The following is a 72089-nucleotide window of genomic DNA, read 5'->3' on the forward strand; positions in this document are numbered from 1 at the left end:
TGCTTCATAAATGCTTGAGAGAAGTGCAGGAGCACAGTATTGCACAGAATACTCATGCACATGTATGATGCACATGAGCACTGCTGCGTGCCTGCTGTCTGAAATCCAAGGCCCCTCTGCCCGACACCTCTCTTGCTGAAGGAAATCACAGTGCCAGTGCTGTGTCCCAGTGTCACAGGGCAAGGCCCAGTGGCAGAGCTATGTTCCAGTGTCACAGGGCAAGGCCCAGTGCCAGAGCTGTGTCCCAGTGTCACAGTGCAAGGCCCAGTGCCAGAGCTGTGTCCCAGTGTCACAGGGCAAGGCCCAGTGCCAGAGCTGTGTCCCAGTGTCACAGGGCAAGGCCCAGTGCCAGAGCTGTGTCCCAGTGTCACAGGGCAAGGCCAGTGCCAGAGCTGTGCCCCAGTGTCACAGGGCAAGGCCCAGTGCCAGAGCTGTGTCCCAGTGTCACAGGGCAAGGCCCAGTGCCAGAGCTGTGTCCCAGTGTCACAGGGCAAGGCCCAGTGCCAGAGCCGTGTCCCAGTGTCACAGGGCAAGGCCCAGGGCCAGAGCTGTGTCCCAGTGTCACAGGGCAAGGCCCAGTGCCAGAGCTGTGCCAAAGTGTCACAGGGCAAGGCCCAGTGCCAGAGCTGTGCCAAAGTGTCACAGGGCAAGGCCCAGTGCCAGAGCTGTGCCCCAGTGTCACAGGGCAAGGCCCAGTGCCAGAGCTGTGCCAAAGTGTCACAGGGCAAGGCCCAGGGCCAGAGCTGTGCCCCAGTGTCACAGGGCAAGGCCCAGTGCCAGAGCTGTGTCCCAGTGTCACAGGGGCAAGGCCCATGGCTGCCATATGCACACCCTGCCATGGTCACAGTGTCATTGCTACTCCAAGGCTGCCTTGTGCCCAGCTCTTTGCTGGATGTGGACACAGCACCAGGAGTCCAAGGCCTCCTTCTGCCATAGCTCTTACACTGCAGTTCAAAAGCAGTTACAAGGCCCTCACTTCTGCCAAGGAGATTTTAAACAAGAATGAGTGAAGAAACTTAGGAAGGGTGTGATTTTGAGTGTCTTGCTCAAACATGCTGTAAAACCAGTTCTTCAGAAAAAGTAGAAATGCCATAAAAAATGTTTTGCTGTATAAGACTTGGCAGCTTTTCCTCAGCTCCCCCAGCAGCCTTTTTCCCCCCCTTTTTTCCTCTGGCAATGAACCTTAAAAAGATCTCAAAGACGTTTATATGCTGACCAAAGAAACTCTTTCTATAAACAAGCAAAGAAGGGTTTATATTAAATGTATGTTGTTTATCATTGCCATTGTTGCAGTATATTAAGATAACAGGCGAGACGAAACATTGACAGCTCCTAAAGCCACTGAATAAACCTAAGCCTGCACGTAACTTGCTGCCTGGGGCTCCTTAAAACTACTGCCTTGGTTTTCCTCCTGCCTATGCTTGTTGATTTCTATCAAAACGAGTAAGAAAGCAACTCATCTTGCCTATATAATTCCATGCACACTTCCTCTCACCTCTAAACGGGAAGGTCAGTTTCTGGACAAACTTTGTTTCTACAGCTTTGAAAGAGTCTGTTGTGTTTCACTCTGTTATGAGTGGTGTAATTATCAGTAATTATTGGGAAATGAGCAGGAGTCAGAGGCAATTCCAGAGCCACCCAGAATAAACTGTGCATTGTTGCAGGATTGCAGCATGGCTGTTTTACAGAATTAACATTCTGAAATAGTTGGAAGTGACAGTTTCCTTTTCAGGGAGGGAAGAGGGCAAAGAGCTAAGCTGTTGCTTTAAGATTGATCTTTACATTTGGGAAGAAGTTTAAGCTGGAGACCATAGAGGCATGGAACAGTTCCCTGTGTAGTCCACTTTTCCTTTTAAGTGAATCTTCTTGGGTGCTTTCTCTGTGCCCAGAGAAAGACTTTAAATGTCAGAACAGGTGGAAAAACTTCTTATAAGACATGTAAAGGCAATCATTGACATTTCCTTTAAGGAATACCAAATTATAAAGAAAATGACAAACAATTATATTATTCAGTCTTAAATGACAGCCTTTGAAAGATGAGGGTCTTAGAATAACTGACTTAGTCACATTTTAAAATAGTCCTAATGCCCTTTTCTTTTCAAGTAAATTAATAAATAAATGCCATGTTGCATGAGTTCAATTAATTGTGAGATAATGAGGGCTGTAGAGCAGAGACCTTGATGGGTCACTGCTTGCTAATGGAATACAGATTCTTGTGGGTCATGAGTTCATTGCCAAGCTGTGTTTAAAGATTTGTCTTTTTTCCTTTTATTTATTTATTTATTTTCCTTTAAAAAATGGTTAATTGCAAAACGAAAGTGACTTCATGATCTGAATCTAGACATGAGTGTCCATATCCAGACTGTGATGGATAATGGTTGTGAAGCCTCAAAGACAGTCACACTTCTCAGAATATTTGGCAAAACGAAATTCCTCTGCCACGAGGATCCCAGGTCAGCAGTACCCCCTGATGGCAGTTACTGAACAGTTCTAGAGATGCTGTGTGTACAAAGGGGAACCTGGAAAGGGTCTGTGGAATGTTGCACTGATTTCTTCCTTCATTACCATTTTCCTGCTGTTTCCCCAATGCTGACTCTGAGAGGTGACTGAATAATTTAATTCCATGCAAATGAAGCTGGACAGATATTTGTATCCTGTGTCAGTTCATTCACAGTGTGACTATGGACAAGATGGCTACATTACTGCTACTGAATGAACTTCTGATTTCCACATGCAAGGTCTCTACCTCTCATCTACCCACAGAAAACATAAAGATGACAGAGAAGAGAAAGACAAATGTGAAAATATAAAGATGTATATCCAGATGTGCACATGAATGCCACTGGCTACAGGAAGCAGTTATAGAGCAGCACAGCATTGGCTTGTGGACTAGATGCTCAGACTGGGATGAAGAGAGGCCAGAAGAGCAGAGGTGAGGAATGAATGACAAGAAAGAAACTGTTTTGCATTAATCTATAGCAACATCAACTGAACAGACTGTTCACAACTGCTCTTACATACGTACAGCAATGCTCCTGGGGTTTGGTGCACAAGTAAAGCTGTAGAAAGGTTTAAGGTTCCACTGAGTTTGGAGCTGGTTTTGCTGTTCTCACACTGTTAGATATGCATAAAACCAGCTGTCTGGCCTTAACTAATCCCAATTGTAGTCAAGTCTGTTTCCTGATAAAAACATGTATATCTGAATAAATGTCTATTTTCCTTTAAGTTCATACATTTAAATTCAAAGCCTATTTGTTCATATGGATAAGAAGGATATGCATAATTGAAAAAGAGTCCATTAGAAGCACAGAGATGAAACAAAGGATGTGAATTTGGTGATATGAAGTTGAATTATTAATATCATGTATTAGTGCCAGACATAACACAGACAGATGCTGACCCAACCATGCAGGTCCAACAGCCTTTAAAAATTATATCTTCCACTTTTTCTGCTCCAATCTTAAGCTCTTCTAGTTCTGGAAACAGTCACTTGTGCTAAATTTTTAGTTAGTTTGCAATGAGAACAATAAAGAGAAGAATACCTTAGTGAACATTTGTCCTTGGGATTGCAGAGAATAGCACTCCACTTCCACTTGCAGCATTTCTTTTTCTCCTTTGAATGGGTGCTAGGTACAAGCGCATGGCAATGCATCTTACTGACCCTGCAAACAGCCAGAAAGCAAAACAACATACAAAAATTCCTATTCTGCTTGCTATGTGTGCCAGCTTCTTTACCAACACAATTTTGTAATTGAAACTTTAAAATGTATTTGTGACTTAAGGTACAGAAAAGCTTCATCAAGCTTTTCTTTTGCATTACCGTAAAATATATTTTTCATTTCTCAATTGCTCTGCCTTTCTTCTTCCATTCAAATACAAAATACAAAAAAGAGTTGCTAAAGCAGCCAAATCTTGCACTAAATCACAGATTTTGCTTTCACAGTGTCTTCTGTCCTATTAAGCATCTGGTTGTGATGCACTTCAAGTTTTACTGGTAATACTGTAGAAGAATACTTGGCTTTGGCCAAGGATGTCATTCCACTTCAGCAACGTGGAGTTAAATGACTCACAAAGCAGGAGTTACCTGGAGTGTGCATATGGAAGCTAATTTCATCAATGTACTGGCAGCACTGGTCATTGAAAGTTTCTCCTAAATGACTGTTCAGCTTAAGAGAAATACAGCTATTTCTTTCAGCTGAAAATATGTCAAGATGTTATTTTGGAAAGAAACTCCTGACACAGCTTCACTGCTTGCAAAATTAGTGTCACTGCACTTGTCAGAAGTTCCCCTATAAATCTGAGCTGTGAGACCTTGATCATCTTGTGAATAGGATAAAATGCTGTGTGGAACAAAATGATAATAACTCAGTCATATCTGGTTTTGAAGTAGTATTTTAAGTGCAGATATATTTCCTGATATACAAGTAAGGGGGATGAAGGCACCTTAGACTGTGAAGACATTTTTGTTCTCTGTTCCAGAAGCAACTAAACATTAAAATGGGTAATGTTTAACCTTGAATACACTTTAGCTGCAACTAGATCAACATAAATGTTAATAAAATAAAAGAACCAGCCCCCCACCTCTCAAAACTAAACCAGAATGATGTTCATCATTTAGAAAGGTTTTAAAATACTAGATTGTCATGAACCATAGTCATGAACCAGACTAAGAGATTTGTGACTGTGGGATATTGAAATGTGAGAAATTTGGTTTATATCTGTGTTACTCTGAGCTAGAATTAGTAATGTCTATGTTACCCCTTGTAGTTGCCAAGTCGACTTGCATGTGGAGTTTTTAGAACTGTATATCTAGAAACAGTGATAGAATTTGGCTGAGATATTTACTAAACCATTTCCTAAATCTCTACAAGGAATGAAAAGTACAAATGGAGGAAAGTTCTAGTTGTTCCAATAACTTTCCTGAAATCATAATCTTCCAGAGTGGCATTACATGAATGGATTTTTAAATATCTGATTAGACGGATAAGTAAAAAAAGGTTGCCAACAACAGGCCAGACCAATTTTCTTCCCTGTGAATAAGAAAGCAGTGCTTACCCCTTTTGGCAGCAAGATCAGAGGAACGGTGGTCTTCTGTCAAAAGCTTTTCCCTCAGGGCATAGTCCTAGGATTGTGATGTGGCAATAATTTTCTAATTGCTACTAACTGCTCCTTAAGGGATGGATTGTAATGGAAGCTTTTGCCTTTGCTTTAACATGAATCAGCTGAATGAGAACTTTTACTCCTGGTGGGGAGTTTAAGACCAGGATTTCAGGTTTAAAGACCTTTTTTCTTGGAAACGCTTGGTCTGGAATGCTTGTGTGTTTAAAATGAAAGGAGGCTGCTAAAAGCGTTTTCAAAGTCTTAACATTCCTCTTACAAACTGCATTTACAATAAATTCTTAGAAATTAATTATTCTTACAATAAACTTTTAGCTTGAAGCAAATTGTTCTATAATTATGTGTGTCAGGGTGTGTGTGTTGTCCTCCAAAACATCTGTTCCTGGGTATTGCCCAAGGCAATGCTGTTAAGGACCGCAGATCTGATCCTGGATGCAAGTCCTGGGATAGCCAGCCAGCTGGGTAACAGCCGCTGAAGGTCTGCTCCAGCCTCCCTCCCTCTCTCACAGCAGAATTAGTCACCACACTGGGTCAGGTTAGCCCTGGATTTGTCCAGCTGAGTCTTGGAAAACTCTAAAGACAGAGAAGCTACTCTCTGGGTAATCTGTTCCCTTGCTGCCATACTCTCCGAGTGAAGAGTATGTGGTTTTCCTGATGCACAGCCCAACTCTCCCAAACTGCAGTGTGTAGATCTTGTGCCTTATAAACCCCTGCCACCAAGAAAAATTCAGCTCCATCACATTTGCAGCTCCAGATTGTTGGCTTGGATTAGGTTGTCTCAGTTTCCATTTTTGACAGACTTAAGGAGAGAAACATCTTCAAATTTTGCTCACAGGTCCTCAATTATAGCAGTTGTCATTTGTCTGCTGGACCATGTAATTTCTGAACACCCGTTATGAACTAGGTGCCCCATAAAACACATTCCAAGAGCAGCATCAACACCACTGGCTAGTGAGGCTACCACTTTCTCCTTATTACCTAGCCACTCCTCTAGATGTAGCCAAATAAGCAGTTTTATGATAGAGCACATTCTTGGCTATTTCCAGTATGCCACTTGCCATTGGAGTGGCAAGTGTTCTTCTCAGGAGGGCCAATATTCCTGGCCTGCACTGATGCAGGTGCTTATCCTGCTCTTTGTTGATTGTCCTGACTCATTTCTGTGCTCTGACCAAGGAATATTTCCTTAATCTATTTCTTTTTTTCACACAAAATAGGTATTTGCTACTATGACATTTTTGTGGATACTTTTAAAATCTTTTGATGTTGTCAAACTTCTTAAGAGAGAATTTGGTGCGAAGAAAATAAGCTTGTCTTTCTGTCACATTAGACTTAAAAATACATAGCAGATTTATATTGTTCAAATTTCCAGAGAAATAAAATCAGAGTTAATGTATTGATTTATTAAAAGGCTCTCATCTAACCAAGAAAGAGCTGCCTGATTACAATCAGCTGGAACCGAGCTTGTTCAGATTTTAGGGAGGTGGCAGACAGGGATATGTTTCCACCTCTGTTTTCTTCTGTGTAGCTGGTGGCTGTAATTGGATAAAAGCAATTTATAATTAATCAACACAATTATAATCTATAAACCAATAAATAATTGTGTTGATTCCCGGAATTCATACATCCTGTTAGAAGTGGTCATGTTTTTCATTCACAAACTGTGAATAATTTATTTTGTAATCGAATGATTACATATTCCTGAAAAAAGAAATTATTGCAATAGTAAATAAAACTTTCACTTTTTTCAACACTGGTTTGTGTGCTTAGATACAATATAAAGTAAATCAAAACAAATGTGAAGTTTTCTACTGATAAAATCAGGAACATTAAAATAACCACTTAACATGTATTGTTGACTGCATTTTACAGTATTTGACACACTACATAATAACAATACAATCATCAAGACTGAGTTACTCTTTCCATAAACTATGTATTTTAGCAGCTCTGCACTTTAATCATTGCATGGATGTGAAGCTTATAGCCTTATTTTGAAATGTTTTCTCATCAGGAAGTTTCAGTAGTATAAGAAAAGCTTTTACAGAGGAAAGCATAAAGGACTTACCATAGCTAGCAAGCATGACATCATTAAAAAGCAATGAATGTTAGGAATATTCCTGTTCTAATCCAGGCCACACATCCTGCTGCCCTGGAAGACTGCCAAGCTCAACATCCTTTTAGGGTTACAGGGCAGGCTGTGGCCTTTCACAGTTTGCTTTAGAAATCTCTGCATGTGGAATATTCACTGTCAGGCATTACAATAAAATCTAAAATTACTCCATCAGAGAGCTGGTGTTCCACCCTTCCTGCATTCTTCCCTGACAGTGAAATTGCCCAAAAAGAGCTGTATTGCATTTCATAGATTTCTGTGATGGACTGTGTACAGAGATGATGGGGGATGATTTGCACATAGGTTCAACAGCATGTTCCACTTGAGAAAAAAAATATTTAGACTGCTTAAAAATATGTTGTGATAATATTCTTTTTAGTTCCATTGCATGAACTCATTAGGGTTCAATTCTGTAGGCTTTTATCTGTATTTTCAGTGAATGTTTCAGATGACCAGAGGAAAAATGATTATTTCTTTATTTTACACAGTGTGTCTGTCACATCAGCTATACAGAGTATTGCTCTCTGGGGCCAGGCAGTCTACCATGCTAAATCCTTTTACACCATTCCTTTGGGGAAAAAGGGAACAGAAAGCTGCAGCAAAATGAAGAGGGAAAGACTCCTGAAGTAGAGGTGTTACTTATCTGATAAAAAATGAGAAGCATAAGTGATTTCAGGATCATGCTGCTGTATGATTCCCAGGTAATGTCCTCAGCCGCATTCACAGGAGATAGTCTTACTGTCAGCACCCAGTTTAGCCAATGAAGTAAGATTATAGTGGGGACACATAGTCTGTCATTTGTATGAGAATTTAAGGTGCTTAAACAGTAACTTAGGGAAAATATTATTTCTCTGACCAACTAGTGGAAAGAGACACAGCTTTCTGCAGCCCTCACAATGAGCTCTTTCTCTTTAAACATGGACAGTAGCTATTGTTTGGCTTTCTGGATTGACAGCACAAGGAATTTATGTATCTATTTTAAAGTGTTCACTAGCAGCCATAAATTTAAGTGTGTTACTGGTGTTTCAGCCAGGTGATTTGATAGTATCCCTTTCTTCCTACGCTTCCCAAACCACTCGTGACTTTCCCTTATAAAGTACTCAAGTTTTAGTTGTGGTCTTAATCCTCCAATAATATCGTTAATGGTAATCTAAAAAATGTGGGAATTGACAGGAGGCTACAGTCTTTTGTAGCTCTTTAAAAGACACATATTTTGGAAGAAACCTGGATTAATATGTTCCTAAACATCATGCCCTATTCCTGCACCAGCTGAACTAATATTTACTACTCCTGTGTATAAAGTTATGCAGCAAGTGAACAGGTGAAATGATCCAGTCCTTTTTTCACAGATTGACCTGTGATCTTTTTTACACCATGGTTTCACAAAGTGTTGGATCACCACAGATCAGGAGCTATGAAGTGCAGCAAAGTTTTTTAAGCTATCTTTGACTCAAAAATGAGAATCTTTTGAAGTTACACTCAGAGGTACATAAATTAGTTGTCCAAAATACAACAGGTAAATGAAATTCCTTAGTTACTATGCTTTCCTTTTTTAAGAGTAATTATTAATTACACTTAGACTGAAATATGTTACAGGATATCATACAGAAAAGCAAGATTTCATGCTCAGAATTTTCTATTAAGTTACAAAGCCCAGTACAAAAAAGCATGTTTAGAAAAACTGTACAGCATTTTTATGTCAAAATCAGTCCCCATAAACTGGATGATTGTCTGGAAGAAAAGAAGTTATCCATAAATAGCTGTACTGAAAAAGACAGCAGCAACTGATGATTTATAAGAAATAGAGGCACTTTCCAGTCAAGACAATCCCAGAGAGACAAGATGAGGGGAACACAGACACTCTGAAGTGCATTGTTACAATGGTAATCACATCAACTCTTTGTCTTGCTGGTTTGTAACTGTTATTCTGTGTAATAGGAAAGGAAGTAGAGTACAAAAACAGTCTCAGGATTTGTCTATGGTTCTCATTTCAGTGTTGACTCTATCCCTTTGCTTGGCTGCAGAATATATAAGACATTAAAAAACTATGGCAACAAAAGATCGTGAGAGCCTGCACCCTCTCTACATTATGGTATAATGTTCTCTGATACTCTGTGTCAGAAACCTTGAGAAGTGCAGAGTCGTCTAGAGATGAAGCATGGCACGCTGCTCTCCTCTGTCTCCTTTATATCTGATAATCAGATATCTGATGACCTTCCTCCTGGAAGATCCACATCTTCCTTGACAAGGAGTTTTTGCTGCAGAAACTGTCTCCCCTTGCCTGGAGAATCCCCTTTCAAAGCTGGTCAAAGTAAGACAAGCTTGGGAAGGGTTCAAGAAAACCCAGACAGTACTACATGTAGGAGCAAGTGTGAGACTAAATTCATCATCCATTGCCATTGCTAACTGCACTCTTGAGGCTAAAATAGGGCTTCATGGTGCTAGGTACCCTGAAGGTCAGTGAAAAGCTCTGGCAATGTGATTTGACTCTGCGCACCCAGGTGAGTCCAGTCTGCACACCTACACCTCCATACACAGCTCCAGCACTGGGAGCATTGATGAACCTGTTGTCTCAGAAACTCAGCTTTTTCTCATCATGACTGCAACCTCAGGCTCTTAAAGGAGGCAGACACGTAGATATGCTGTGTTGTCTTTAGATTCTGAAGGCATTCCCATGTACTCCCAAGTGTTGTTGCAGCGTACCTCACTGTCCTGCTGAGTCCCTGCAAAGGCCCCCACAGCCACAAGAGACGCTGGAGCAGAGCCCAGTGAGCATTTTGGCTATGTGCCCCTGCCTGGAACACACTCATGTTGCAGGGAATCATATATAAAAACAGTGAGGTATGCAAGCAGGGGAAAGTCTGGTAATGGGGTTTAAGGACAAACATTCTTCAGGCTGTATGACCATAAACCATTCCCTGTACTAGATCATGTTCTCTATTTCCCTTATTATTTCTCCACTGTTCTCTATTTCCCTTATTTCCCTGCTTCCTTTTCCCTCCCAACCTTGACTTCAAATGACATTCTGTAGGACTGGAAAACATCTGGTTTTCCACACTATGCATGGCGCTGCATGACTCCAGAGACAGTCAGGCTACATTCATGCAAATCAATTATAATTACTGGAACCATTCTCTGGACCTGTGGTCAACAGTTCCAGCCTGGCATCTTCCAAATAACTGGGCAATTTGGGCCTTTGAAAGCACGTGTTCCTATCCAGATTGTCTTTTATGAGTGTTCCCTCACCTACAATGACTCATACACACTGAGTGCTGACTTGGGCCAATTTTGCAAGGGATCATTCAAACATTACAATAGTTAAAGACAAATCCAGAATGGTAGTTAAGCATAGATAATGCAACTATTTTTCCTGAAGAAGCATCTTTTTAGAGGTCGTGATTATGAAGGCTTTCAAATCCAGTTGAGCAGCTATAAATTTATATAAGCCAAACATCCCACTGGATCTTTGTAGCTCCTGGAGGACTATGATGCTGACCTTAAAGGAGCAACACATTAAATGGTTTTAATATGACTTAGAACTAAAATTAAAAGAGGTGCTTAAATGAAAAAAAAAAAAAAAAATTAAAAGACAACAGCTCAGTTATCTGTAAACTTTCATATTCCACAGTCCCAGCAAAAAGGCTATGTCTTAAGAATCATAAAGAGATATTTCCCTTAAGTATTGCACTTCAGAGGACGTCTGCTCCTCCTTCCCCTGTGTGATATTTCCTGGAGAAAGCCTGTCTGCTCTGCTTGATATAGCTCTTAGTGCTTTATCCACATGGAAGCCCAGACCTGACATTTATTTAACTGAGAATAGTGATGCTAATTCCTTGTATACTTTGGAAGTGCTCAGGGAAGAAATTTTAGATCTAAAGTTTAGAGATTTGGCATTATTTCTGAATTCTTCAAGTATTTAATCTCTTCAGTTAAAGAAGAAAAAATATTACCACTTAAGCCTCCAATAATATACGACAGTTTTATTAAACAAATTTCCCTCCTTGCCAGTATCCCATCAAGAATTTTGAGTGAGAACCTTTGTAAAGCTCTAATGCTTGATAATATTTTATTTCCTTCTCTTGCGCTTAGACAAATTAATAGGTGTTTATAACTCTGTACCTTTTTGCCATTAACATTGCTCTTGGAAAATTAAGGTGGTCACTTGTTCTGTGTCTCCAACAGTTTGAAAGACTTTGCTAAATTATTGGAAGGACTCATACCTTCACAACTCTGGCAGCCTTTGCAGATTCCATGCAGTGTCGCACTCCAAAATACTCCTGGAGAGATTTGTGTCTTAAATCTTTATGAAAAAAGAGAGGAAAAGCTGTTGATGCACTGCTCCATGTGGCACAGACATAGAAAGGGAAAAATGAAGTGGAGTTGGCATAAGCAGTGGACCTAACCAGCTACTGTATTTTAAGGAACAAAGGAGAAATGTACATTTCCATTTTTTTTTTTTTTTGTGTGTGTTGGGTTTTTTTCAAGCAGTGCCTAAGGTGAGACAGAAGATGCTACCTTTTTCATGATATATGAGTGAAGAGTGATATGTAGTCAGTAATGTCAGCTTACATAACTTTTCTGTAGAAATAATTTATCTAGAAATTAATGTAGATTGCAAATAGTAACTTGCTCCTTATTTGTTTTTATTTACTGATTAGCCTTTCTCCTCTGACATAAGGAGTGCTGTGTTGTTAGTGTGCTAGTTGGGGCATATTTCATGAGTTGTGCAAGAATGCAATTGTGGTAAATAATAAATCAGATGTCCCAGAACTTCACATGGAATTGAGGGCCAGATTATTGGAATTAGAGTTTAAAGAAATTTGAAACATTTTGCTCTTGTGCTAATAGGATTACACCATTTTAGAACAAATCAGTATCCTCCAGCATCATGATTTTACCCTGGCCAGCAGCTCAGCCCCATGCAGCCACTCACTCACTACCCTGCAGTGAGATGAGGGAGAGAATCTGAGGGATAAAAGTGAGAAAACTCATGTCTTGAGATTAAGACAGTTGAATGTTAAAGCAAAATTTTTGCATACCATCAAAGCAAAAAAAGAAATTGATTCGTGATTTTCCATGAGCAGGAAGGTGTTCAGCCATTCCCAGGAAAGCAGAGCAGCATTATGCCTGCAGTGACTTGGGAAGACAAACATCATCACTGAGAATGCCCTCCCTTCCTTCTTCATTTCCCAGCTTTATATGCTGAGCATGACATCACATGGTCTGGGGTGGCCTTGATGCTGTGTAAGCCCTACTTAGCAATAACATAAACACCCCTCTGTTTTCAAGACTGTTTTCATCACAAACCCAAAATATCACCCCATGCAACCACCTATGAAGAAAATTAACTCTCCCAGCCAAAACTAGACCATGCAGCTTCTGAAGATGACAGGAATATAGGTAGGGGTTTCTCAGACCTCTGCTCTGAGTTCTTGGAACAGATGATGTCTGAATGAAATAGTAATTTTCAATAGATCTTCTTTACTTGAAGTATTCCTACTAATTTTTATCACTGCCACAGTGTTTGGCTAGCTAGTTACCCAAGATGAACTTTTCCTTTTTGTTCGTTAATTACACAGCCCTCCTTTTTTAGAATGTACATTTTTAGACTTTTATGCCTTGTTTGCAGAACTGCTGAGTACTCACAGCTGCTGCTGAAGCCATTGTATTCTGAACATATGAAATGAGTGTTGACGAAAAATAATACAGCACAGCCTAAACTGGCACCATGTTGCAGAGGCAACACAGAATGACAAGGTAACAAAAACACAGAGGAAATGTCAATGGATGGGAAATGATGCAAACAGGAAAAAGAAAAAGAAAACAGGTATTCTAATCATGTGCATAAAATAAAAAATTCTAAATTAATTATTACTACTTAGAAAAGAACTCTGGAAAATTTCACTAAATACACTAAAATGTTGCTCTGGAGCAATTTGATTCTCTGTGATAGTCAAAAGACATGAGAGGAAATGGGAAGAAAAAACCTAAGAAAAAATGCTGAAGCATCACAAACTGAATCTGAGCTGAAAATACACTCTGGTATTTTGAATACTATTTTGAACACCAGAGGGATTTTTGGTCTGACACCATACAGCCATTTCTTAAGTATTTTAGAAAAATCTCTGAAAATTCTGATATTATATATATCAGACTGGAAACTAACTAAATATTACTGGAAAATGTGGATGTTTATGTCTAATGATCACATCAGTAAAATCGGCATGAGCCCTCCTTCAATTCACTTGGAACTAGAAACATAATCCACAGACTGTGCAGTAGCTGTGTATTTTATGCAAGTAAGTTAAGGAAGATCAAGACATAGACTTTCATGTTTGCACACCAGCCACACTCTCATTTAATTGTTAACATGCTCCTGGCCATGCTTCTGACTGAACACACAGAACTCTTGTCACAAATGCCCAGGACACCCTTGCAGGACAGCAAATGTTGCATGTGACTGTGTCTGTTTCCAAGAAACTTTAAGGATGAGGTGATTCTGCTCTGCCAGAAGGAAAGTTCAGTTTTCTGGATGCAGTTGTCCCATTCTACTTGCTCTCAGCTTCAGAAAACAGACCCTGGCTTCTTTTATTTACTAGGGTGTATATAACCTATGAAGATGAGTGCTGTAAGAAAGTCAAATAGATAATATATCTGTCTTCAGAGTGGGATTTGAATAATGTACAGAAAATAAATGTGCATACATACACTGAAAGGAGGGAGTAAAATAAAGTAGTGTGTAGATCTCTTCTACAAGCAATCATCATCTGTCATGTGTAATGAGGTAGAGGTCCCACAGAGAAAGAATGTTAACACATAATTTAAGGTTATATCATAGTCTCCAAAGCAGAGGGATTGGGATATGTCCTAGACAAATTTCACATTTCTGTATAGTTTATTTTCCTGTCAATACTGAGACTTAAAATATGTTTGTGCGTGTTTTTGATGTGAGTTTCACTCTGTAAAGATGTGCATGCACATAGTGTTTACAGCATATGTCCTATCAAAGGTTTTGGACCCATAGGAGAAAGCTTTCACAGTGAAATAGTTAATGCCAAGGTCCCAAAATATGGTCCTGTGAATCTTATTTTCATTACTAGATGAAACTGCAATTCTGTAGTCCAGCTGAAATTATCCCTGTTCAGGGGCTTTGAAACTACTCCATGAAGCCAATTAATGTACAACAACCAAGGCATTCACATCAACTGTATTCACCTTATTCTGACTAAAATGTTATTACAGGTTAATCTGAAAGCAGAAATTTGTTTATGTGTGTAAGTTTATACAAATCAGGAGATTTTCAACAGAGGACTATAGAAAATCCAAGTTGCATTCAATAGTTAAATTATGTGGTTATTTTGGTGTCTTCTGATATTGTCTTGGGATAAAGATTTCGACTTCTATCCAAAACCTACCAAAATGGTAAAACCCTAATCATGCCATGCTGGAACTAAAATGGAAATATGCTTGTGAGTACTGTATCACAGTCAATGTCTGCATTCCAAATACATAATGACCTGCTTCCACATTAATTCCATGTAAGTTTTGCTGTGTTTTGTGAATCACTGTGCTTTGAGATTACTAAGTATTAGAGCAAAATGCTTCAAAGGACAGCAAAGCTCTCTCTTTCTGAATATTTGTCTTTATATTGATGAAGTGAATTGTGATGGCTCTTTGCAATAATTTCTGTGGCAGATATTTATGTACATTCATGTATGCATGTTTAATGTGGACAGGAATGTCAAAATCTTGGTTCTTCATTAAATGTATACTTTTTAGTGTATTTAGTTAAATCGCAGTTTATTGCCTATGTAACAGATTAGCACATCTATCATTGCATAATGAGATACTTAAAAATGGAATGTTAATAGCATCTATTAATTTTACCTCTAAAATTAGTTCTAAGTCTGTGTCTTGTTAGTAAACAGTGCAGAAAATTAGTTTCATGTTAAAGGGTTTTCCTTGGCATAAAATTTCATGAAGATGTGTCTAAAAACACTGTTGTGCATCTGAGTGGACACTAATTCTTTAACAATATAGCTGAATCATGAGAAGAGAAGGATACGTAGTGCTGTTATTAGTTGCCTTGCTATATTTTAAGATGAGAGATTAACAGAATCTAAAATTAGAGTGTTTGCTGCAGTCATGGCAACACACATTTCAAAATGTTCAAATCTTAACTAGGAAAAGATGGTATATCAGATAAACTCTACACATATAGAAAGTTAAGCCTTTTTTATTTGGGCACTTTTTTATTTGGGCAGATGTTTGCCTCTGAACAAACTTAGAACTTTTTAAATTCTTTAAAAGTGAGATTATAGCCCTGATCAAACACAGTCATGACTACTAACAATATTAGCATTAGGCATTGGAGCGGAGACTACAGTAGGAATTTTTAAACTGGAGGGTTTTTTTTTCATTTATTGCTGCTTATTTATCCATACAGCATAAATAAATCCATATAGTGCAGCCACTGTCACTGATCATTTTAGGGCACTTGGATTAAAATATTTTGTGGGTGCCTTAGCAGCTGACTGAAGTGAGCTCTAGAAACTGCTTTGGAGCTTTAGTCCTCTGATGGTTGGTTACACAGACTGCCAGGATGACTTTTTCTGCCTTTGTGTGTATAATGCTACTTTGGAGTAATCCAGCTGGCAGGGTGAAAAGGATCACTGCTGCTGATGGCAGCAAGTGGGGTCAGGCTTACATTTCTTCAAACAGACTTCCTGATAATGGACAGGTAAAATTAACATTACTGCCAGAAAAAGAAGACTCTGCTTGGTTCTTATACAGGGTTACAGAAACACAGAATGTTCTGAGTTGGAAGAGACCCAACAGGATCATCGAGTCGAACTCCTGGCTCTGTCCAGGGCACCACAAGAGTCACACCATGTGCCTGAACACACACAGGTTTAAATTCTGTCAAGCTTGGTGCTGTGACCACTTCCCTGGGGAGCCTGTTCCAGTGCCCACCACCCTCTGGGTAAAGATCAGACTTGATTTTATCTTTCTGTCAGTAAGAAATAAAGTCGAAAATGGGAAAACTAGGTTTAAATCCTTGTACCAAAAAACATGTTTGAGCATGACCACAACACACAATCAAGTGCAGCACAAAGCTGGAAGTGACTGCAAGAAACCCAGGTCTTTTTGCAGGAATAGTGCCAGAGTACGGCCAGACCAGGCTTTGAACCCTTCAAAGAGGAATACTGCTTGTAGCATTGCCCTGGTATGCCAATTCCTACCTAGGAATTATGAAACACCCAGAGCTCCTGCAACAACATTCTTCTGAAGACACCTTGTCCTCTGTGTCTCTGTTTACTATTCCTGCCTCTGAGGAGTTCTGAAAATACATCAACAAGAAGATGAATATATGGATAGCAGGTTGGCATGAATGTAGACAAATCATGAATTTTTCAAGGGCTTATCAGTATTTTACACCCCATGCTGCAATATAAAATTGAAATGTGAGAGATATTAGAGAAAGTTCTTTTGCTGAAGCAATGAGAATCAGACTGGGGAATAAATCCACTGCTAATTTTTTGGATTTGTTTATTGACCTGTCTGCTGAGACAAGAACATAAAATGAAAATTATGCTAATTAGAACTGTACATAGTAAAAAAAGTTACACTGACTTTCTTCTAATTCTTTCTCATTCCCAGGGGAGCAAAGCTTTAGCATGAAAGAAAACAGAGAAACTGGTAGCACGATAAGATATTGAAATAAATACTTGCTTCCAAATGATTTGCAGGTGTCAACTTATCCAACATCTGCAAGGAGTTTCTGCTGTGACCTTGCTGTTCATGAGTCCCTTCCACAGCAGCTAATATTTTGTAATTGGATCAGCTGCTAATGCTCTGGAGTTTCATGTTTCATTAATTAGAAAACTGTTGTACAGTTGTACAGTCTCCTTTTGTCTCAATTACATTGCTAATGTAGCTCATTCACCTTGTTTACAGATGACTGAAATGTTTTTCCAAAGCATTTTGTAGATGGTAATGCATGCAAAGTGGTAACTCTACTTTTCCTTCTGTTACACGGAAAATCAATGTTAAAGGGGGTGATAGACTTGGGGATTCCTTCCCCTTCCCCTTCCCCTTCCCCTTCCCCTTCCCCTTACCCTTCCCCTTCCCCTTCCCTTCCCCTCCCTTCCCCTTCCCCGTCCCCTTCCCTTCCCCTTCCCCTTCCCCTTCCCCTTCCCCTTCCCCTTCCCCTTCCCCTTCCCCTTCCCCTTCCTTTTTCAATGTCCTATACCACAGAGTATTATAAACTTGCTTAACTGAATCATCTCTCTTACCTATTTATGCATTTTGGCACTGAAAGGAGTGCTTACAAAAAAAAAAAAAAAGGAGAATGATTTTATGGGGATGTAAGGAAGCTGTTAAAAGCTTACACCATGACATTGATGTTTTGATCATATCTAGATGTCCCAGGTGAGCTGGGAGATGCAAAAAAAAAACCCAATTCCTTTGAAGAATTGTATGTGGATAGAAGATAGGGACAGTATTAACTTTATTTTGAAAAGGAACAAAAGAACAGAGAGATTGAAAATTGGATTCAGGGCGATGATTTGAGATACTTAACTTCTAAATTTAAGCAAGACTGACATGCTAAACTCCTTTTGTTTCCAATGCATAGCAAATAGACAGCTTTGAAGGCACAGGCTCTTAGATGTAAGTCCCACATGGTAGAGAACTAGAACTGGAATAAACTACCACATTTTTAAAAACTCATCTGTAGGTTTGTAATCATTACCTAGACCATTAGGTATCTAATAGATATGGAATTTATTTAGAGAAACAAAATTTTCTTATTTTATTTCCAATTTAGAGTTTTTGAAAATTCTTTTGTCATATTTTAAATATAATTAATCTGCTTTTGTTTTCAGTGGAACCATATATGATCAGGAAGATCTTTAAAGGATATATTTGATTAAAGTTATCTTCTCCTTCAAGCCTTCATTTTCCCTGATCTGTGATGAGATCCTGGTCTGTATCCACTTTAAGAATGCAATGTGAAGATGGATAATCACCTGTGAAATTGTAATACAGTAGCACATGGTAAAACATTAGGTGGATGCTAGACAGAAATATGTGCATGAAGTGGTTTGGTTCTGTTGTCTATTCTCTCTCATTGATGTTCAAAGCAGTTTCTAAGTTTCTATTCTGCACATTGTGAGGCAAAAATAACCCCTTAAGAAAAGAACATATTTGCTTCTTCATTTCCCATTGCAAGGAAAGCAGAAAGACACACAGGTCTACTGTTGATAATGTTTTTAATTCTTCTTTTGCAGGCAACCATATTATCAGTCTTCTTACCAAGCCCTGGGGTTTAAATCCTATTTACAAGATATTAGTAGAAGTTCTTGGAGGAATTAGGATTACCCACCCAAACAGGGTGATAGGATCAGCCTGCAACTTTAATAAATATTGGATAGCAGAATGTTGAATCAGATTTCATTGATAACACTTGTAAAATGTATCATAATCTGAGAGACTGGTAGAAGTCAGCAGAATTTGTTTGTTTTTTATTTTAACTCAGAAAGATTTGAACTGCCGCAGGTAGCTGTGGCATTTCATACCTAAAAAGCACAAATGTACATTGCATTTACAAAGTCTGTCTTAATTTCTTTGAACTATCTAAAACTTTGTTGCAAAAAATCCCAGGTATATGTCACTTTATTTTCATGTACGTCTTGCAATCTTGGTCATTCTGCAGCTGAAAAGTATTCTGAATCACTAGAAAGAAATACTCTTACCATAAATATATCAAAATCCCTCCAATTGATTTATTACTTCAGAAGGCTTTTGAGTTCTATTTGCTTGAGTTTATTTATTTGCTTGTTTTGTTCTTACTGAGCATATTGTCAATATTTACTTTCTCTTCTGCAGCTAGGCTAATATCCCAATACTATTTTGTTACCTTTTAGCTCAAATGAGAAGCATTTCTTTTTTTCTAGCTCACTGAAACATCAACAATTCTGAGAATACAGTTCTCAGCTTGGCTACATTTGTAGTATTTTCAATAGGTTGGTATGCAGAAAGAGGTGAATAACTCAAGAGAAGGGAAAGAGAAATGATGGTCTGTGGTCTCATCTTTCATGAACAGAAAGTCCTCAGGTATTATGTGGATGATCTCTATAATCTATATTCTGTCAGAGACAGTGATGTATCAGTAATACCAAGAAGATCAGTGTTGTAGGCATATCTCTGGTTATGTGGACACTGAAAATCAGAGCAAAAAATGCTCAGAAAATGAGCTTTTCTTGACAGAAAACATGTCCTATTCCATGAGTATCATGGTGCAGTGTTTGTGGGCTCCCAGTCATGTGCCTTGGATGAGACTACCCAGTTGCTCAATTCTTCCTGCCCTATCAGTCCATTTCCAATCAGTGTTCATCTTTGTCTTAATATTTAATATTTGAATCTTTATAATTACTGTTAATAAACTTGTTTTATTTTTGCCATTTCTTGGTGTTGGAATAGACGTTGAGACATCAAGATAAGGGACTCATTATATTAGGCAATGAAAAACTCAACCAGTTTACCTCTAATTTTGAAGTAAGAGATTTCCTTACGTGTACCATCAGACTCCTGGGCACAGGACACAGCCCCCCTTGTGCATTTTCCACAGCAATATGTGTTATAGTTTTCTAGAGTTCATGGTGCTTTGAAGCATCCCTTCTATGTCAACTTTGGATGTGTCTATCTCTTAGAAGTATGCAGTATGATGACAAAGATCAGTAGGACTAAGAAGAAAATGTGACAGTGTCTAGGTAGACTGAGATTTATGAGATTAACTGACATTTCAGAGCAGAAAAATAACACAAGCAGTTGTTGCCACGACGTTCTCACCCAGTGCTATAAGGCAAGGAAACAGAACACAAGATTAAAAAAATGAAATATTTATCTTGTGTCCTTGTCACCCTGTATGAATGTTGGCTGCAGGCAGCAGAAAAGTGAGGACAAACCCAGTAGCCCACAAGCTGCCTCACACCTCAAGGCATACCCAAAATCAGTAGGCTTTGAGCTGAGCTGGCAAGGAAAAGATTACCTCTGGCTGGCCTCAGAAAAACAAGGTCATAAGAACACTGCAATTACAGCACATTTCAGAGCTAGTTCTTTTCCCATAACCTACTTTAATGTACCTCACATTACATTACCTAGATGGTACTGTAAAAATGAAGATACCAGTAACAATAAAATGCTTCCTATCAGAAGCAATAGTACATAAAATGTCTTCCAAAAGTCTTATTGCCAGATAAGCTAAAAAAAGTACACAGTTGCAAAGGAGATTTATAGTAAATTCTGTTTATTCTCTGCAATATATGAAATTAGTGGAATTAGAATGTGTCAGAAGGCTGACATAAGATCAAATTAGCCTCAATTACAATTAGTTGTTTTAGGGTTTTAAGAAGGAAACTATCAAAATGGCCGTTTTGTTTGTTTTGTTGTTTTGTTGTTTGTTTTTTGTAGTATTATAATGCAATTTGAGAAGTGTATATAATTTTAGAAAAAGTATTTGCCTCTATACCAGAATTTTACCATGAAAACAAGATCCTTTTACTTAACATTTTCCCCTTTCATCACAGGCACACTTTCTGCACACAGAGCATTTCAGAGTCATTGAACTGAAGACCCATCCAGATGCTGTAAATCTATATAATCTTGAAACCTCCAGAGGGACCTTTTATCATTTCATACCAAACTGGTAATTATCTGCAAACCTGAGTGTGAAGCTAGCAATTGATCCATGTCTTGTATTTGATACGAGTGTCCTGATTTCACATTTCCCCATCCTAGGCTAACATGCATTTCCTAAAAACTTGAGATGGATTTAGTGTGCATATATGTGAGAGAGTATTGACTACAAAGAAGTCTTCTAAATATTGTTTGAAATTAATATTTCCTTCCCTAAGGCATAACAGTTTATTTTTCTCCTTCAAATGTAAAATTTTACAAGTCTTTGAAAAGAAAGACATGGAAACATTCTTCTTTTTTTAAATGTGACATAGAATTTCTATAATTCAGAGACATTTTTGACACTTACATTTTGCAAATGATGCAGAAAAACCTTGTTTTTCATAAAACAAATGCCCTTTCTTTACCAGAGCTGGAAACATCTGTGCATAGTATGTTGGAAGTCCTTGGTCACCAGATGCTATGGTGGGGTTTAAACTCTGTCACAGAAACTTGTTTTGGAATTACTCTACTCACCATCGTGTTCAAATCTATATGGGCAGCTACTTCAGAACCTTCAGTCGATATAAACAGACTATGGGTTGAGAGATTATCAGAAAAGTCTCCACACATCCAACTCCCAATTGTGATGTATCGATGATAAAGCATAGAGCCATCCCTCCTGCAGTGAAACATCCCACATGTGGAAGCAGTATATCTTTGTTTATTTTCAAAGACAAGGCTAGGAGCTGTTGCAGTCAAATGACTACACTGCTTTTAGTTAGAGCTGGTGACTCTACCTGATACTTGCCTTCCCAACATGCATTTGTGTCATCTCTCCAACTGGATTCATCAGTGCAGTTAGCATTTTGTTAAAATGGTTCTAACATGAGTGAGAAAGCTCCAGTGTGGATTTGCAATCGTAACTAAATACATAAATCTGAATGTCAAAGGTTGAAAATGTTTGTACGTTTAAAGTGTAAGACAGTTTGTCCTCTTTGAAAGTACATTTCTCTGCCTCTTCATTACTTTAAAGTTTTCTGTTAGACTGTAGTCATCACAGCAAAATCCACAGCATTTATCACTGAGAAGCCTAACTTTCTTTTCCTTTTACCCACCAATGCTGTTCTGCTCTCCTCTTCTCTTTGCAGAATGAGTACCCTGCAGAATAATCACGCTTTAACAGAACTGAAACAGATCCTCACCACATTATTCTGCACTTCCCTCTCTCTAGGTCTTCAGTGTTCATTCTGAGGTGGGTTTCAGCAAATCACAGCCTTAACCCTTTTGCATGGTCCATTAGTGATGAATGCCACAGAGGACAACATGAAGCCAAATTATTTCTTCATGTGCCTTTCAGGAAGTCCTGTAGGGCTCCAGATAATTTATAGCTGACCAGTCTCTTATGTAACACCACCTCTACTTACAGAGACATTGGCTCAATTGATCACCAACTTAAAGAAGAAAAGACCAACCTGACAGAGATAACCAGAAAGAAAGCTTCCTCTGTTCCTTGGAACACCAGACATAAGGAAACAATGGTCACTTGATTTCTATAGAAATATGTACATGAGCAAGTTTTATGGGGCCCTCAACAGATGTAAAGAAAATGCTGTCTGAAGTAGGAAATATTTGAAGGCTTCTAAAGAAATTTGTAGGGAATTTTTCATAGGTGATTATTTGCTTTGCTAAACTAAATGGCAATTAATATTCTCCAAGAAGAACTTCTTGCTAGTGTGTCACTACTGATTGGTCAGTTTTGGAATTTGAATCAGTACCTTACAGTAAAACCCCACAAGATACAAAAGGAAATAAATCTAATTCTCTCTTTGAAAGTCTTGATGAAGAACAAGAAACAAAGAGTGTTATTATGACTAAAGCATACTTTGAAATACAGAATTTGTCATATTAATACATTAATTGAATAGTTAATTTCCTCACTTGAGTGTTAATGGACATGTTTTTCTGTATCTGATCCTGATCTTGTTTCCATCACATTCCCAGGTAGAACTCCACTGGGGGACTCCTGTGCTTCTTCCATGAGCAGCCAGGCTGCCAGAATGAGAGAAGTTCTGTGCATGCAAGAAAGCAGAGCATGGCATAAGGGCAGCTAGTGAGCAGTAAATGACAAATCTCCAATGGTTCATTGTCTTGTATCCACATATTCTTTTCTAAGTTCCTTTGGTGATGGGATTTCCATAAGCAATTTTTGGATTTAGCATTTATGCATATACACAAGTACTGAGGGAGGGAAGGACAGGGAAGATGAACAAGTACGTGTGTTAGGGATTTTTCTCTTGCCTTTTTTGGCATCTGTCAGAAAGGTAATATAGACTGAGCTCCAACATTCAGTGAAGTGTCTTACATTTAGGCTGCAGAGAAAGTGAGCTTCTGGGTTGCAGTACACGGCTCATCAGTATGGTGGCTCACCAGGAGATGGACATTCAGGCCCCTACTCTTGCCTTTTTCTCAACCTGGAAAAGAAACTCGAGATAATTTTAGTAAGTAGTTAATATAAAAGGGGATCTTTGTTTGAAGGCTTTTAGGAGCAGTAATGGAAATGTGTCCACTAAAGCCCACCCCCCTCAGGGGTGGGTACATTTTTATTGGTTTTAGGAAATTGGCCTAATTGATAAAAAGCACCAGTTAGGAGGACGAGTGGTGATGCAATTCTCCCCCAGGTCAGGTTCTTTCTCTGGAGCCTCCCCTTCAGCACTAGTTGTAGTTTGTCCATGAAAGGTATGTCGAAGAGTTGTTCTCAGCTTTGCTTCCCAGGAAGAACCAAAATAGGATAGGGGCCTTGTACCTCCCAGGGCTTGGGAGCTCTGGGATTTATTTTGTCTTTCTGCTTAGGGAAAGGCCATGGAAAAGTACTGGGAAAACTAGCTACTAATACAATAGGTGGCAGAGTTATACATATATGCCTGAAGAACATGGAGAACTTAGAAAAAAGGCAAAACCCAAAAAACATCACTACTACAATGAATGTTCAAAGACCTTTAGAGAGAGTATCAATGTTCAAATATGTGTTTCTTAATGCTGCACACCCTGATTCAAATATTGTGAGCTCAAACCCAGATTGTTGGGGATATGTACTTTTCTGTGATATTACTGCTGTTTCCTGCATGTTGGAATCAGGAAGCTGCCTTTGAAGGCTAATTCATGGGTAAAGTTCCCACAGTTAGGCCCCTCTCACCATAGAGAGGGTAGCCTGTATCTGATCAGACAGATTATTTTACACATCGTTCCCTTTGCATTTCACAACTTCCTAATTCAAGATTCAAATTCCCCAACTGTGTTGACATTGGTATCACAATACATATACATATAGTTCTGTCTCAGAGATGAGACTTCTACCACATGGCAACATAGAGGAGGCTTTAGAACACTAAAGCACTTTTAAGGCTGTAGCTGGAGTGTTTTGGTCAAGGTCACTTGCAACCTTCAGTGCCTGGAAAGCTTAAGACATCCTAGGCTTGTGCTACAAATACAGGTACAAGCTTTGTCTTGGTAGACAGTCTGATGAAAGAGCTTTTACAGAGGTTTTTCTGTGGAACATTCTTGTGGTCAACAAGAAAACTTGACAAAAATGTCTTCACAGGAAGAAAAAGCTCAAATAAGTGAAGCAGTTGAGTAGAAAAGCAACAAAGGGCATAAGCAGAAAAATAGCAGATGTCAGAGATGCTCTTGCATCTGTTACTCTATAAGTAAAACATTTATGGTGTTTGAGGAACTCCCTTCCCAGGAGGGTAGGCTTCAGATCCAAACTAATCACAAGGGAAGAAAAAGAATTTAGTTTTCATAAATGTGCCTTGAATCATCAGAATACATTCCCTATATTTATAGTGGCTACATTGTGAGAATGGTCTTACGCCTTTGCTTTTTGAGTGCTTGCATCCAGTAGATCAGAACAGTTGTACTGACTCTGAAGACCAACAGCTTTGACATCCAAAGCTTGCTTTTGACTAAAATTTCATCTCAATTTCAATATTATTGACTTTTCTAGTTATTATATTTGCCTGTTTCAGAATGAGTTGTTCTAATATTTTCATAAGGAAGAGCTCAAACCAGCACATGCAGCTCATGGTAACCCTCACAGTGACCTGACTGAGATATTTTGGGGGTTGTGCCCCATCTTTACCCTTGCCTTTCACTTCACAGACTGCAGATTCACAGCTTGTTTTACCACTGGAGTCAGCCACTGGAGAGCTGGAGCAAGTGTGCCAGATTGCAGTGCTTGTTAGGGAGAGCCTCTACTGCAGCATCCCACTCCCACAAAGGTCAGGGGCCACATTCTCCTGGTAGGAGACCTGCCAAGAGAGCTTGCTCTGTGGTCAGCAACAGGTGGAAAAGATTAACCCTTTGAGAGTCATGCCCCTTAGCCCATCAGGGGTCATGACATCGAAGGCCTGGCCTGTTGTCATCAGCGAGCAGTCAAGCTGCAGGACTGGATTTATTAGGTACATCACAAGGCACTCTGTGAAATAACATTTTCCTCTCTCTGTCTTTGTTTGGCAATTCCCTAGAGTTGATCCAGCCAAATGAATTAGAGAAGTGCAGTTAAAGTGATTAGTAACTGAAAGCCCAGTAATTTGTTTATTTACCAGGGCTAAATTTATATATCTATTTTCTTGAATTGTCTTTGTTCTCATCATGCTAAATTTTAAAACTCTGGTACTCAAGTGGAATACACTAGCTGAATTTAAAAGGTGTTATAAATTCATGCATTCATTATATGTGTTATAAATTTATTCCGATATTGGTCAGGATCATGATCTTTGGAACATCAGACAAGTTTGTTTCCTTTCTGATTTCTAAAGACTGGCAGGAAGCCACAGAGTTTGGTGTCATTTTTGGTGGCTCAGCTTTGCAGCATGACCTTGTAATTGAGGTCCTTCCCAGTGGGAGCTTCAGCACAGCTCATCTGAAAGGTGGTGCAATTCAGTGCAGGCTTACATTACCATCCTTAGGGGATCTCTTACAGAACCACACTGGAACCTTCCACACAGACTTAGTTCACTACCCTGCAATAACCTCCTCTGTGGGCAGAGAATACCTCACGCCTTGCTAAGCAAGCTAATTTCCTCTCCCTCATCAACATTTCATTCCACTTTTTTTTTTCCACAGGGAGTAAAAATGGGTGACTCAAGCTCAAACTCTGAAAAACAAGGACAAAATTCTTGATTAAAAGCTGAGTTCAGAAGTGTTAGTATTTCACCCAGGAAGCAAAGGGATAAAGCGTGTCATGCTCAGATGTCTCAATTCATGCTACACTTGAGTATTTCTTATTTGCTAAGACTTCTCTGACCTGTGAGAACATCGCAGGTGTGAAAACACCACGTAGTTAGTGTGTCTATAGGCCTTAAGCATTTATCTCTGAAATATCAGTATTTCAAAAACACTGCATTTTGAATCTCAAGTCTTCAAAGACTAAGTGTTGTGTTTGTGCTGAGGTTTGTAGCATTATGGGTATGCTTCACTTTTTCTATAGTCATTTGCAAACAAATGTTTTACAAAAGCATAACTAAAACATAGCATATAAGGTAGTATTTGGGAAAACATTTCATTATAACAGAAAAACCCCTAATATGTACACTTTAAAACACTGGTTAGAAAGGAGGCCCCCCTGACAATAACTGTCTGTGCCATATTTCTATGAAGAGCACAAGTGCCATGTTACTAAAAACGTAAAACAAAGCCATGGGAAAGCATTATTTCAGCTGTCATCACTTTGTACATATTTGAGTAATATGTACATAGTTACAACTATTGCTTGGTTTCCTTATTGTTTGTTTAGGTCTTTTATATAGCAACAACGTAGTGAAAAATACTATGAAAAATAAGGAAAAGGTTTTTGATACAGACCCAGATATGAATACTCTGACTTTAGATTATGATTGTATCCATATGATTTCTTTCTTCTAGGCAGAAAAATTCAGATTCTCTGATCATACCCTGAAACAATTTAGGCTTGTCTTTTAGCACATGCTATTCGAATGAAGGTATTGCCATAAGACATCATAATGCAATGAGATTTGAAACCTTCCCTTTTATTTGTTAACTGTAAACATATTTTCTTATTCCATTTTGCTGATATTACAGATAATGAGTGTGGTCATTGTAATGTAAGTTCAGATGCAAATGGAAAGACTTGTTATGGAGAGAAATTTTTAGTACAAAATTTAGGCATGGCTGTACCTAGAGTTTTTTGAGAGCACAAGACCAGGAAGCCAAGATGAGATTGAAATTTATAGAGTTTATAAATCTATGTCTATTTCATAGTTTCTGGAGGCATGTTATTGCACCAAATTACTCTTTCAGAAAAAAACAACCAACTAACTGAAACAACAACCAAACAACAACATCAAAAACCAACCAAACAAAAAAGAAAACAAAACACAACCCCTCCCCAATGAATAAACTCTCTAAGATTTTCAAATAGGCTTCAAAGTATGATACAAAGATTTCTGGGCTGCCTTGGAAATCCTGGAAATAGTTCCATACATTTCTGGGATATGTTTACCTATTCTACGTCCTTACAAATGCTCAGGAGCCTTTTGATTTGTTTCTAATTGACCTGGATCAAAATAAGGATTGTTCTATCAATTTACTAGTTTGGATGACTGAATGTTGCTGAATGGGAGTGTTACCTGCCATTATTTAATTTACTAGTAGAGCATTGGTACCTAAGATATTTGCTGTCCAACACCACTCCACAGAAAATTTTCTGTCTGAAAATTTTGTGGGTCTTTGGCAGAGTCAGCACAATGTCCCATTATTGAAAATATTTTTTAGGAAACGGATAGAGAGCTTGTCTGTGGCCATAGCAATTCCTGAAAGAAGGAAGGTAGGGGAGTTTTAATTCTGACTGCAAAGTGTGGATCCAGATCACACACCTTTTGAGTGTTGTTCAAACACTGTTTCCTCTTACAATATAAAACTGTAAATTTTCATCTGTTGTTTGAGGATATTCTTTTATTTAATTAAATAGATGCACCATTCAGAAAAATTGTGCAGGGACATGGATCACAGAATCACAAGACCAGTCGGTTGGAAGAGACCTTTAAGATCATCAAGTCCGACCCATCCCTTACACCTCAAGTAAACCATGGCGCTGAGGGCCACATCCAATCTTTTTTTAAACACATCCAGGAATGGTGACTCCACCACTTCACTGAGCAGAAAATTCCAGTACTTTACCACCCTTTTGTCCGATCGGCTGTGTGTCTCTGTCGGACATGCGGAGGGTGGTTCGCGTGGGACGGTTCGCAGGCAGCCCGCGATGAACAGACGAGTCTGGACTCCTCTATAGTTCAGTCTTCAAGTTGTTTATTAAAGCTTATCTCTAAGGTTTTTGTTCTGCCCAGCCGAGATCTGACCAGCAAGGCAGCCACAAGCACTCTCTGCCCCTTTAGGGCGGTCGCACATTCTTATACTGATAATTGCGTATGTGATATTTACAATTTTTCTCCAATACCCATCACCTTTATTAAACAGTGCACCTTTAGTATGAACCAATCTAAAATGCACACATCACAGAGAAGATGGATGACAAGAAGAAGGAGAAAAGCCATGAGGTCGGGCCTGAATCCTCCATCTTGCCTCCATTAGACCCCCCTGTACCAAAACCTTAAAACCTATATTCTATTCTATAAAAACACCTGCCCTACACCATTCAAACCTCTGAAACTTCCATACCCTCATGCTTTGATAGCACGACCCTTGAAGGGTCAAAATCAAGCCACCAGGTGCCTTTGGCTACATTCCAGGACTTCTGAGCCCCCCAAGGGGTCTCCCTGGGACTCAGAGCATCCGAGGTGATGCGCTGAGTTCCCACACCCTTTCTGTAAAAAACTTTTTCCTAACATCCAACCTAAATTTCCCTTGCTACAGCTGTGTCCTCTGGCTCTGTCAGTTGCTGAACAGAAATAGTAAGGCAGTTGTGACTCCTGCTACTATGTCAGATGGATCTGTCCTACCTTGAAGGTTTTGCCTTCCTGCTGAGGTAAGAGTGAGGTTATGACTTTCACTTGGTCATTATTAGAAGTACCATAATAATCAGATGGAAAAGAAAGCATCACAGAGAAAATTGTATGTGATTTTTCAAATCGCTTTGTTTTGCACCAGAAAAAAAAAAAGCCTAAAAAAAGAAGGGGTTTTAGTTCTTTTTTCCATGAAAATAGAAGACAGCAAAGTGGAAGAAGAACTTTGGTGATCCTTATGGGCCCTTTCCAATTCAGGATACTCAATGACTCTATCCTATGAACTTCCCATGAACAGCACAGGATTTGATGCATCTCCTCAAGAGAAGTATATGAAACTTAGATGAGGATAAATTCTCTGATGCAAACTAGACAAAGGAGAAATCTATTCCTTTACATATTCCTGGAGATTTATTTTGGAAAACTAATTGTTAATTCTTTAGTAGCTTCGACCAAGATGTGTAGGATAGTGTCCTATTTAAAAATATTTTTTTTCATCCAAGTTGTCCAGCAAGTTTCACAGGAAAATGTCTAAATGGATTTCTAAGAGCAAAAGAGAAGAATTAGCAGGCTGAAAAAATACTAATAAACATAAAAACTAGAAGCTGAAATATAGAGACAGTCACACTCGTTGGCAGAGTTCCTTCCTGAATTCATATTTAAGTTAGCTTAGACTTCTGTGATCTTCTCTCTAGGAGCAGTTATATAACTTTCCTAAAATGTGTTCTTTCTTACCTAGCAACATGGCTGAAGATACTTCAGACTCTGTTTTTACTGTCTTGAGAGCTACTCTGTCCTTTCTTTGATGAACACAGTTGTCTCTCTCAACTATTCATTTAGAGGGTTGTCAGAAAGACATTTTAAGCAGAACATTGCCTGGGCCCTGCTAGAGCTCTAGTGACTCTACCTTTCCTTCTGTCTGGTTATTTTCTTTTCATGACAATTTTATTTTACCCTTATCTATCAAACTGTATGATTCTAATGCACCACTTGCTGGACTTTCAAACAAGATTTCTGCAAGCATCACACACAAAGACAGAAATTCCTGTGATGCTGCTTATAGTGGGAGAACGAGGGATGTGGCAGCTCCTGCATTTCTCCAATGCCCCAGACATTTCTGAAGATCTAAGTGTTAATATTGTTTGGTGAAGTAAATCATTCATTTTGAATTTCTGAGCTTTTCTCAGAGCTAGATGACTCTGAAAAATTTTCTGGTGGCTTCACAACCTGGATCAAATTGTACAGATCCATGAACTAGCAACAATCTACCCTGACTTTGGTGCCACGTCAAAAAGGAAAGAAGTTGCTCCCATCTGTGATCCCATTGCATGATCCAAGTTCATATTAGAATTAATCACTCAGACTGACACATGAAACATCAGCAAGTATTCTAAATGGATCTGATTTTTACTTATAGTGTGCAAAACATTTCAGAAAAAAAATTCTGATTGAAATTCATGCTATAATGATAGCAATGACAAATTCATTAGAGGAAGCATACAGGAAGGAAGAGAGAAAGAAATAATGATAGAAAGTAAAAGACAAGTGTTTCCAAAAATCTATATAAAGATGACAGTATGTCTTCTGAAAACTAGTATTTTCTCCTTGTTATTATTTTGCTGTTGTTATATTTGATTAATTATTTACACTGCACTATATTTGTGCACACATTTTTCAAAAGTGAGGTATTATTTCCCCTGTAAGTACTATGTAAATCAACTTGCAAGAACTGTTAAATATTTATAGTCTGTCTGGAAGGTTAGTAGAAGTGCAAGTTGTAGGGATTGCAACTGCATGCTGATAACAACAGTAAAACCAAAAACATAAACATTGCAGAGGTCAAAAACATTTACTGTTTTCAAAATTTCTTTCTTTTCCCAAATCCCAAGATTTGAAAAAATACATTCTTTTAAAATATATCTGTTACATTCCACTGGCCTAGCAAATTGCAGCTTGCCTCTCACAAAGCTTTCATGCCTGAGATTTGGTCTGAATTCTTTAGCACTTCAAAGCATGACTGAAGAAGAGTGTGTCAGTAATTTACTGTCTCTTTGCATCTGTCACCTTGATTTTCTTCACCATAAAGCTTTAAATCTTGGACCTGGAAAAGGTGGAGCAAAATGCTGGTGCAACTCTCTTCTTTTCCTGCTATCCTTGCAGAAAAGAGGGGCGAATGTAAAACTCTGAGTATACAACCTTCCTAAATAAGGACTGGTTTTTGTTTAAACATAGCTCTTTCAAGAGTTAGCAGATGTTTCAAATTGGATCTTCTAAAATGCTGATAACTATGCATATCTCAGACTACAGTCCTTTCCAGAAGTCACTTTACTTCCGAAATATTTATAAAAAGACCATATGTTATATTTGTTCTTTGAGTTGGGGGACGAGGAACACAGCAATGCATCAATTTATAGCTGATTCTCATTTGCTTTTATCATTGTTCATGCAATAATCACTTTCCATGGAAACTGTATCATTTTTCCCTTTCTAGACTAAAATTTTGTCCTTGCATTATTAATTTGAGCAGCTATGGAATCTGTTGCCATTCATAATCTCAAAAATAACAACAGTAAGGAAACACACATGTAAACATGAGCAAGTTACATAAATCTTTACATATTTATGCTTCACTTTTGTAATTTACAGCTGTTTGCCTTCTTGCTGCTAGATTGTACCCATGTTTTATGCTTAAACTGAGAAATTGAAGGGAAGAATAGGCTGTCACTTCATCAGATTGGAGGCATTGCTTGCTTAATTACTTGAGAGGTGTTGCTGTCTTTCTTGAGTCCCCTTTTATGTCAGGAAGCCAAGTAAATGACACTAAATTAAGTCTCCCAAGGGGAGAACTATGAAGATTCTGCCAAGCCAGGCTTACATCACTCTCTGCATACCAGAAGTGCACACACATGATGGAATCTCCTAATGCAAGCTCTGAGAAAAGGCACCTCTATGTTTGTGGTGAGCTTCAGACAAAGAACATTGGCTGAGACCTGGCCAATATGACACTTTATAATAAACAGGGAGAGGCCAATTAGGCCCATATGCCTGAGATTCCTTTCATCTAACTTCTGTCAGATAAAAGGGCTGCTTTGTCAAGCAAAGATCCTTTTCTAGTCAGTGAGAAGAGATAAGCATCTCCAAAGACAAACTGTTCAATGTATTTTACACACCTAATGTGGTGATCTGAGATGAGACATCATCCAGGGTGCTCATCTCTCCCTCTTTCCCCAAGAAGGAGCTTTGATGGTTAGATAGGCCACACCCCCAGGTGGGGAAGGAATAAAATTTGATCCCAGCCAGTCAGAAATAAGGACAAAATGTAAAGACAGGTATTCTGAGAAAATACCTGTGGCTTAAATTGTATACTACATAGCACACCATGCAGTGATGGATGCAGGATAAAGATCAGACTGCATGGCCAACCTGGATGCTGTTGGTACTGCCAATGTAGGGCACCCATAATAATTGAGGGCACTGTCTGCCCTTAGTTATTATGGGTGCACATTTTTAAAAATAATGGACTAATAGTTGACTCCTTTATCTTGTGTGTAAAAAGTCTTTAGGTACCTTTTTGAAAAATGTTGGTGTCTCACTACACTCCTTTGTAACAGATCCTTCACACATTAGTTATTATAAGACAGTGGCATCATTAGGAAGGTGTGTTTCGTATCTCTCAGGAGGTTTTGCCTTGATATGGTGATACATTCAGGACACCAATTCAACATGCACATGTCTCTTAGAAAAAAGTTTCTGTTCAGAGTCAAGATGGAATCAAAGTGATATCATACCATATTTCATGTTATCAACTATGAAAGAAAGGATTTAAACACTAGATCTGTTTCTAAGGCATTCAATTTGAGGAAAAGAATTAGCATTGCAAAGAGAAAAGAGAGAATAGTGACTTTTTTCTTCTGCATTCATTGTCTTGAATCAGCCTATTGTCTGGGGCTGTACGTGTGTGGGAGTGCAATTCACTGGTGGTTGAATTCAACTCTCAGTTCTTTCAGCTGTGTTTTCAGCCTCTGATTTCCTATGTTTCTCTCTGTAGTTTTAATAATGAGGGAGATTTTAGGACAATATGTTCTACATTTTCTGCATTATTGAGCTTTCTTCATGGCCTCTCCAGAACAACAAAACAAGATCGAAGCTTCAACAGTGTGAAACCAACACTAATAGATTATTTGGCAGCACCAAAAAACTCCAAGAGACTCTTGGGAATATACTGTATTCCATACCTATATAATGAAAAAATATGATACTCATGTAGTCATACAATTTACAGTCACTGAGGTACTTGTTTTAATCATATCCCCACCTAGTTAATTTTCAGTCCTGGAGGCAATTCTCTGGCCTTTTGTCTCTAACTATTGGAGCTGCTGGCACTGACATGAGGCTGGTCTCTTCCCTTCTTTGAATATACACGTGAAGATTTCCCTGCATACAGGTATGCATTTATGTGCACAAATTCTTGAATACATGTAGAAGCCCACAGTTGGTAGGTCATACCTTGTGACAAACACCTAACAGATTAATTCAATAGTTACCTGTGTTATAGGATTGAAGGAGAGGGAAATGGTAGCTAAAGGCAGTGGTGACAAGAACACTATACAGAACTAGGAAAATCTGATAAAACCGGACAAGACAAGCAACAAGCCTTTAAAACATGAGAATAATTAATTATTAGGATATTTACTAAGAAATTTGTTAAATTTCTCACTTCAATAGAATGCCTTGTTAGTAAAGGTTCCAGTGGTTGCTGATCTTAAAGTCTATTAATTTAAACAACAGGCTTCAAATTAAAGCATTTAGCAAAATAAAGAATATTTTGCTAAAATTAAATGCAAGTGAAGAGATGCAGTGGTGCAGCCTGATAGCTGAGCAATTGTCAGTAAAAATTAACTAGAAAAACAGGTAAATATATCGCTATACTGTGGAAAGTAATCTGAGGATTTTCCTCCTTCATTGAAAGCAAAGGTGCTATTGCTGTGTTCCCTTATTTTACATTGGCTTGCCTTTACATGGATTATGTAGTACAAAATGAGAATTTCCTGACAGGAATAACTTAATAGAAATGGCAGAAAGTGGAAAGCGGATGGAAAGAATAAGGGCTTTTCCCACAAGCATTTGTAGAAACATGAATTTATAAGGTAAATAGTCTGCAAGGGCTAAATTATGATCAAATGCAGGGAAACTAGATGTACTTTGTGCTTCTGATATGCACTGAAAAGAAAATAAGCCTTGGTTTTTGCCTAAAACATATAAAATATGTTCTGTTCTCTTTTCCACGCCCTCACTTCCAGCCAGACATGTCTTTTTAGATGATTCTGAAAAAGGGAAATAATTTAACATGGCATAAAACTCTGGAGAGATGATTTCAAAGGGGTCAGTAATAAATAATGCATAGTATCAATAGCTGTTACTTTAAAAATGATTCACTGATTTTAACTGGAATATACATCTAAACTCATGATGTTGTCTAGCCTATCCAGTTCCTGTCTCCTTCTCGTTCAAGTTTCACATATTCTGGGAACTATAGCATAGCATATTAAGATTGTGTAGCTATGTTTATGAAAAATCTTCTGACATCTTATAAATAAAGTCCCAAATCCCATATGTAAGCCAGCAAACATCTTCTGATGTTCAAAAACTTAAGTGATTTTCTAAATATATCATAAATTAACTTCTCCCTGCAGTTTGCTGGGAGGTACATCAGTGTGATGTGTGCCTTGAGAAAGGCTGCTCACATGGCAGTAATAATAGATATAATATTGGTTCCCCTGATATGTCCAGAAGGAGGTTTGCCAGGATTGTCCTGCATTAATGGCACTGTAGACATCTCTACACTGTAATAAATCAGTGATCAGCAAAGAGGTAAATCATATGTGGGAAATCCTCAGGCCACAGAGATTTAGCTAAACAGACAAAAATGTGTGTAAGATGTATGTATGCAAATCACACAACCTCTAAGGAAGCAGTGCTTTCAGTATTGATGAGTAAGTCATTTGTTAGTTGGTGTAGTGTAACAATTGTTTAAGAAAAGGGATTATTCCTAGTAACAGTGACTCAATAATGCCAAACTGAAATCAGGCCTAGCAAGTCTGGTTTTTGTTAGTAAAACTATTATTAATCTACTGTTATGATTTCTGATTTCTTCTTAAGCATTCAATCTCAATGTGTGCCCTTGTTACAAGTTTATTTTAACTTCACATGGGCTCTCTTCTATCTGACAGTCTTTACACTGTGGTTTTCAGAAGGGAGCATGGCCAATCACCTTTCTACCACCAGTTTGTACACATCTTTGAAATTAATATCTCCCCCACAAAAAAAAAAAAACACAAAATGAAGTATCTGTTTCTATCAGAAGATTGATACTGCATGGGACTCAAATGATGCCTGTGCCAAGGCTGGACCTTGAACAAAATTCCTTTTGGATCATGCAGAAGGCATACCTGTAGGATGGGCTGTGTAGGTGGGAGACAGTCCTGTTACTGGGAGAACACAACAGTTACCCCTCAGGAGAGGAGTGACAGCTGTAATAAATCTGAGATCAGGATGTATCCCTGAGAGACACCATGTAGTGGTGGAGAAGTGGAGCTCAGTGGAGCTCAGCAGGCATTTTTGCAAGTCAGTAAAATGCTGAAGAATAGGAATATGAAGGCTAAGGTCTTTAGAGGCTTTAGTCTTGTGGCATGAGCAGAACTGTAGCAGGAGAAATTTATATTCAGTTCCTGTTCCATTTGTGGGCAGCATTATTTGGCTGAAAGAAAGCTCTCAAACTTACATTATGCATTGCTCTCCAGCTATCAATAGAAATGGGACAACTTAATGCTGTGAGACTTTCTAAAACTAAATTTATTACTGAAATGTTCTGTTTTCAGATGTGGCAGCTATAGGATCATGTAAATACCTTATATTATAGAGGAGAAAATATAAGAATAAACTATAAAATTTACCACTTTTAGTTCCCTGCTTCTCAAAGCATGAGCGATGAACCTATCAAATGAACAAATGCCTCTTTCATTTGTCTTCTTTTTGAAGTGGAAAATGAAATCTCAGTCACAAAATATTCTGAAAGTGGTTTATTTTTTCCCTAATTGATTTAAAGCACTCACTTTCTAAATCTGAAAAGTTGCAAACAACAGCCACACTCTGATTTTCTTGAAAGAATTCTGCACCATATGTAAGCTGTTAGGCATCTGTTTTGTCCTTGTGTACATGTCAAATCATACTCCAGTTCAGTCCTGATTGTCCTATTGTGGATCAAAGCCATGCTTTGCAAAATCACACCATGCTGAAGCTATGCTCACTTACAGCCTCACTGCTAATGCCACCAAAATAAATTTTATCAACTTCCCTGCTTCAGCAAACAGCTGACATTTCTTTTGGCTAAATGAACCACAAAACTCCTGATCTGACGTCAGTCTGACAACGGCTTTGCATCAGATGAAAATGTTTGTGGCTCAAGTGGGTGCTGTGCACCAAACCACATGTACCACTGCTCTTCTGAATGGCAGCAGAAGCTTTCACAGTGTCAATACTTTTCTAGGGCTTTTTATTCACACAAAAAATTGGAGCTAGGCACTTTTGATTTTGAAATAAATGGAGTTTTAAAATGTCAGTGTCTAACATGCTGCATATTTGGTGTGCTGGACCCAGAGGGGCTTTTTTGTGGAAATAAGAATATTCTGATTAAACCTTCTGATTACACTTTTGTGATAAATTTATTTACCAAGAGCTTTCATGGCTATCTGTAATTAAATACATAGAAGTGAATTATTTAATTTTCATTTTCTTTCCTTAATGAAATATCAGTTGTGATTTTTGCCTTGTTTGGACTATTTTTCTTCCATGAAAACAGTAGAATATTTCTATTCTGCTAAACCACCAAGCAAGCTTTCATTTCAAAAAAGATCATTTTATCATCTGCCATCCTTGAGGTAGCAAAAATGTAAAGGGTTTTTCTTAGAAATGGAGAGTACATGCCTCTGCCTGAAAACTATGACTTTTAAAAAAATTTTAAAATAAATTTGTAATTTTTATTAATTATTGAATTCTTATACAGGTCAAAGGAATTCTAGAAGAAAAGAAAAGGAACATTATTTTAACTGGAAGGTCAATGTCTAAGTATGCTTGAAAGAACATTTCAAAGTTATTGAGTTTCCTGTGTCTGACTTAAGGTCCAACTTAGTTGCGATTCCATCAGAGCTTTCTTTGCACTCCTTGTTGATCACCAAGTTTGATGCACTGGTCAAACTTCAATTTCCTCTGTCAGCATTGCAGTTACACTGCACAATGAGCTCTTCATGAGGTTGCACAACATAATTTCCATATCATGGGACCCAACACTCTCTAATGTTTTGTTGCTCCTACTGTTTCATCCACTGCAGCTACACAGCATTTCCCACAAATTTACTCAGATGTCATCATAAATTTCTTAGTCATGATTGCTTTCATCTGAATAATGGGCCTTGTTATAGCTCTTTTTAAGCAATATTGAACTATCAGGAATATATATTGCCCACCAGGAAACTACCTAAACAATGTTGCAACCAACATCCCTACAGGACATTTATCTGTTCTCAATAAGAAACAGGAGCAATAGTTCTACTATACAAGTTCTGCAGATTAAATTGATATATACATTTGTGTCAAGACCTTCCTCTTTTCTGAAAACTTAGGAAATCATCAACAGTCTTTTTCATATGCAATCCTGACAAAGCTCAGATTAGTTTAAGGTCTTTTTCTGGTCTGGGCATCTATATCTATTAGAAAGTTTCATCTGTGCATTTGGCCAAAAGTAATCTGCAGCTTAAAAATGTAGAACAATTAAAAAAATAGTGTGTGGCCACCACTAGCCTTAGGATGTTGAAAATCATAAAACTAGACTAAACCATGAGGTCACAGAGGTATTTCTCTATAGGTATTGGCAGTAAGAAGGAGCTGTCTTATGGTTTTGTAGCAAGGATTACAGATAAAACATCCATAACCTGACAGGCTTGTTTCAGGAATGATAGCTGTCCACTTTTTAATGTTTCATTTAATTTAATTTTAGTGCCTTTTTAAATAGTCCTTTGCCACTGCTTCCTTGGTAGAAATGGAGAACAGAAAATGGGTGTGGCAGACATAAACATTTCTCTGCCCTCTAAGCTGCATTGCATGGGACCCTCAATCATATATGACTTCGTATCTAGGGGCATTCTGAATTTCAGAGCCTTTGAGGGGTTAAGGGTTGCAGTTCAAAAGGCAACTGTGGGGCTTTTTACTGAGCATTGCCTTCCTGTCTAGATATAAAATGTTGTGTTTAATAGTTCTGCTTCCCACTCTTTGGAAAATTCTCATATTAGTTTTTAATTATTATTTTTCACGTTATTCAAGCAAAAATTACCTCAGGTTTTCAGAGAATGAAGCAAATACCCAAACACACCATATGTGTGCTTGGCTACCAATTGATGACATAGCTGTATAATGGCATAGCTGCATAAACAGTACAGAGGGAGGAGGTCAGTCTGAGAACAAAAAAATTATCTAAAGGCTACGATCTTGTTTATGAACAGATTGATTCATGTAAATTCACTCAAAGTTGAGAATTGTTTAAGGATTCTGTTATGCAAACAAATCTGCTATACACATTGTTTGCAAGATATCAGAGTAAGTACTGAATCTCCATCCTACATGGCTGGCTATATAAAGCATGGCTTTGAGATCATTGGTTAGTAGATTTAGGCTGCAGAAAGTAGTTTTATTTGAATATCAAGAGACTTTATGATTTTACTACAAAGAAAAATTTTATATATAAACAAATCACTTCAGCAAGCCCTAAATATTCATTAATATTAATGAACAATATTCATATTAAACATAGATTTCTTGCTTTAATGTTGCATTTTAAATGTAATTGAAATGTAGTTCTATGGGATACCGATAATGTTCTATTTTTATTTAATGAGGATTCCATATATCTACCATCAGTGTAGTATTTACCTGTCTTACTGAATAGATTTTACATGTTCTTAGAATTTGCAGTATACTGCATGCATATACATCATGCCTGCTTTTGGTCCTGTCATTTTTTTGGGTCTCATAATTTTATATGGTTAGCAACAAGTCATGACAAGATTCAGTTACAAGAAGAAAATTCCCCGGCTGAAATCTTGACCTGTTGGGCAAAAGAAATATATGCAGAAGTTGCAATTAAGGACAAGATTTATAGGTCTAGGACAGCTGTTGAATGTTAAAATTTAAGCCTCAATTGCTCATTCATGTGGTAAGAAGTGAACACAGATAATTCCAATATTGTCTAAATCTGTATAAAATACTTATGGCACTGCTTGAGTAGCTGCTTAGCATTTGCTGCTGAAATCAAGACCATTTATAGCAGTGTCCAAAGGATTTACTCCATCCAAAGTGGGTGAAGTAGGTGCCCAGAATTCCATCTATGTACATAGCAATTCCCTGTTCCACTGGCAAAATAACCCAGTTGGTTCATGGAAAATGTCATGCAAGTAGAAGTGTACAAATGCACTGAAAGGTGAAGGGCATCACAGACTAAATTATTATAAATACCTGCTGCTGTGTCTTACAGATAAACCGTGCTGTGCCAGGCTGACTGGCAGCGCTTTTATTTTGTAGTGACTGTATTTAATTTTATGTAAGAGAAGACAGCAGCAACAGATATTCACTCAGGGAATGACTGGGCAGATAGTGAAGGCTACAGAGCATTAGCAATGCTAAGAAGTCTCAAACAGTCCTTAGAGGAATGGGAGTTTCATAACAAAGTCTGACTGTGTCTCAAATATCATGCTGACGTTTGTCAGCAATGAATTTCCCACACTGTGGGAGTTTTAAAGAATGACTTATTGGCTTATTGGCCTACTCAACCCATGCATGCAAATCCAAAGAGACAGATTCACTACATTTTTGCATGTCCTTAATATTCCAAAGCCTTAGTATTCAAGTATTGCTCACATGTTGGTGAGCATACAAATGCGAGAGTGTGGGGAAGAACTGGGAGCACAATCAAAACAAAAATTACAAGACAGGTCATTGTAGTCAAGTGTGTTATGAGGCAGCACAGAATAAATAAGTCATTCAGAGCAAAGTGTCTCATTCTGGAAATTAGGACATATTAAAGGATCAAGCATGATTTTGTAGTTGTGAGTTACTTGACTGAGATTTTCATTCTGTAATTTTAAAGCAGTGTCAGAAAGAGCAGCTAAAGCTGCTTGCTTTGCCACACTTAATCTTGAATTGGCAAGTAATTTTAGTGTTGGAATGTCCTTCAAATATTTCTCTTTCCTTTATGAAAAATACCATTCCCTGTTCAGGGTGGATTATCCTGGCCTAGTGACCTGTCCTCTGGAGTATCATCCCAGGATGTCATCGTGCACAGCCCTCAGCTCCCAGCAGCACTGCAGCCCCGTGGAGCGCACGCCGAGTTCAGGGACCATCAGCTATCGAAGATTATTGATCTCAGGGACAACTCAGAGCTGCCAGGCAGCTGTCACAGGGCTGGGCTCTCTTCAGCCCACTCAGCCTTTCCCTCCCCCAGAGCAGTTCTTTAGGCTTCTGGTTAAAAATGCCCACACATGGAAGACAACACCCTTGGTCAATAGGGATTATTAAAGCTTTCTCGGGACAGCTGAATGAAGCCCAGGTTTTTTTGATTTGGACTGTATTAAATTTTTCTATCAAAATACACTTTTCATTGAAAGTGATCTATTTTCTAATAATACTTTAGTACACTAAATGAAAATTTAAACCCACTTCACTACATAGATGAATATGTAGTAATTTTTTCATTGTTTCCCACTTTTTTTACTTTGTCCCATCCTTTCCAAGTTTTTCCAGATTAAAAGGTACATAATGTGAAAGGCATGAGTAAAAATTAAAATGGAAAGAGCCAAACCAAAAAATCTACAGATAAGTACTTCTTACATAAAACACTTCAAAATTCTTTCAGTGATCTGAATGAAAGGAAAAGAGGCTTTGTAAAACACAGTATCTATATTTCCACATGTAACATTTTACATTTGAAATATTTTTTTATCTGTTTGGAGAAGCCATGAAATTTTGGAAAAGAACTGTACAAATACTTGAAAATTACATCCCTGATGAAGTTAGTCTTCAAGGCAGCCAAGCATTTGTCATCTATGTGTAGGTCTGTTACACAAAAATAAAAGTACTCACTGGGGGAATTCAGGTGGACTTATTTTTACTTTTTTCAGGCAAGTTTGCTGCTACTTGGGTGTTAAGTATTATCAGAGTTCTACAAACTTTCAAATGAGTGTAGGAAGCACACACTGAAGGGCTTCCAGGGCAGAGGGGGAGCATCAGGGAAAGACGAACAGGTCACAGACAGCTTGAAAGATGAAAGAAAGATAGCAACATGTGTATGGCTCTCCTGGATACTTCCAAACTGATAAAGAACAAAGCAAAACATAAATCAGTGACAATCAGGTTCACAGGTTTCACTGTCCACTCCTAGAACCGGGATTCTCAAGGATGGACACGTCTCAATATTTGTGTTGCCAGTGCACAGAAATCCCCTGCTGTTTGGTAATGCTGCTTTGCTGCTGATGCCAGCACCATTTTTCTTCATTTGAGGTACTGGGGGTTAATACTAGGTGAGATTTTTCAGCCTATTTAACCATGTGTTGTGAGGTTGGTTGACCTTTGACTGCTAAGTGCTGACAGGGTCCTGTGAACCCTAGAAATGATAGCAGGATCTACTGGCGAGGTGCAAGCAGATAAAGAACAAAGTAGCACTAAAATCAGCAGAAGCCAATTAGGGCACTCCCACTTCAAAAAATTTGCAAGGAGGAGAGGAAAAGACGTGAGCCATGATTATTATGCACATTGGAAATCTGTCACAGTCATAAATTTGAAATAAATTGCTACAGGAACTGGGCAACTTGTTAGTAAATGCTCCAGACCTGGGGACTGGCAAAACTGTATATCAGAGTAATTGTTTTATCAGGGTAAATACAAAGACCTGTTCTTGCCACATCTGCATTATATTTTGGCATTCCATTTCTAGTGCAAGAAAGTTTCTCCTGTTTTTGTTTTTTTTTTTTTTTCTTTTTTTTTTTGTAAAATAGGATACTGGGAAGAACTCCAAATAAATAGCACAGAAAAAATGGGAGAAATCTTGCATTGACTTATCTTTCTTCCAATTTGAACAGGAGTTCTATACTAGTAATGAGGACAAAGAAATCCTGGGAGACAGCCTTGAGCCTGAGAAATGGCTGCAGGATTCTTGAGCTGCTACAAAAGTTTGTGTGCAGAATTAATGATTAAGTTTCAGGTATCTGGGCACCCTGCAGATTCATTAATTTAAAGAAACTGTAATCAGTTACTATTACATAGCTGTTTCTTGATCCCCCACACTAGAGATAAAATCATTACATAGAAAAATAGTTATTTCTGTCATTTTATAGATGGCAAAACCAAATATGGGAATGCTTTGATGCATTGATAAGAGTCACCAAGAGTATAACCCAAGGCAATCAATAAAAATGCCAACACACTGCTAAAAGTCAGTGTAAGCCTGAAGAAGGGGCAAGAAGAAACAATATGTTGAAAACTGCCCTTTTCTTAGTGCAGGGAAGATTTAATTTCTTCTAAAACTCTGACAGGGTCACAATGACTGACTCAGGATCTTAAGACACAATTTTCAAAGCATCTGGATGACATGAAGGAGCATATTACTCTCAACACCCAATGAAACACTGTTATTCTATTACCTTGTTCCTGTGGAAAATGCTGTTTTCTCTCAAGGCTGTTCCTTGTTGGGTCACTCACCTGACTGATCTCCAGAAAAGAAAAATACAAAAATGTTCGGGCAACTCAGGGTCACTGTTTCCAAAGCAAATTGTTTGTTCTTGCCTGATGCTGTCTTCTGTTTTGGATTTTGCCTGGAATAAATAATTAGGACTTCTGAATACAGCTATTTCATGTATTGGTTCTAAGAACTCCATATATAAAATATAAAATTCTTGTGAACAAAAGGTGAATGTATTTTTCTTGACAGAACAAATCTAAAGGTAATGGGGACATTTTCTGATTGTGCAGTCACACAGGTATGTGTATTCCACTTCTTTTGAGAAGCTGAATGACACCTATTTTTTTCAAATTTTCTTCTTCTTACCTTTTTTTCATATATTGTTCAACTGTGCTGCATCTGAAATGTGTGGTATCTACAGGGAAGACTTATTCATTCACCAGATTTTGAAAGTAGAGGACCCAGCCCCAAAACATCAGAAACTGTGTATAATTAATACAAGCAATAATTTTCATGACTATATTCTGTGCATTTTTGTGATATTTTTATTACTAGTTTAGGAGTAATTGGAAAAATATATAGGGGATATATATATTTTTCTACAAGTGGTTTTGGTAGTGGATGTGTTTTTGTTCTACAGACTGAGACAAGTAACCTGAGAGAAGCTGAGTTAGTTCATTGATCAAAATATTAATTTCTGAAAAGTCCCTAATATCATAAAATTGTACAAGGGGGAAGAGTATGTAAATAAGACAAGCACTTTCTGTTGTCTCATTCTGTGTATAAAGATTTTTATTAACAGAATAAAAAAGTTAGGATATGCAAGATACTGAAGCAACACTAAGAATCTGGTTATTTTCCTGTCTTCCATAACTTTCTGCCTCTGCTGAATTATGGCATGTTGTGTTTCCCACCACCTGTCAACAGCTATTGAATGTGCCATCCAAATGTTGATTCATCAATGTTTTCAGTAATACTGCTGCTGCAAGACAGAAGAAGGGTTGTTAAGAAAGTCGGTTGTTGGAAATAAAAGCAGACTAGTTGAATGAAACTTTTTTGTTTTAATTATACTCTAAGTCTTCCTTTCCTTCACTGAAAAAAATTAACCTGCTTCTGGGCTGAAGTTGCAAACACAAGCATGAAATTCAAACTTTTATTTGAAAACTATCAATGAAACACCTAACATAAAGTTTCAAATTTCTAGAGTAAGCCATTTCATATTGATTTCTTTTTAGCAGGGAAATGTTATGTGATGGGAAGTTAGTAACACATTTGATGTGTTAGTTTCCATTGTAACACCTAGTAGGGGCTTCACTGATGGGCTGGAAGGCACTGGTTACTAGCTCAGTACTCCACACTGAGCATGGCAAGAAGCAGCTTGTGGTAAAGGAGATAGAGTAAGTTCAAAGATTATGGGAGCAGCCAGAAGAAATCAGCTGTGTCCTATAAAGTCAGAAAGCCAAGTGTGAATGTGAGTGTTCCTCTCTGATGGACAGTTTGTTAGAGCCTCTCAGGGATCAAACACATTTCAGTGTTTTCCATGCACTGGTGTAGTTTCTCATCTCCTTTGTCAGGAGTATCACAAGGACATGCCTTACACAGCTCACAACAGGGATCAGAATCCAAAGTGAGGCTCTGGGACATATGGGTGCTGTCTAATTTATACACAAACCACAAATACATCATCACTGCACAGGATGCCACCCTTGCTGCTCACACTTACTCCTCCATGTGAGTTGTGACTCCCCTACAACACTTTGAGCAAGGGCAATAACATCCACCTCTTTCCATTTCCTTGCACTCCCATATCTACTCTTCCTCTTGTGATCATTTTCAGGGTCAACTGTGTTATTTGTGCACAGCTCAAAATGTCACTTTGTCACTGAAGCTGCTCCATAGCCCCTGGGGTGCTGCTCAGGCTGTGTCCAAATGCTTTGGATTTGGCATTAAAGGGAGAAATCCTGTCTGGCTCTTTTTGGTCACAACAGCACTCCCAGCCAGCAGCTGACTCAGTGCCTTCACTTCCAGGCTGTGAAGAGGAGTCACTTACCCTGATTCCAAAAGCACTATTTAATAGTTTAGGTCGTGAGTACAGATCTTATCAAAACCCTGACTCTTCTCAACTCCTCTGCTCTTAAAAATACCATTCTTCTCTCAGAAACAAAAATTAAATAGCTATTGTTTTAACATTTCCCCATAAAATGCCTTTTTTCACTAATGAAGAAAGATTTTCCAATTTTAGGCTACTATGATTCCCATTGGGTGAGCTGACAATATTTACAAAAATCCTTTACTCAAATGTGGTGTTGTTCTTATCTAAAGTTATTCTCTAAAGAGAAATAGCTTTAGATAAGAAAAAAAAGGTATGCATTATTATAAAAATTCTATTTTACACATGAATTTTATTCAGATCACACAGATAAATGTTTAATATCTTCATTCCTTATTCATGCAAAGTAAGGCAGGTAAAAAATCCTTGGAAATACATGCATTACACTTGGAAATTTAGCTACTCTCTGTGTAATGAAACTGGTTCTCCACATTAAAAATACACCTCAGTACAGTGCTTGAGGGCTTAGTGGAGTGTCTGGTGTGATCCCTATGTGTTGCCAGGTAAATGAATGCAGATTTTTTTTAAATGTTATTAAAAATTGTTTTGTTTATACCTCATTAATATTTCATTAGTGATGTAAATTTCTGATGATCTGTTTCGGTTCACCTGAGTTGTGAAACATTTAGTGAAAAACAAACTGGCACATGTCTGGATTAAAAAAAGACCCCAAAACTCTAAAGGGATTTTTCTGGTTTACCAAAACACTTTCTTTAGAGAGGTAAGAAGAAATACACAATTCTGTGACTGATATAAATGTTATGATGCTTTCATTCCAGTGTAAGTATAACTCAGCTCGGTTGCTTTTACAGTAATATTCTATTCTTGAAATACATAGATGGAAAAAAAAACCCATAATTTGTTTGAATTGATCTCAATAATAAAGGCAAACCAAATAAATTTCAGGTTTAAAGGAGTTTGAAATTTGGCATATTTTCATTGTGATAATCATGCATTTTATTATATTAATGCTAAAGGCCCTTGTTGAAAAATGTATTTCATTACTTTGAGCCAGTGACTGAGTTACTGAGCATTCAGATACAACCACAGGAAATTGGCATGTGTATCCTACACAGAAATGGGAGGAGACAGAAAAGGCCATTCAGAAAATTATACATATATGTGCATTTATGCAGGGCATTATGATTACTTCCCTTGGCACAGAGATACCCAAATAAATCAAAAAACTTGTTTAAAGAATAATAATGAAAATTTTTGATTCTACTTCACTGTGTGAGGATGATGGAGAGAATATATCTTCTTTTATTTTCCTCAAATTTCTATTAATAAATCATCTGTGTGATTTATTTAATATAATTTGTACAGCAGCAATAATGTAATACAATTATAGAATGGTTTTGGTTAGAAGGGATCTCAAAGATCATTTAGTTTCAATTCTCTCACAATGGACAGGGATGCTACCCAGTTCACCAAGTTGCTCAGGGCCCCATCCAACCACGAACACTTCCAGAGATGGGGCATCCACACCCTCCCTGAGAAGCCTGTTCCAGTGCCTCACCACCCTCTGAGTAAAGAATTTCCTCCTAACATGTCTTCACATTCTCAAGTTTTTCCAGTTCTCCCCAGATATCATTCCTTCCTCCTGTTGAGTCAAGGAACCTCTCTTCACAATTGCAGGGGCCACTGCAATTAGTGGATCCCTCCCTTGAGAGATGAAATAAATGTGAAGAATGTCTGCAGGATTATAAAGATGTTTGCAATTTAATTTTCCATTTAAAGGAAGTTCATACTGACCAAAAGCAGTTTTTAGTCCAGGCTCCAGACATGCATTATTGGACCTTTCATATGCCACCAAGGATCAATACCTGGAAAACGTTATGCTTTTTAGGGTTTTAGTTTTATATTGAGAAAGACATGCTGTAGGGTCTAGGACATCTCACACTTCAGTTGGTCAAAAAGTCTTACAGTTTTCTTCTTCAATAAGTGGAGAACAAACATGAATTCACAGAATTCAAGATGATAAAAAAGTGTTAAAGAAACATAGAAAACTAAAAACAAATAGAGAAATTACCAAACATGTGATGTTTTGATAATGAGTTGTGCCAGGCTCCATTTCAGACAGAACTGTGTCTATGGCTACATTAGTCTGAGCTGTATCACGAGAGTGAGAGAGGATTCCTGGAAGGGTGGGATACAGCTCTTCCCACAGCTCAGTGCTCACATCCCTGCTCCTCATACTGCCCATGTTTCATGCTCAGAGTACAAAGAGCCAGGGCTCCCATCTGGGCTGTGAAAGCTCTCAGAACTTCCTCCTCCCCCAGTGTTTATTTTCTTCTGTCATGGTATATTCCCTGGTATACAATACCTTGGGCTGACCTGGCAGTGAGAGATGGTGCCTTGCATTGGGCGGGTCAGTAAAAACAAGTTTGACAAAGGAAGCACGGAGCACTCTCAGCATGGACAAAGCTTTGCTGCAGTCTCAACCATGGTGGTAAAGTCAGAGAGGTGACAGATTTAGACAACAGGGCTAGGCTTTCATCAGTTAACTCTGATCAAGTGTCTGAAGGTCCCAGATAACCTCCTTGACATCTGAGCAACAGAACAATATGTAAATAAATCTTTCATCACACAGTGAAATTTGAATAAGCAACAATTATATATTAATTACAAATATATAATATTATATGCTAAATATGTTAGTGAGCACAACTCACCAAAGGCACCTTTGGACATAACTGAGAACCTCTTTCTGTCTGTGTAAAGAGGTCCTACATTTGCACCAAGACTTCTTTGTATTGCTTTGTTAGGAAAAATAGCCTGTAGATATAGGAGAGAAGAAGCCCTAAAGAAAATTGACATTTGCAGTGCTGGTGCTTGTTTCTAACTAAGGAAACTGTATTCCCAAATACGTTTCTGGCACCTCTTCAGTGAGCCTAAGCTCGATGACATTTCAAGTTGGACCCATATGCAGCCTTCCCTCTTCCCTGGTTTCCTTGCTACTCTTTGGGAATATTGATAACTTTTCAGTTTCTCCTGCTGCTCTCTTCCAAACCTGCTAAAAGCTCCCTTAAAATTTTTTTAAAGAGGGAATAAAAAAAATACCCTACAAAATCCAAAATCATAGCAACAGCCAAGGAGGGGACAACATCTAATTGGTTTTTTTGCAGCATATCTGAACTTCAGAGGTTTTCAATCAAACTAGAAAGTTCAAAACTGATTTCAGACTGAAATAGTAATGGCAAGAGGACAAGTTTCCTTAAAAGAAAACAGACAATTCTCTCCCTTTGCAATACCTGTGCAGAAATCACCTACGCCAACAACACCGTTCCAAGTTGCAAGCCTTAAATTTATTTAAATTTTAATTGTAGAATTATTTGTAGCTTGTAGAATTATTGGTAGCTCTGCAAGGTCATCCATTGATATCTGATGCTTTTCACATCAGCTAAACCAGCAGCAATCTTTGGGTGATGTTTGAAGCACAGGAAACAATACCATAAAAGTGACCTTCTCTTCAGATCCCATTCTCAAATGTTTTGTCACAAAACCTGAGGCTTGTGTTCTAGGCGTAAACTTAGTTTACATTACACAGAACAAGTACAGAAGACAGTATCTTCATAAGGAACCTTAGGGTTCTATGCCATTTAGCTAAGACTGAATATGGCAAATATAGGAACAAGCATAGGAAAGGCAGCTTTCATCAGCTAACACACACAATATCCTGTGTGTTACACATGACTGCACACAGAGTCACACAGAATCATAGAATGGGAATGGCATATGATTGGTACTAATACTTGTGGCCTGATGGAGGAACTTCTTTTGTTGAGTAATAAAACTCTTTCACTGAAGTGAGGAAATAAAATCCACAGCCATTCAGCTGTTCCACCACACATAAAGGAAGGTGGTGAAAGGTTGAAGTTTATTATATGTGGAATGCCTTTGGGGCATACAGTTTGTCCCCCCAGTTCATTTTAACAGCATTCTCAGGATAGCATTCCAGAGTTTATTTTATATGCTATACACATTTGCTCCTCTCAGATCACACACTCTGAAAGTTCCCCCTCTTATCAGGTAGAAGATATTTGTCTTACCTCAGCCCTTTGGCCTTATGAAGACCCTTTGCTTTCCAGCAGGAAGTTTAAGAACTGAATTAATATGAAGGATTTTAAGAACATGTCTCAGAAAGATGAAACCCACTCAGGACGCATTATAGGAAATAATTCATCATTCCACTTCTTGTATACAATCAATAACACTAAAAGACTGTCTTGTCATCTTATCAGGCTACATAGGTTTTAGCAGTTCCTTTATTAAGCCTGGAAAAGAAAGCAAGGAGAGGGGGATTCTTTGGACATCCAAACACAGTGTCACACTGAGTGTGATCCTGACACTGCCCAGGGAACCTGCTCTCCTTTGTTTACAGATGGATCTGTGATAACCCGACAGCTCAGATGGAAGGTCACTCCAGAGGACAAGCAGGGAGTTCTTTTCCATCATCCCTGAATCCTGGAAATGGCGGGGTTGACCACCCTGGGTATCCAGGCTCTCTCTTAAATTCTACTTTTCTGCTGACAGAAGTATGTGGAATGTGATCAGCAGATATTTGGGCAATTTGTCTTCTCTTACAAAGTAGGAGGAAGAGGGACTGGAGGACAAACCCCTGTGAGCTATCTAGAGGGAATTTTATTTCAATAGGTAAAATAATAGAGCCATGAAATTTTACAGCTTTTTGACTGTTGAGATAGCAATTGTGCAAGACTGTTCTGGATATCCATGCTAGCAGGTGTATACAATCATTAACACCATGTGTGCTATCAGAACTGCACTAGAGGCAGTAAATGTTATCCCATTGACTGACCTGAGCATGTCCAGGCCAGGATTTCACCCTCAGCTGCTGAGTTTGTGGGTGCCATCACAAAGGATTTGCTCTTCCCTATTCACAAAAGTACAGCTTGAGCAACAGGCTAGAAATGCACTACAGCTTCTCCAGCTGTGGTGAACCCTTACAGCCCTCCTCAGAATGATCACCAGGAAGCATTCACTTCTGGAAGACCAATAGTTCATCTTGGTTATCCTGAGTCATTCTTCAGATGACAGTGACATAAACTGTTACCTCAGAGGAAGGTATAAAAACTTCTTCAACAGCAGTCCCCGAATAAGGTGCCTACAAATTTTCCCTTTTTTTTCCCCAATACTTAAAATATGGACTTTAGTTTCCTGTATAATCTTCAGGGCTTTCAGCCTTGCCAGAATCCTAATAATCCTTATCTATTATTGAGTTTTCTGAATAATTTAACCCTTTCTTCAGTCTGGATTAAAATATATTTTAGATCTATAAGCTATCCAGACTTTTGACATGTCACATAAATGAATGATTGCCTTCCATTGTTTCTAAATTGTTGTCAAACCAAAGCTTAAAATAAAGTGTAGTCAGTTTGTTTCAAGTCTCCTACTAATTAACTTTAGATTTATTTGCTCTTTGACATTTATCTGCAAATGGTTTTTATGATTGTTTTTGGCACACATCTAAAGCATATCATCTATGATTACATTGCTTTGTCCAACTACCAACAAACTGACACTTGACATAATTTTGTTAAGTCACCATTGGTTTAAGGTTGATTTTTTCTTTATCATATTTAATCTGTCCTAGAGGCAATTTTCTCCTCAAGGTGATTATTTCTTTCTTTCTGTATTAAGAGAAGTAACTGCTAAAAGAATTAATTCATCAAGGGAAATAATTATACTTCGAAAATCCATGTGTGCAATAAAAGCCACAATTAATGCATAAGGACAGGTTTGTTAACAGCAGCACACAGGTTTCATTACTGACAGGTGACTGTCAATATTTTTATGCATGTCTTAGTTCACAGAGAAATGTTGATGAAGAGCAAATGTCTTACTCAAGTTGTAGATAAACCCTAGATTAGGATACTACCACATCTTTGTGAGAAAGAGAGAATTCAGCTAAGTGCTGTGTATTTTTTTGGTTACAATCATATAGTTAATTTTGGGTTTAACATAAGGAAATGGCAACAGATTTATTAATTATTTCACATTGAGATGATTTTATATTAAAGAAACAATTATATACTTCAAACTTTCCTCCTCAAGCAAATTGGAAACAAGAATCAAGAAATAAGATTTACTTTATTACATTCAGAGTTAAGGGATTTATTTTTATAGAAAAGTTTCAAGTTTATTTTTAGAAAGCATACAAGCTTAGAGATTATATGAATACCTTTGATTCAAAATAGGAAAATCTGAGTTCCAGATGGGGAGCTGGGCATTCCACCTCTGCAGTGGCCTGTGTCTCTTATTCCAGATAATTTTTCCTGTGTTCATATATACTAACATCTAATAGCAGATCCATATGAATGACCAAACAAATATGATGGGGATAAAATCACATTAAAGCAATACACCTCAATATCCATGTCCTTGGCAAACACTCCACTAGGTATTGTGCAAGAGCCTGTGCTTATTTAGTTGTTACATAAGTGATTTACTTGTCATGCTTTTCATTTTATGCAACTTGGTGTAGTTATGCAAAAAATAAATTTATCATTATAGGATAATTTAAGAGAAAAAATTGTAAAAGCTACATTACTGTGTGTAAATGGTCCATGACATGAAACAGTGAAAATTTAAAGGTGCTTATTCTAATTTAGAAGTTTATACTAGAAATATTACTTGAAACATTAAAAATAATTTGTTAGTAAGGGTGAGATCCATCTTCCTTAACTTTTGGCATGTGAAGCAAAATACAGATTATTTAAATGAATTCTGCTCATGTATTAGAGACAAATTGAGTTGTAAAGGGCAATTTAGGTCTTGTCTTTTAGACAGCTCTCTCAGAATAGGGTGAAATTTCCACAGGAGGTATCTGTCTTTCTCCACTGAAAACTTCCAAACAACCTCTTAAACCCGATGTCTGTCTATTAGATGGCAAAGATAAATGAGATGAACATGTAGACACTGTCTAAACCAGAGCATGGTGGTCTCCAGCAAGCTCAAGGACAGTACAGCTGTGCACCTTTCCCCAGAGTTTCCAACTCAGACAGATGATACTCAGCTACACATCCCACAGAGAGACACCAAAGGGGCTACTGTGAACAAGGTCTTGGAAGCACACGTCCTTTTTCCAAGATATTCACATTAAAGCATTAAAGGTGATTGTGGGGGGAGGGGGGTGTGGAATAATGTTTTATGTGTCAGTTGCTTGTTTCTCTAGTTCACTTGCTGCCTACATTTCTCGCTATTTTATCATCTCTGTGTGTTAGGGCACAGGTTTTACTCTAAACTTCTAAATGAAAAAAAATCACTCAGTGGGCCTAACTCCAGGACAGAAATGCATTTTCAAAATACCCAGAGAGTAGTCAGTGGTTAAGAGGATGGCTTGTCCTGGTCAATGCCACTGGACTGAACTTCACTTCTGCAGCCCATCTGGAGCTCTTCCACTGAGCCACCCTCTGACAGAGCCATGTGAAATGCCTCTGGTGATGATCAAGGCCTCTGTACAAAACAATGTACATGTGCATTATCCATCATTTTAGTAATTTCCCATTCAACTCCAGTAACCCCTGTTTACCTACCAAGATGTAGGTGGCACAGACAGCATGCTGAGAGGTGATTTACTTAGACTTGGCTGTTCACCCATCACTCTCTCTACATCTCCATAACCTGTGAATTGATTGTAAAATAAATTTTACCTTCATAATCCTGAATCTAATGCAAAAGTATCCTGACCAAGATTAATCCATTTCTCATCAAAGGTTCTTCAAAACTACAGCTTGAGAGATTAATTCAAGTCGCATTTCCCCATGCCTGAAGAAAGTTCATTAAATTCAGCATAAGAAAAAGAGCAGGCAGCTAGAATGGAGTGCCAGATGTAAAAAAAAAAAAAAAACCAAACCAAAGATAACTGAGTACAGCACATACAAACATTTTTTATGATTCTTGCTTGCATTTTGTCTGACAAACATTTAATGCCTTAAGTTTCTAATTACTACTCCAGTCATAAGAAAGTATTTATTGCAAGAAATCTTGGGAACCTACAGAAAGCTTTCCATGCACTAGATTTGATAGTGTTTCCTCTGATAAAATGTCATTGCTTTAACCCGTCTTTCTTCTATTTAATCACTTTCAGAGGCTCATTAGACCAAAAGGAAATAAGCTCTAAAACTCAAACCACATGTCACATATAAAGAACAAAACAACAACAAGAAAAATTACAGACTGTGTCATTAGTTTCAACATTGTATGCTATCTCAATAATAAAGGAATTAAAAAGGTGTTAGAAATACCCTTTTCAAATGGGAAAATGCATATGATTTCAAGGTTATGGTTCCTATTAACCCACACATAATGGGAGTTTTCAAGGACACTGCACAAGTGAATTCTTGCCTTACAAGGACTTCCACTTCACTAATAATGAGTTTCTGCTACTTGTAATCTTTTGAAATTAATATAAATTCTACACTGACTTTCCACAATAAGCAAAATCATGTATCCTTCATTCTACAAAGGTAAATAGAATAATTAAAATTAATTTTAAAAGTTTAGAGAGGTGAGTAAGTCTTAGATTATCGGGGCATGTAAGACCCACCAATATGATGCATGAATAAACTTTCTTCTTACAGAAATAACAGGCAACTCATAGAACACCACATCTTAAACGGTATACCCAGGCAAAAATGTACAAAATTCAGAGGAATAATTAAATGAGTGCCCAGATTTGAGGCATGCTTAAGCCATGAAATTTTACAGAGATCTCCATTGCCTTGTAGTTCCTTTAATGCATTTTTCCTTGGTTGTCTTTTATTTTTCACATGTCTTTTTTATGGAACTGCAGTGAACAACCATAAGGCATCTTCAGGCTACTCAATTTCTAGAAAAAAAATCCTGGATGCTTACCTGACTGCCAGAGAGCTGATTTCAGAGGGGGTGTATTTGGACACCAGCAGATGTAGATCCATGTTCTATTTGCTTACATACTGAGAGGAAAACACAAACACAGAAGACACTGGAATTGTTCTATTTCTGAGTATTTTCCTGATCTTCAGTGTTCTACTCTCCTTACCCCTCTTTTTCCACTCTTGCATTGAGATTAACCATACTCTCAAATTTTATATTCACTTAATTTCTGGAGGAGGTGAAATTATCTTTTAGATCTCCATTAACTATTAAGCAAGGTCCCTTTGAATGTGCCTAACTTGTAAAGCTATTTTTCATCCATAAAAAGATCTGGCAAATCAGAGCCCAAGTAATGTCAAATATCAATGACATATTAATCCTTCTAATTTCTATTTTTTAAAAAATGTAGACACTATGAAGTGTTAGTATTTTAATATAAATTTCTAAATAAAAATACTAGCTCTAGATGAGTTCATGCTTTGGCTGGAGGTGAAAAAGGATCACACTGATTTTCAGTATATTTTTATTTTTATTATCAAGACCTAGATTACCGAACTTTCAATATAATTTTAAGTGTAACAAAAATAAAATTGTTAATTTATTTCTTCTGAGTAGTTACAGAAAAAAATCAGATGTCTGATAATTGTTTCAATTGTGAAAATAAGTTAAAGATATATGTCAAACAATTATTTTGTTTTAAGGTATAAAAAGCAAAATAGTGCCCAGCAGATCATATCTCCAGCCACTATTCCCCACTCCTTGGAAAGAGTTAATACTCTTTTCCAAGTGTCTCAGCCAGCTTTCCTACCTACTCACACACTGACTTAGCAACTTTTTCTGTATTGACTTCTTCTGCTGCCAGAGAGTGTCAGACTCTCAACTCTATTCTAAACATTTTCTTCTTGCAGAGCTTGTTCACCCAATGTGTGTTCACTGGATTGTGATGTGACTGATGTCTGCATTTTAGGGTTGAGATGTTTCATGAGACACTTTCTGCAAGAACCTTTAGCTGATTTAAGAAGGATAAACTGGTTTTGTAGCACTTTCCTTGTTGGGCAGCCTTCTAAATACTGAAGATTTGACAGTTGAAGGAACCAGAAAAAAACTTTATGAAAAAACTTTTAGAAAGAAATATTACAAATGGGCAGATTTGAACAATGCAGTCGCAGATTCATTATGTGTTTGGGGTTTGTTAAATACAAAAATTTACAATCTCTAAGCCCATATGTGTGTTGGTGTATGTGACTACATGTGCAAAGGAGACAAGTATAAATTTTTCTCCAACAAGTGCTCATATGGCCACATTCAGTTGGCAGCACTGGGGCATTTAGCAGCATGATTTGACCCATGAGAAGAATGCTCAGAGTATTTCTCAACAATGGCTTTGCCCTAAAAGAATATTCACTGAAAAAAAATATATGCACTCAGCTACTGTCCTAGTGTGCTCTGCTGAAAATATTGCTTTGGTAAAGCTTCCAGACAGGATTTAACAAGGTGAGAGAAGAGGCAGGATACACCACTGCTTGTTCTCTAGGGTAGGCATCATTTCATGTAAAAGGCAAAATGTCAATAGAAACATGCTACTACTCCACATTGCAGAGCAGATCTAAGAGGTTTAGTGCCCCAGAATGTTTGGTATTCCTTTTAAGCCTGCAACCCGGGGGAAAAAAAAGTTCTAAACCCCTCATGTTTATTTGAATAGATGTTGGCAGGATAATTAAATGCTCCCTTCAAACATCCTGGTGGAAATATTAAACAGTAATTACCTTACTCAAGTCGTTCCTTTTGTGAGACGGGGAACCACCTGACTGCCAGCTTTCGTTTGCCCTGACACAGATGCAAAGGCTCTGCTGCCTTTCCGAGCTGTTCACACACTTTCTTCCCATGAGAAAGCAAGCAGCGATTGAAACGCGGCATTTTCTCCCAACTTGCGCACACAACTGCTGCTTGTTTCAGAGAGATGTCAACTAATTTGAGCAACCTCTCCAAAGAACTCTCCAAACAGAAATGTCTTTCATAAATTTCCGGGTCAGCAGCCCTTGGTAGCCCAGGATGACTATTCCAGTCCTGGAGGCACTGAAATAGTTCCATATAAATAGAAACAGCTTCTGTATCACATTGTTGCCTGAAGCACAGCATTCAACACCTCCTTGCACATTAAAATATCTCTCCATGACACAACTTTACACAAAAGAGTGTCTTTGACCATATGGTCTCTCTTTGATCTGTTGATTTTCTTTACTCTGATCCTGTCATTTACTGAAATATTTATGTCTTCTGGTCTGAAGCTTTAAATGGTCTGCAGGAATAATGCATGCAGGAGCCTTCTCCTCTTCTACTCTATTTGAATGTCAGCAGATGTTGAAGTACCCTAGTGCTTCATGAAGCATTTCTATTGTGTGGGACTATTTGTAAAAGAAAACCAGCATCAAGCTCTGTACAACAACCACCTTTTCTCTTTTCCTTTCCTCTTTCCTTTCCTCACCTTGATAACAAATATTTACTGAATCCCCTTCTTTAATAGTACTTTTCCTTAAGTATTCTGGGTCTATTCCAATGTTTTTGGAGGTCAGCAGAATTGCTTTCAGTGACTCCTATGAACCTCTGATACACTGCATGTGTTAATTGCTGATCCGAAAGTGTTTAATAACTATACATGGCTGCAGCAGTTAAAAAGGAAAGAGTGACAAGATGGATGGGAAGGAGGTTTTGTAGTTTCAGATTAAGAGATCTGTATTTAATCAGCCCAATATTTCTGTCCCCTCCCAGTCTACTCTCCTTTTCCTTTACATCTAACTCGACAGAGGACGACCCAATTGAAATTGAAGGCAGTTTTGCTGTTCTCTTCAATAGTAAATCTGATGTTCATTCATCATCTAAATGTAAGGATTGTAAATAATTTATAAACCAATATGTAAATTGCTCATGAAGCATGTTATTAATATGTTTTTTTTCCTGGGTATATTGGGGTTTGAGAGCTCCTAGCCAAAGCCTGCATTTACTAATAATAAAGCAAGTCAGGTAGGCTGCTCAAACCAGATTGAGTGAGTGCAATGTGGAATAGAAGCTTCAGACTGAAACTGTCTTTTTTTCAACACATTTTCAGCATAGTTTTTGAAAAATAGGACTTTCTAAAGCACCTAAGAAAAACAAGTGGTTCATTTGATCATTTCTTTAATTTGGCATTTAGAAAATTATTTTCTTTTAGAGAACAGTAGTGATAATTATTTCCTTTTGTGTATGACCAAAGAGAATCCCTGTTTTGTGACATTCATAACGAAGGACAACAGAGCCAAAATCACTCCAACACTGCCTTACTGAAGTAGGTAAAGAGTACTTCTCAGTTTTCTGGAGCAAAACAATTCATGTGGTCAAATACAGAAGCACTATTGTTGGTTTCATATCACGATCATCACACTGACATACAAACTTACACTGCCATGCTAAAATTTTAGACAGGCTCTTTGGTTTTAAAAACAGTAATTGTCTCCTTGATCACACTCAGGAAGCTTAGTAAGAAGAGTTTGATCTGAAGTTGTAGGCCTTTTAGTTGTGCCCAGGTGTCTGGACCCTGACCATGTTTTGGTTTTTTAACCTTGATCTGGAATGCTGTGAGCTGAATAGTCTTTATCATATGAAATTCACCAGTTAGCTGGAGGGCCAGTCAAAATCAAGGAGATTCCCCTTGCTTGTGTAAGGACATCTTCTCTCCACCCTGAAAATATTCTCCAAGAGATTGTGCACATGTGAATGATTCCAAAGTGGATCATGTCCCATAGACAGCTTGCAATAAAAGTGCTTGAAGAAACTAAACAGTGGTTGTTTTCAGAAGCAAAGAATAAACCCAAGCCTTTGCCTTTTTGGAGATCAAGCTTCTTGTTTAATTTGTATGTCAGACCTAAGAAAGAGGAATTGGGAGGATAAGCGGTCAAGTCTCTAAGCAGTATATTTTAAGGTGAACCCATCTGCAAAAAAATCACCCTAACTTTTATGTTTTTAATTAGTCTGAAAAAAAATTAACAAATTCAGATTAAACCAAAGAGATTTTAAAATTTCTTTTTACAAAAAGGAAAAACTAAACACACATTCTTTCATGCAATATAGAATGCTTCATCCATATCCACTGAACTATTTGTGGGAAAAAAATTAAGGAAAGGGGATGGATTTCTGAGAGAACCTTCTTATCCCTCTTATCTCATGGATGAGCAATTAGAGCACTTGCTGGGATGTGTGGCATCCTCCCATCCTGCAAACTACAAGCCTTACAGCTTCAATTCCTTTTGTTGGACATGCTCCTTTTTGCATGGAACAGCCAAACATTATTGTGCCAGTCATCAAAGAGATAATAACGACTCCATAGCCTGATTGGCTTCCCATAAACAGGTTGGTGCTTGTTCAAATTCCTGTCAAGGAAAGCTGCTCTTGTCCAAAAAATCTTCAATATGAACAAGAATTCTAACCAAGAAGGAATGAGAGCTCACCTGAGTAACTCCCAGACAATGAGGCTAAATCAGCCTTCAGTGGGACAGAAGATGAGGGGCAAAATCCTTTCCAAAAAAGATACAGCTGAACATACTTCTCCTGTTTTTTAACAAAACAAAACAAAAAAAATTGTTTAATTTAGACAAATTTTGGAAATAGTTCCAGGTTCATAACAGTAATATTCCAGGTTAATTTAAAGTTGGCAAAAACTAGCTTTACCAACTAGATTTTCCCAACATTTCTGTTGTTTAAGAAAGTCAAAATAAGTAATTTATCAATATATAATATTTAAATAAACACAATACCTTAGAGCAGCCCTTACAGAAAAATCTAACTCATGTAGCAACCAAGAAATAATTAGCAAGTTGTTGCTCATGATTTATCTGTTGCAGTTGCTATTGTTGAAGTAGCTATTACAACTAAAACAACAAGACTTTATCTGTTCTGGCAGGTATTTAAAAGCCTTGTCGCTTTTGAGATAGGAGGCAGGTCCATAAGTATGTAGTAAGTAAGTATGGCTAGCATCACAAAATTAACTGCTTAAAAATATGGAAATACACAAGAAAATATTAGCATGACTTCTGAAATGGCTTCACACACCTTTGCAAACTCAAATTACATTTTTTTAGAAAAGAAAACAGTCATGTACTATAAAAATAATAGAAGAACAAGAAGGAAATGGAAATGTGATGGTATTCAATAAAGAAATGACAATAACTAGGATTATATTACTAGGACTATGTAAAAAACTCTCATAGCAGCTAGATTTTCTAATGTGTAAAACTTGAAAATATTACCTGAGCAGAGTAATTTGAAAAAATGCAAACAGCATCAAAATTAATTTCAAATTTTTGCTTTTTTAATGAAACATTTAGGCAAGTAGTTTATTCTTTGCCCCTGAGAATCAAAACAAATACTTCTGCTGAAAAATCTATATTTTTTAGAAACATCTCCAGAATTTAATTACCCATCGTATTATTTGTATGTTCATATACACTACAAGATAATAATGAAGATAAAGCAATACTGTATTTGTGGTTTAAACTGATTTTTAATTAATTCAAGAAGGAATATTTTGCTTGTGGTAGTATATCATGTAAGTATATTTCTTTTATTCCTCTGAGACACTTGGGGTGGGATACTACTAATTCAACAAAAAAAAATGTGGCTTCCTTCCTCACACATATAGTACTCTTCAGTGAGAGTATTTATATTATTAGTTTAAATACAGCCTTAGATCCCAAACTATTTCCTAAGGATTTCCTTTGCTCTTATCGTGGCTTTGGAGGCACTGCCAGCATTTGGCAGAAAATTGTGCACCTAAAGAAATTAATCCCACAGCAAGATATGTCTCACTTGACATTAGAAATTTAAACTTTGAAACGTAGGCTGCTTTTCATAGCTGTTTGAGCTTCTCCTACAGTGAGCGGAGAAGAGCAGCGCGTTCAGGGGCTGATGCTGCCCATGCAGACCGGAATGCGGGGCGAGGGATGCTCTGCCCGCCGGGCACGGCTTCCCGCTCAGCATCAGCAAATCCCCGCGGCTGCCAGCTGTGCCTGCAGCTGGGGGCCAGCAAACACAATGCTTACCCTGCCCTCAGTGGTGTGACACACGCATAAACACCTGGTATAGGGTCAAAAGAGCGTCATTCAAGTGTTACTGTAGGAATTAATACAGATGGTCCTTATCTCCACTTTGCTGAATCGTAGGCATGAATTTCAAAAGAAACCCTTATCTCCCCTGGCTTTATCTCCCGCATAAAACAGAGACTAGAACTGAGGAGCAGAAGGCAGGAATGGACTCTTTCCTTCTTTCCCCAGACAGGAATAACTTATCTGAACCAGAGGAGTCCACATACCTTCTATTTCATCTTCCTTCTAAATCACAAAATCACCTCAGCATCATGTAATAAGTTTAAGACCACTTAAACGACAAATTTGGTCACAAAACTATACTGGCTAAATCACAGCATTGAGAAGAATAGCCAAGCTGGGGCTAAAAACTTCAAAAGTTACAGAATGTAACTGGAAGTCTGTCCTGGCTTCTAACTGTTCTCACTGCTAGGAAAATGGTCTTCATTTGAATTTAACAACATTCAACTTCCAGCTGTTAACTTCCAGAAAGGCCATTGTGGTTTCTCCCCTAGGGACAAACAGCCTTTCAAGCTTAGTTTTTTTGGCTTTCCATTGTGATCAAACCACAACTTAGTCTTCTTTTTAATAATGGGTGTGTCAATACTGACTTTAATGGAAACAGGATTGACTTCACAAATTCAAACTAGACACTGAAAATATTTTTCTTATCAGCAGTTTTGCTCCATCACATGCACATTTTATGTTATTATTTTTGGGTTGCTCACATGCTGGGCTGTGGGTTGACACTGTCTGTTTTTGTTTTGTAGAAGAAGGAAGCTCTGAATCATTTCTTTTTGGGAAAAACATACAAAGAATAACACAAATTTCTTAACAGAGAGGAAGAAAAAATCTACAGAAATTAAATCTTGGTACTGTGTACAGCACAAGCTTCTTTTTAATGTCTACATCTGCCTTGATCTGAGCCAAGCCTTTTACAATGGTGGAGCAGTATTTATCTTTGGGAATCACTAATGAAGTAATGTGTTTAAAAATAAGCCTGGTTTGCTATTTCTAAGCTTGTAACACTGACTCAGATTGTGCCTATGTTGCACATTAGGGATAATCAGAATGAGAACTTATCATATACCAAAAATAACTGAGATCCAAAAGAAGTATTTTTTAATACCTTTGGCTGCAATAGTGATGGATTCCTCTTAGCAGAAAGGAGACTGCAGTGACCCAAGGAGATACATGCTGGCACATATTGATGGTAGAAACACAAGTCACAAAAGCAGGGTAAAAGCTGAGTTACTCTTTCAAAGCAGAACAAGTCAAGTGAGGATGAGAGGAAACTATTCCAAGAGCAAGCTCTGCAGAGCTCACCATGGAAAAAGATGCTGGAAGACAATTTTCATCTTGACACCTCGCTTTCTTCCTGAAGGATGAAAGATCTATGCAGCAAGAAGAGAGGCCCCAGAACATCTCTGAGTCTTTAGACAGCCAAGAGGAAGACTTTTGCATGACTATCACTACCTCTGACTCCACTTACCAGATAAGTGGCAAAATTTAAAATATGATCATCCTAAAAAGGAATTAATGCCTCCAAGGAAAGGAACTAGACTCACACTTAGAGCTCAGGAGTTCCATTCTTTTATGCTTGCCACTGAGTTGGCAATTAATAAAATGTTATCTTTGCACACATTATAACAAATCACTTTCTTCCCAGCTAAATTAAAGGTAATATTTCTGTGAATGAAACTTTACAGGTGCCTAATTTAACCAGTGTGAGAATAATGACCTTAAAGCACTTGTGCAGAGATTTGAACAGGGGAAAATAAGACTGTTGTAATACTTAATTATAATACTTAATTGCATTCCAGTCTTTTCTGCTGCTATACATGGCCCAAAAACACTCAAACACTTTCTAACCTGTATGACTGCTACAGTTTTGGGTGGGGTTTTTGCTTTTGTTGTTCTGGCTTGGTTTGGTTTGGTATTTTTTCAGGGAAAGGAAATCTCTCTTTTCTTTCTTTTATCTGCTTTTCCCATAGAACTTACTCCATACTTATTTCCCTAGGGTAGGATGAGCACCTTTTCCTACAGAACAAGAGGAGAAGGTGAGGGAGCTGGACATCCTGTTGATTCAGCACTAAGCTCACAAACTGCAATCTACAGAGACCATCTGGGTAAGTTTGCAAAACAAAGTGTTCCATTACAAAACATACATTCCCCATTCCTGGCAATTGTACCATCTGACTCCTTTAAGATGAATTACACTGGGGAGGCCCAGCAGTAGAACTGGAGGTGGCTGTGCTGAACAGCACTGTGTGAGACAGCTGTCCATCAGGGTTTGGACAGAATACACACGGGGAACAAAACCAGGTGAAATTTCGGAAACTCCATGGCACATGGTATGTCTTGAGCATTGTGCTCAAGAACATGCATAGAAGTGCAGCATGATCTCAGTGCATTTATCAGTGTGATTAAAGTTACCTTCCAAAACAGTTCAATGACAATTAATTTGATGTGGTAAAGCACGAGATTTGACTTGATTTTTCTGTTTTATATTTTAAATTAATATCTCATTGCAAAGTACTTTTATGTGCTTACAATACCATTGTAATAAATACAGACAGGACTGTAAATTCTAAAGAAGCACAAACATTTCCTTTCATTTAACTTATATGGGACATGATCAGGTGAGAAAAGATCAACAAAGGGAATATGGGTCCACATAGGAAAAATGACACATTTACAGAAAAGATTCTCTTGGCCAGCTGAAAGGAAAGGGAAGTAGTTTATTCTGTTCCTTTTATATCCTCAGTGGACATAAACTTTTATCCAAATATTTGTTATGCTTTTTCCTCTCCAAGAATACTTGTTCAGTATTCCATTCCTATGTTTGCACTACAGTAACTGGGGTTTCAGGATCCTATGGCTCTAAATGACATTGACATTTGCCAGTGCATAAGTAAATGTGGGGGAAAAAATGCTGGGCTCTAACTGTGCAAAATAATATTTAATAAAGATCTTTATGTTGAACCTATTTACTTCTTCATTTATCCTTCTATAGATTATTTTCAAAATAGGTAAATAATTTTTCTCATTAATCCTCCTTGCAGTTTTCAGGGCTACAGCCTAGTAAACTGGTGCAGGATTCTGGAGTGTGGCATAAAGGAAGATAAAGGGAAACTCCTTGATTTAATCAAGGATTTGAAATTTCACTGGGCCCCTGTTTCTCAAAGAAGCCAATATTTATCATGGTTTTGGGAATTTGCTTGATTTCCCTTCCTTATGTTTTGTGGGGGGGATTAGGAAACCAGGAAGAGAAGGGAAAACAGAGAGCATAACTTCCCTGTTCCAGAATAGACTGCAGTGCCTCAGGCTTGTTCAGCTCCTAAACAGCAAAGGCCTTCAGTGCAATGGACCCCACACATGGGACAAAGAGAGCAGGCTGTTTTCAAAGTAATCTTGACAGATGTCCCCAAATATTGATAGGAGAACAGCAGCTGGCAGAAACTTTTTGTAAGATCTTGGATATTTGGGTCCTGGATTTTGGATTGATCTGTCCCATTGGGAATCAATGGCCAAGTCCAGACTATGATGTTCTCATAGAAAAGCCATGGATTTATGCATCGTTTAATCTACAATGTCAAAAACACAGCCCTGTACAGACTCTATTTTGCTTTGGATCTCTGAGACATAAAAAGTAGATATTTTTCTTATATTTCTTCAACATTAGTCAATTCTACATATTTTCCCCCTTTTTCTTTAGGAATTTGAACTTGTTTACCTGTGGAACAAGCCTTAGATAATGCCATAGATAAGGGCTATGTGTGCCTGCTTGTCTATTGTTTTCTTTATCTCCCATTATTCCTCTAAGCATTTAAAATTGAAGGTGATTTTGAAGCAAACCTATCAACTAAGAAAATATCTAAAAATTCTAAAGCTCCCATAAAAATAATGAAAATGTGTACCTGGATAGACATCCAACTAATTCCACCTCGAGGGAAAGATGTTGGTGGTTGGTGAAAGATTTAACTCCAAGAAAATTTCCATTTTGAGTTTGTCCCTTATCACACATCACAATTGTCATTCCTGAGTCAAGATTTCTTTCCTCAGGCAGATAACAAGGTGTGAGCTAAAGTGATGCTTTTCCTGCTGTCAGAAAAAACATTCTTTCTTCTTTTTCATCCCTCATTTATTGACTATCCTTGAGCTAATTTCATTTCGCCAATTTCTACTCAAGGGTAAAGTCACCCTAAAGCTTCAGTGAAGTCCTTTCAAAATCTCTTCATCGGGTGACATAAAATAACTAGAAAATAAACTTCATTATCTTCAGTATTCAGAAAACTGTTTTGTTTTGGAACTATTTATCAGAATAAACTGTGATCAAAACTATGATGAAAACGTGATCAATTCCATCCTCAATATTCCAAGTTTTGTAAAAACTGCATACCACCACTGCTTCAAGAGTTCTTTGAGGGGGAAAAAAATTGTTCTAATTATGATTCCACAGTCTCTGTGGAAATGATGGGATTCCATTTCACCTCACCTATTTGTAGGGATCTCCTGTATAGACATCCATATATATTCAAGATCAGCATTTTGACACTTACTAAGAAAAAGCAGCATGTGGTGTGATTCATATCTCTAATTTAGAAACCAGAGGTCTTTGTTAAAATCTATTATTTGATGTCTGTGTATTACCACTGACTAAGAAGGGAGGCCAGATGATGTTCTCAGATGTGAATGTCCTAGCCCAGGCAGTTTTACATTTGAGCAATCAAGAGCCCTCTCGAGACACACATCTGTGTAAGGGCTGGGCTCTGCCTTACGAACATGAAAATTAGGAAAAGCTGTTTCACAGCCTTGCTGATCCACCTCTTCTCTGCAACATCTGTGGAAGTTCTCTGTGGATATAAGGACTTCTGAAGACAAAGCAGAAATTGCTCTTTAATGTTTCTTACTGTATGGCTAGGCAGGATGTAATTGTTTCCCTCGTTTCCCCAAAGATTTTGATGGAAATGTGATATCTCCTACCTGAAAAATAAGGTGTCTCCTGCGGGCAAATTAAATTCCATCAGACTTGATGTGCAGTCAGGAAGGATGATCCTGTATTAGTCACAGCTTTCAGAGACACTGCCTGAACAACTTTAAAAGCCAAACTACTGAGAATGTGAGGGTCTAAGGAGATCCTGGTAGATGTTACTAATAACAGAAAATATTCACTCACCTTGGAAAAGACTTGGCCCATTCTCTTAAATTCACTCCCTTAGAACAGGGAGACCTGGGATTTTGAGGTTTATTCCTACAAGATCTTCATTCATTAGATTAAGCCCATTCACTGCAAAAAGCATCTGAATAAACAACCTATCCTATATTTATTAGAACTTATTTTTCTCCCACAAAGCATCATGTTTTGCCACCTATTCCATATTTTGCCACCAATCATGTATTGCCACCTATTCCATCTTATGAAATGTGAAGTCAAAGACCAGCTATGGAGGTTAGCTTTGGAAACTTCACTTACACCAACAAAATGGTTTGCTAATTCACAGAAAAGTAACTCAATTTTTGTAACTAAATACTACTGTAATAAGTCATCAGGTTCAGGTCTAGAAAGTGCATTTGGGACTGTCAGCTAATGCTACTTAAGAGCACTCGAAGGTTTAAGAGATTACTCAGAAAGGCACTGAGCAGTCTTTTTCTCCAAGTATATAGCTGACACTGAAAAAGTTAGAAATGTAATTTGAGAAGTTTTTCCTTGAAAGGATACTCAAATGTATACTTAGGCTGTGTCAGTGGGCCCAAAGAACAAACAGTCTCAGATGTTCAAATGCATTCCCGACATAACACTGGCAATTGAGAACATTTAGCGATTTCTAAGGAATACTCACTTGGGTAGGCCTATGAATTTTGAATCTGCTAAAACAATACCAAGGTCCAGCCTTCAGTGGGGTGAAAGTACATCTAAATAAGCAAATTGAGTGCCTGGTACCATTATCTGCTCCTGAGGCCAAATGACAGGAATGGTCGGTGCCCGGAGGATTAACACCTCCTGCCCTTTTAAATTCTGCTGTGAGCTCTATTATATTTCTGCATACCTTCTTTGGGCCTATTCTACCTCTCAGAACATGCCTAGTCTGCCCAGGAAAAACCTCTGATCTTAGAGGTTTTTCTCTTAGCCTGTTCTTAGACAGGCTACAACACATTTCAGTATCTACAAACCCACCCATAAATAAATGTTTAACTTGCTGTTAAAGACATAGCCAGAGATCCTTCTTGGGAAGAGCTGGGGACAGCCTGACCTTATTTCCTATCTGCACAGTTTCATATTTAAAGGGAGGCTTGAAATCTTTCTCACTAGTAGGAATAATATCTGTGGATTTAACAAGACTGTGAGTACACTGAGTAAATTAGGACCCAACATGTTCACAGTGTATCAGTAATGGATAACGTCTTCCAGAGAAAATGAAGGTTATGGAGATATAATAAAAGGGAGCCTTTGATTCAGCTAAATATATTTAAAAGGTTATAAGCATTTCAGTAAAAGCTTCTAAAAGCAGTTAAATTACCAATGAAAAATGTTCTACTTTTTTCCCTTCTTTTCTTTGGAGACGGGAGATGGATCCTTAGGACAATCTATCTATGCAAAGATCCATTAGTATCATAATGTTTTAGGAAAAAAATCTCTAAAGTCTCAGAAAAGTAGTCATGGTCAAATCATGGCAGGCACCTAGCTGATAATGAGACCTATAAACAGAATCTAAAAACAACACAGAGGTTTGAAGTTGATGCAGGGTCCATTCAGAACAGAAATATTTATTTTTAACAATAAAGAAGAACGCCTTAATTAGATGGAATAATTCATCAATGGCAGCAGTGGAGTGCCCATCACTAGAATTTCTTCAGTAAGCATGCATCTGTTTTTCTGAAGTTTCTCACAGAATCTATTTAAGAATGCCTTACACTGTTTTTTTTTTCTGATTTCATAATTCATAACTTTATTAAGAATCATTTAACAGCCAAACAAAACTCATTCATCTCATTTTTTTAAAGTTCTAAAAGTCCATTCAGTGATGTAATACATGCATCTTTTACTGAGAATGTTCTTTAAGTCTCCTTTTAGTTTTATTTTTTTCTTAACAATCTGAATATAGCAAAAACAGATGTTGAAGGGCTGGAATTTGTGTTTGATCTGAAAATGGGCCAAAAATTCTCCTAACAATGAAAATGTCATTCATAAATATTTGCCAGATTGTTGAACCACACTTGCTACTGTTTGACGCAATTTATTAATAACTGACAAGCACTCTAGCAAGGTTTTCTGGCAAGAATGAAACAAAGGAAATGAGCCAGAACAAGTGTAATCAAGAAATGTAAATAAACTTTAGGATGAAAACATGGTATGTTTGAACTTTGTATGAAATATAGACAGTTTCCTCCAGGAACTCTGCAGGTGGAGGAAGAAGCTTGGAGATCTTCTGTGGGGAAGTGGGAAAAGGAAAATCTCCACAGGGAAACAATGGGGTTGCCTCACCCACTCTGTCAAGCTCAGGTCATTGCAAATGGCTCTGCTGTGTTCTGACATTTCAGAGCTACAGACTCTTCTGTGCTGGCAAATAAATGATTTCAAGGGACAGCACATGTAGTTCTGCAGACAGAGCTTTGCAGCTATTTCATTTGAATGTCCTCACGATGAGATTGGGACTCTGTCATTAGTGACCACATTTTAAAGGAAAAGACTTTTCAAGGGGCTGGATCCTCAACCCAAGGCATGAACTGTTGCTATTCACCATGATTTGGTCCAGATTTACCAGGTACTCCAAGTGCTCTCTGACATCTTGTGGCTGCCATACTCACACTATCCAAACTTCTAGAAGAAACTGTAAGTCCTGCAAGTGTAAAAATTCTGATTTTTTTAAATCTTGCCTGAATACAGTGATCTTTGTAGTTGGTAGCTATAGCTAGTAGTAGTAATTCTTTTGGATGCAGTACTCTGCAACTTGCTTAACTTTGTAACTTTTCCCTAGGACTGGATGATCCTGCTCTATAGTCCTCCTCTGCCTGCGGCTCACATCTCTGACTCCCTTTTGATTTGGCAGGCTGGTTTGAGATACACAACCTGGTAACAGCCAGCCCCAAATATCACCCCATGTGGGGTTTTGTGCCTGTGATGAACTTACTGACACATGGCCTGTTTGTAAACCCCCACGGAGTGCCACTGCAGCTCAGGCCAGGGCTGCAGTGGCACTCTCTGTGGGTAACTCAACAAGTAAAAGGCTCCCAATGAAGTTTTACAGAATATTTGTAATAAGGGAGCATGTTGAAAAATTGTCTGATGGTCTTTAACCTCTTCTGTGCTCAGGTTCTTTATAGTGCTAAATAAAATGGGCGAGGTCCCACTCTCTGTAGCCAGCTGACATGGCATAACACAAATTCTTTCATCCTCTCTGCAAAAAGGAGCAACATCCAAAGTGTTGGGGCAGGCAAGGCACAAACCAAGGCATCCTTGCTGGTTTACTCCAAACTCTGCCAGAAGCTCTCTGTTTGGTGTGAGCTGGTCAAACAGGGACGAGCTTTCATCACCCTCAGCCCTAACAGGCAGCAGACAGAGCTAATGCAGCTCTTGTGAGTGCACCAGAATTGTCCTACGCCTGCCCTCCAGCCTGACACCTGAGAAGGAATTCACTGGGTCTGAGGGACCAGGGTGAATTAGTCTCTCTCAAGGTTGCTTTTCCCCTAGAAATGACTCTACTGGTTTCAGAGGAGACCCAGTAAGGATGAGTTTCACCAAATAAATTCACATCTATTCAAGCTCTTCACAAAAAATTCCTTGCTGGTAACCCAATTCTGACTCTGGAGAATTTAAAATACACAGGAAATTTATCAAGTTTGCTTTGGTTATTGGAGTGATGTAGAGAGGTGGCACTGAATGTGGACACCGGTTCAAAACTCTTCCAGGCAGACAGTCAAACAGTGATACCAAGGTGATTCCTACATCATATGCTTTTTTAGCTTCTTCATTATAAAAATTTCATAAAGTGATAAAATGAAAACCAATTTAAAAAAACCAAACCCAAACACTGAAGTTGAAAAATGCACTCTACAACAGATTAATATTAAGATTAGAATTAAGAAATTTGGAAACTATAATCATTTAATCATGACTTATAAGACTAATTTCCTGCATGTCACTCCCAGATAATAAATACTTTTCTTTAGGCTTTGAAAAGATGTGGAAAAAAAAAGTTAATTTAAGGCTCATTAGTTTATTTTTAGTAGCTTAAGATCTGAGGGATTTGAAAACATTTCCCTTTTCTAATAGAACATGCCTTCCTGTATACCAAGGATATCCACTGACCTCACTCCCTCCTGGAAGGTGCCACTGATCCATGACAGAAATCCTGTGAGGGCTTTGAAAGCTAAATAGGAACCAGAAAAAAAGTATTATCATGCTTAGCTGGTTATAACATTGAAAAGAAAGTTCAACTGTGAGTTTGGGGGGAGAAGGAGTGGTGCCTGGAACAAACAAGCACTTCCCCTGTTTGCCTGGAAGAAGCCAATCTTCCCTGTGCTTATATAATAAGAACATTAGTGGCTAATTTGCCAGTAGCTGAAAGGGATTTCTGTTTTTAGCTCTGGGTCTGTGGCAACTGTTTTGTTTTAAGTGAAAATTAAATGGGAACCTACAGCTAAAAAACCGTTGAGCCATAATTGAAGTGCATTAATGGTAATTACATCTTTCTTTCACTCATCATTTTGACAGAGGAATCCATTACTCCTCCATCTCCGTGTTTCCACAAATTATTCTTCCCTGTGGATGTTCAGTGACTGAAGAAAATCATGGCTCTGTTCTATGGGTTTTTCTTTAGTGCAAGTCTGTTCTCCCTGAACTTTCCTGGGATACAAATGAAAATATCAATAAAATGTATAAACAGTTTACAACTTTAATAGGGATAAGATGAAGAAGGCATCAAAGTGAAACTGTGAATGCTGGTTATTGGGAGGTGTAACATGTTTGATATTGCTTATAGCCATAAATTAATTGCACTGATTTATTTTAAGATGCTTATCTCACCAGTCAGAGAAACTTCCCTGAGACAGCAATTTCACTAGGTAAGATTCTTTTAGGAGTTCTATTACTTTGAGCATAGTTTCATCTCTTGGCTCAGGATCTTTTCAAATGTGCTCAGGGACACTGAATTATCTCCATAGACCCACAGCACCATCCTTGGTTCACAAACTTTTGTGGACTAATGTAAGAAAATATTTATGAAAGATACAGAAAAGGTCTCTATTTCTATTCAGAAAGTTATTTTACACCTAGAGAAAATCTGTAACTAAAGTAATTTTCCTTGCACTATGGACTGAGATGAGGTGAATTTTATCTGGGCAATAACCAAAGCTTTCCTTTGAGAGCAGTCTCAGGCACTTCAGCACTTTTCATCAAGATACTTCCACTCCTGTGGAGAGATTGAATAAGGCAGAATCCAACAGCTATTTCTGCATTTGCATTTGAAGTTTGCAAAAAGTTTTGTATTGAAATAGCAATAAAATATCAACTATTTCCGAAGTCATCATACGAAGAAACCAAATAACCATAAAATAAATTCTGGCTATTTATGTAATTAAAATTAAACACGCATTTAAGTGTTTTTATGACTTTATTCATTTATTTAAAGATAGCAATGAATCTTTAAAATTAATAAGTTTTCTACAATAATATCACTCTACTCCCTGAGAGTCCATTGCTATAGGTTTTTCCGGGGCTATACTGAAGTGTTCTAGCAGGAAGTTTTCCTTTGACACAGAATTTCCATTGTTTTGCAACTTCCACCAATGATAATTCTACAGTGATAAATATGACGTGTTCAGATGATATCACCACAGGTACACTTTATTTGTTTCTGTAGCTACATTTTATTCAAATACTTACATCATTTCTCACATGGATATTAGCTTCAGATGAAAGATGGGAACAGATTCATAGACAGAAAAAAATATAGAATGAAATTATTCTCTTGGATGCTTAATCAACTAATCTTATTTAATTTCAATAGGAGATAAATGTTTAAGTCTGGTACAAAATTTGTTGCTTAGTTACTAAGATACAGTATATGTGCCTTGCAATCAGTCTTACTTGTTAAAGAGACAAGTCTTTCAGTTTCTTAGTCTCAGAACCTGAAGATTTTTCAGAAGCTATTTTGTTAAGTATTTTCCTGTGAGATCCTAAGAAAATTGTCATTATATGTTACTCACAAAGTAATACTGGTGTATTTCTTAGGTGTTTCTGAATTGCATCATTTCACAGGATGAAGTTACTCAGCAGAATTATTTTTCTTTTCTTAAGTGCCTATCCTGTTCCACAGACACGGATCTCTACTGGTGCAAAGAAACAGGAACGGTGACCTGAGGTTTATCCTGGGATTCAAATAATGTCAATAAAAGAAAACATTTTGTAACACAAGACCATCAGAATCATAGAATGGCATTAAGTTGGAAGGGACCTTAAGGATTATCCTGTTCCAACCCTCCTGCCAAGGGCAGAGACACCCACCACTAGACCAGGCTGCCCAGTACATCTCACCTGTGAGGACAGCTGAGAGCTGGGGTTGTGCAGCCTGGAGAGGAAAAGGCTCCAGGCTGAACACAGCACAACCTTCCAGTACCTGCAGGGGCTATAAGAGAGTTGGGGAGGGACTTTTTACAAGGGCAGGTAGTGACAGGACACGAGGGAATGGCTTAAAACCAAAAGAGGGTTTAGATTAGATATTAGGAAGAAATTCTTTAATGTAAGGGTGGTAAGGCATGGAACAGGTTGCCCAGAGAAATTGTGGATGCCCCATGCCTGTAAGCATTCTAAGAATGATTTCATAGGTTAGTCACTTAAATTCTTTGGGCTGATCTCCACTGCAGAAATTATATGATCTCAAAAAAATTTTATCTCATGGTAGTTTCTCCAGCCTTCTGATCAACTACATTCAACCTAAAAAAAACCTCCAAACCAAGAAAAAAAACCAAACCAAAACAAAAACCAACCAAACAACCACCACCACCACCAACGACAGCTAAAAAAACCAACAAAAACCACCACCAGAAAAAAGCTTTGTAAACCAATATATAACTGAAAAAACCCAACACTGTTAATTCAACTTTTAATTGGTTAGTCTGAATTATCCCAGCAATACAATGATATTACAGTAGTACTAAAAGGAAAATTGAAGGACAATAGAAAAAGGAAAGAAGTTAAGGAAATGCTACCCAGCTGAAATGTCAAGAAAGCAAGTTATAAAGCATAGGGATGGCAGCAACCTCAGGGCAATGTAAAGTTAAACTGTCCTAAACCTGAAAAACACTCTTAAGTGCAAAGACC

At 37.9% G+C, this 72089-nt stretch overlaps 1 long non-coding RNA gene across 2 annotated transcripts; it reads right to left on the reverse strand.

Annotated features, from left to right (window-relative positions):
- Positions 1 to 23067: 23067 nt before the first annotated feature.
- Positions 23068 to 55559, reverse strand: LOC127059400 (uncharacterized). 2 transcript variants are annotated; one of them, XR_007777151.1, is made up of 4 exons: positions 55421 to 55559; positions 53655 to 53734; positions 42688 to 42800; positions 23068 to 23379 (listed from the first exon to the last, which is right to left on the reverse strand). It is a non-coding gene; the product is annotated as an uncharacterized LOC127059400 (long non-coding RNA). The 2 variants fall into 2 exon arrangements; XR_007777152.1 differs by lacking the exons at positions 23068 to 23379; positions 42688 to 42800 and adding exons at positions 43558 to 43649; positions 52334 to 52421.
- Between the last annotated feature and the right edge of the window lie 16530 nt (positions 55560 to 72089).

This window comes from Serinus canaria, chromosome 3, assembly GCF_022539315.1.
Source record: "Serinus canaria isolate serCan28SL12 chromosome 3, serCan2020, whole genome shotgun sequence".
NCBI classification, from domain to species: Eukaryota; Metazoa; Chordata; class Aves; order Passeriformes; family Fringillidae; genus Serinus; species Serinus canaria.